At 31.5% G+C, this 72,089-nt stretch overlaps 1 protein-coding gene across 1 annotated transcript; it reads right to left on the bottom strand.

The window, feature by feature from the left end:
* Positions 1-33,748: 33,748 nt before the first annotated feature.
* Positions 33,749-60,386, bottom strand: LOC134727848 (carboxypeptidase N subunit 2-like). Its single transcript, XM_063592242.1, has 12 exons — positions 60,376-60,386; positions 55,914-56,120; positions 51,089-51,160; positions 50,580-50,651; positions 49,516-49,587; positions 48,520-48,591; positions 48,059-48,130; positions 47,285-47,356; positions 45,004-45,075; positions 40,275-40,346; positions 39,822-39,964; positions 33,749-33,924 (listed from the first exon to the last, which is right to left on the bottom strand). The coding sequence occupies exons 1-12, from the start codon at positions 60,384-60,386 to the stop codon at positions 33,749-33,751; spliced, it is 1,113 nt and encodes a 370-aa protein (XP_063448312.1).
* Between the last annotated feature and the right edge of the window lie 11,703 nt (positions 60,387-72,089).

The following is a 72,089-nucleotide window of genomic DNA, read 5'->3' as shown; positions in this document are numbered from 1 at the left end:
TTAACATCCGCGATTAAACGCATATATTGTTTTTGCAAATGTGAAATCATAGTTTAAAATGTTAGATACAAAAAAGCTGAAAATATATTGCAAAATTAAATAAATAAATGAACATGAGATAAAAATAGATGCATGCTTGCTTTCAACATATTGCATTGAGTGTGTAGGGAATTGTACGTTCTTTCGTTAGCTTACTTGCTAGCTGAACCGTAAAGGTAAGGTATACTAACTTCTCGTTTCAGTGGATCACAAGGAAATATGATAAAAAGGGCAAAAGTAATAGCTTTCATTTAGTTATAACAAAACTAAACAACAATTAAAAACCAATTGTTCAGAGAACAATTGAAGGTCTTTCCATCAAAACAATGTATTTTGATATGAAAAGTTGTGAAACTAAGTTTAAAATGTCATTTCAATCGTCAAATGATAGCTCCTAGTAAGCTGATTCCAAAAATATATTGTTTCCATACATTTTTTTTAAATAAGGGAGATAATTTATTACTTCCGGTTTGAAAAATGTTCCTTCCGATTATATTTGAATATTTACTTGACACTGATTCCAAAAATATCTGGTTCTATATACTCTTATATTAATAAAGTACAAAAAATAGCTATTTCCGGTTTACAAAAGGTCACTTCCGGTTGTTTTTTACAAGGTTAAATGGTTTGATATCTTTTTCTAAAAGTTGTATATCTTTATCATGTATACATATAGAATAAAAGCAAAGGTCAAAATCTAGAACGTCAAATTAAGCTATGACCTTGAGATCAATTTCAAGGTCATAAACCAAGGACCTCAAATCAAAAGACCATAGGTCTTTATTATATTTAGTTAATGAGTTATATCACCAAACGCGTATTTTTAAATACAAGAGGGGAGAAAACTTCCTTTTACATTCAACGTACGCTTGCAATCAAAATTTACATCTTACGACATGTCGCAACTAACAATTAAGTAAAAATAATTTGTTGATATCTTATACAGTCTTTGGATATAAGTGAAAATAAGCCAAATTCAAATATTAGAATATGACCTTGACCTTTGACCTTGACCTAATTTTCATTTTTTGGGACCAAGGACCTCAAATCAAAAAATCCTAGGTCTCTATCACTTATGATTTATAAGATAGAAATTCATATCACTTATATCAGATGCATAAGGGGAAATAACTCTCATATGGAGCGGTCATATCGCTTCGGTCAAAATAGGACAAATCATGCGAAGGATATAACGAGCAATTTTGTAAAATAAATTTGTCATAATCTTTTACAGTTGCGAAGGAGATGCGCTAACAAGGAAAACAGTGTTTGGGGAGATAACTCCTACAAAGAAAAGTATTCATTTACGCAGGGTAAATTTCAAAAGCGCATAAACTGTTCGATATCATATACCAAATATCTAAGCGACATATTGCGAAACAAATGTTTATCGCAAGAACAAAATTAGGCGGAAGAAAAAAAAAAAAAAAAAATAATCAGAAGAAAAACAATAGGTCTTTCCACAAAAATGTGGAAAGACCTAATTATAATGTACAAAAAATATCTGTGAAAATTTCAAAATATATTGGTTATCTTTCGGACTAGTCTACTCTAATTCTTACAACTCACATGCTATGAAATTGCTATGTATTACTCTGTTATTAATACCATATACAGGAACATATAGGTACAGTGATGTCCTTATTACTGTGGTGCAAGGTAATAACACTTGTATTATTAATTGGAGTGAGTTGCAGCGCAAACAAAGATTGCAAGACAATACCAACCTGTGAAATGGATTGTGATAGCAGACCCAAGTATCGCTGCAACAACAGAGGAATAATAGAAGTACCAAGTTTCCCTGAGGCAACAGTAGAGATGTATGTAACTTTTATATTTTGAGAAAACATTACAATGTATCACCCATTATATACAACGTGTCGTAGTTGATGTCAATAATTTACTGTCATTACTAAAAATGTATAATGACTGGCAAAGACTTTCAGAATGAACTTTATTCACATTGTAAAGATCGAACGTCTATGGAAGTCTAACATTGTCAAGTAAAATAACTCGAAATGTTTCCTGTGACTTTTTGTCTCCTGAAACGGTCCAACTTTTGAAGAAGACATCAACATGCTTTTCTATGAGGAAAAGAGTACCCATCACAGTAAATGAAAATACATAAAATAATTACCAACAATGGTAATTGTTTAACGTAAAGTATTAAGATATCTGAATTCACAATAGTTGATACTATTGCATCCATTGAGGTAGCTCAAAAAGATTTAAGTACAAGTTTTCAATGCTTCATAACCCGAATAAATATACAATATTTTACCATTTATGGATTCAAATTATTAATATTATCGCTATGTTGTGCATTTTTCCTTTGATCCTCTTTAAGATAATTTTCATATCATGCCTCTCGCTTGAGATGGAAAAAATATCGCTAGAAACTAAGGAGGCCACGTGGCGTTACAAACGAAATTGACATTGACATTGACAACGTCGTCATAGGTAAAATAGCGATAAACAGATTATCTTTGATCATCTCAACTCGATTGCTTTTCTCACTGTACTAGCTCAAGCGAGAAAATCAATCTCGTTGAGATAATCAACGATAATCTATAATTATCATTAATACAAGACATTCTTATAGTGCATCATATAACACTTAAATTACTCTCAGATCTTTACCTGTCAAAACAAATAAACATATATTTGTAACAGGAAACGAAAATTTCAAAATAGACTTAAATGAAAGCCTAATTTGATAGTGACAATACCAGAAGGTGGACGTTTATCGGAGAATGTCACGGATGGTACGGATGCTCTACCATATGATGTTTAACAAAACCAGCTTAATAATTACATACGCTGTATGACGTCACAATACTGGGTCATCATTTGTTTCTTAGCTTTTTTGAAACTAAATGTATCAATTTTCTTAGAATAAAAATTGAAGTTGAACTTTGTGAATTTTTTATTTAGAGATGTTTCTGACAACATAATTAGAACCTTAAACAGTGACACTTTTGCAGACAACTCAATTGTATATGGCATGTGAGTATAATAATATATCATTATATTTCATGAAAATGCCAGATTGGGATGGGGTAATACGAGGGAAATAATTTATTGTATCCTCTCAGAGGGAGATATTTTAATTTTGAATGTCACCTTCTCGCGCATACCAATCAAAAAAATCAATAATATCAAGGACAATTGATTTATAAAGTAAAATCAAAATGTCGAACTCCGAGAACAATTCACAATTTAACAAAAATAAATAAAAAATAAGTCAGTTAAAGAAATTAATGTTCAGCGTAATACAGTTAAAAACTAACCTCAATAGTTCGTAATAACTTTGAGTTATAAAGAATGACAACTCGTGAATTAATTCAGCGATTAAACACTAAATATATCTTAACATATTGAAATGAGAACAAACAGTCAATACAATGCATTATGGTTCCGAGGAACCAAGTGTATTGCCTACTTTTGTTTTAATTCGCAGTCTCCACTTAAACATGTTAAATGCGGAAAAACTATTGCATTTTCCTTTAGATACTTTTATTCGATAAAAAGAAGCTTATGTCCAAGTCCGGTAAACATCCAGGATGGTTTATGAATCTAATAAATGTTTTAAAAAAATAACTGCATACTGTATGCAATGTTAACTGGAAGTCCACTTATAAGTACGGAAAAACAGGAAATTAATATTTACAAAATAATGAAAATATTCATCTAGATGCTAGTTTTTGATCACAAACAATGTTCCGTCCATTAATTATTGTTATTCTTCCTAACTATAAACATATCAATTGTATTTGTATAATTGAGAATTACTGTCTTAGTAGTACTCTTTTCTTGTTACTGTAAGTTTTTAAAATTGAGTGATTAATTTGAATAACAATACTGGTTTATTTTATTTAATGTAGCGATTTATCGAACAACACTCTAACTAGCATACCAGATGCTGTTTTCAAGAACAATGTGGCGCTAAAATTTTTGTAAGTAAACAATAGCTTTTATGATGTCAAGACATGCATGTTTGCTTCATTTCTTAGAAGGATACAAAAAAGTTAGCAGTATCATTTAACTTTAAGGTACACATTAATAAATACATATTTCGTCTAAATAACAGCCTTCTAAACGGTGACCTATAATTGTTAATTTCGTTGGCGTGTTATTCTCTTGTGAAGAATTGACTTATTGGTAATTATACCACATCGATCTTCTTATGCATATTATCAATGTTAGATCTGTTAATTTCCGTTAGCAAATATTTTGTTCGTCAATGCCCGGGATTCGAACTCATGCTACTGAGATATTGTGGCCAAAATCGCGTTGCACTGGACCCGACGCGCTAGACCACTCGACAACCTATGATCTACTTTTATAAAGCTTTCGGTGGCCTGGTGTTACCTTTCCTCGTCAGTTTTAGTCTAGCGTTGAAAAACATTACAAGAATTATAAGACATGAAGATGGGATACTAACAGATCCATTTAATTATCTATTGAAAATAATCCTACAAACTAATGTACGATATACGAGACAACCGAAAGAAAAACATTCGTTCAGTCCGAGTTGTTTAGAGCACGGAACACACTGCAAGCGCTGTTGTCTCGATATCCCTATAGCATCAAGTTCGAACCAAAACTTGCCGCAAATATGCAGATTTGACATTGATGGACTTATACTTGGACTACTGATGAATATATGAGTAGTAATAGTTGTAATAGTTATCTACCAGGTGATAAAATATGTTCCGGATCGTGTAGGATAAAAAATAATAAAGATGTAAAATCATTTAACAGATAAGTGCAACGGTATTGATATAAACAGTAAGTTAAGAAAATTATAAAACTCTGTGAAAAATATAAAACGAGAAGTCCCTTACAAAAAGGCAAAATCAAGAGGCAATATAAAAAGCTCAAACACAGCAAACAAATGTAAAAAAATAAATTATATGCGTTTCCAAATGTTCACGATGTAATTACGCAGTGCAAAGCTGTTTTATAATAGGCAAATACAATAACAGGATCTAAAGTATTTGTAAAACAAAGCACAACTATCAACAAATCTTCTCATTTACGATTTTTAATTTTTCTATATAGGAATTTATATAACAACTTTCTAGCAAGCATCCCTGTAACTGTTTTCCTGTATAATACGGTATTGGAAATTCTGTAAGTAGAACATAACTTTTATCATATTAGTATATCTGTAGACAGGTTATTATTTTCGTTATACGCACATTTATTGTAAAGGTCAAACTTAAATAGGCGGTATGGCTTCCGGGCACTTACATGGTTTAACAGATATGTCCAACGCATACTTCAGATGAATAACGGCTCATGCAACAGAGACGTCAAGCATTATCTGTTCTACTCAAATCAAATCATATATTGGGTTTATAAACCAATTTAGTTCTGTAAATGAATTAACACAGATGATGGGTTCAACATTGAAATGAAGTATGCAGACCGGTTTGACAAAATAATGAATATGTGTCCTGCAATTTGTGACGTATATAGCCTTAGCATTTTCGTGTACCTGTTTTTAGATTCGTTAACATTCAACCTGCTCGATATTTCGTCACTTTCTAAATGTCTATGCACATTGTTTCTCGTTTAAAGTCATGCCGCATTTTTGTAGTCCGTATTAAGACTGATAATAGTTTACTTTTTACACAATATGACATATAATTTGCGCTTGTACACTTGAAAATTACTCTTCTATCTGTACTCCCTTTTGTTTATTGTAAGTTTTCGAAATTAAGGTAATGTTTGTTTTATTTAATGTAGCGATTTATCAAACAACACTATAACTAGCCTACCTGATGGTGTTTTCAAGAACAATGTGGCGTTGATATTTTTGTAAGTAAATAGTACATGATATCTAATCAGTATGTTTTCTTAATATCTTAGGAAGGAAATATTACGAAGCCAGCAGTATTACTAAATTTACTTTTATCTTTATAAATGACGTTCTACCACTAAATAATTTCAAATTACATATATATATATGGAACGCAGTTGTCCTAGCGAACGATAAAGTGAAACAATATATGCAGTAAATTAGGCCCAATATCTTTTACATTTGTAAATTGACATCGCAAGCCGATTGAAAAATAAGATTTAACGACAAAATTTAAAATTTCAGCTGGAATTGATTTTCACAGTAGTAAACTTTCAATTTTAATGAAATAACATATCAGGGGTACTTGCAGACGGAGTATATATCATCGAAATGATATATACTATTGTAGGATTTGTATTTTGTATCGCAATTGACTTAATAGAGGTTTGTAGATTATCAGAAACCAACAAAACCAAAGGTTATAAGTAGTGACGTTACAATCAGCCCCTTAATAAATTTTAAGGACGCCACCATGAGTACTGGAATATCCATTTCACAAAAGATAGCGGATATGTTCTTAATTTCAAACGGTTATAGAGGCCCACATTTCCAGAATGTCATCTGTAAAATTAGACGTTTGCCGGTTTGTACTAACATGAACGATAGGTGCCAGATATATAGCAGAATTTCCTCACCCCTCTAGAGCAACTCAGATCACCACACGCTATTAATAGGGTTCGTATGAATTGGTTTGTAATTTTCTATGCTATGTTATGTATTCTGCGGTTTGTTTGGTTGTGTATCCTCCAATTGAGCCATGGCATAGTAAATTTTTATCAGACCTTTGAGTTTGAATGTCTCTATGGTATATTTTGCCTCCTCTTTGCTGTCATGATATGTTTTTCCGAATGTTTTATCATGATCATTGAAACCTTTACCTAGGTAAATAGTGTTTGCTGTTTTATTTCAAACATATCAGCTCTAACATGTCTAAGACACATAAAATATTACAATTTCGAAGTAATCACCGCTTACTTTTTTGTTTGTTTGTAGTAGTAGCAGTTTAAGTCGTATTAATGTAACACAAAACTGGTTTGTTTTATTTAATGTAGGGATTTATCGTTCAACAGTCTAAATAGCCTATCTGATGAAGTTTTCAGAAACAATGTGGCATTAACATATTTGTAAGTTTTGGATAACTATAATCATAATAGTATGTTTGCTGACAACGTAGTATTTCTTTAACAAAGAATTGTAATCTTAATCTTCTAATTCAATTTTGAGGTTTGAAACCTGAATCCGAAAATTGCTGTTTGTTGTATACCGAACATGAAAGCGTTTAAAGACAAATGTTAGCGTTTACTTATAATGACAAGATAAATGTAATGTTATCAGCCTAACTATAAGCAAAATATTATACTTGTCGTTGAACTTATAACATATTGATAAATCTACTGATTCATATCGTATCATGTTTGCTTTTTGGAAAAAAAAAGACAAAATACTTATCGGTATTCTGCAACTATATTGCGAATTATTCAAGTCCTGTTCAAATCAGAATTATTGTAACAATAAAACGCAAGCAGCAATAATGTTCAATACTTTGTACAAGAGAACACCATGTTTACCGCACTGTGACATAATTTCAATTCAATTTATGCAACTTCTGTTGTCAAGTGAGGCTCGCCGTGATTCGACGCGAAAAAAGTAGTTCTTTTGTTCTTTTCTTATACTTATTGTAGTTATTTTAATTTTCATAATTACCGATGAAAAGAATACAGCACTTTTGGTTTTTGAAACCGACCTTATCACACTTAAAATATCAGGCTCGCCCTTCATGCTCAACTGATACTTTACCGTGATGAAATCAGTATAAAAAATAGTTGTTATTCTATATATATCTGTAATATGTCAATTTAAAAACTCTTATCATCTTCTGGTGATATATGTTTAAATGACGATGCAACATTGAGAACCTATGATTATTTTAAGCTGTTTCTGTATCCTTGTTTTTGTCTGTTTTTATATTTAAAGAAGTTTATAATGTCAATTAACACAAACTGGGTATAGCGTGACAAACAATTGTATTTTATTTTTTCTTTCGACTATTATTATGCACTACTAACTACTCTCTCTGTTTGGGTTTATAAAATTTCAGGTTGCAGGTTTTTTATTGATTTTTCCCTCGATATAATTTATGTTTATTTCTTTAAAAGATTATTACGTGGGAACTCTTTGACGACCTTGGCACTTGATCTGTTCTCCTCTAATGTTGGTTTGATAACACTGTAAGTATTGTTTATCAACGCTATTACATTACAGGCTGACCAGTTCGTTATTACACTGAGTCGTGGGTTACCAAAAATTCGATCAAAATTGATGAGTCGATCAGAAACCGAAAAACAATGGCGAAAATAGCAATCATCTTCCAGAAGACAAACAACTGTCTTCAAAACAACACATTTTTACTGTAGTTTTTTTTTAAGGATTAATGTCCAAACAGTAAATAATTTTATAATGAATTAACAATGTTTAGTGTATAAATCACTACACATCAGTAAAAGTCTGAAACGGCCTATATCTGTACTAGACTGAATTGACCTTTACTCAACCAGCCTGCTTTGATTATACATTTAATTGATAATACTCAGATTGTTTTGTTTTTATAGTGATTGGGATTATTTCACAATGTGGAACATGCCTGCTGTTCCTCTATTGTTGATATTTTTACCTATTATGTCTGTTGGCTAAGTACACACATCGTTGTCAATATAATGGAATTTGATGCAACTGCTTTATAAGTGATAGGTTTAGCAATTATAAAACCAGGTTAAATATACCATTGTCTTCATAAGAAAATGTCTGTACCAAGTCAGGAATAGGACATTAATTATTATTTTTTTAACAAAAATTGATTTCAATTTTGAAATTAGCAATTCCAAACAAAATAAATGTGTATTGTTATCGAAAGACCTGTTGTATGTTTCCTAAATAATCCATTGATTGTTTAAATATTTCTTAGTATGATGTAAATAAAGAATAAATTATAACTTAACTGATAATTGTCATCCTATGGTTTGCTCAGAGTAAAAAAAAAGTCAAAGTTATAGTATGCGACAAGTGAGAGGTAACGCTAGCTATATATCCTATATATAGGATCAAGTCCAATACCGCATGTCTGCTATAAAAAGCCTCAAAATAACAATGTATAAAAATTCAAACGAGAAGTCGAGTGGCCTAATTTATGTTTAAAGATGTGTTCTTCTTTCGGTTGGTTTGTTAAAGCTTTTGATTTTGACATTAAGTTAGGGACTTTCCATTCTGAATTTTCGATTTAATGTTTTATGTGGTGCTCCATTTTTTTTATGTTTGTACAGTACATTTGACTATGATAATCATTGATGGAATATGAAAAGTCGAAATGTGTATGTACAACTTGAACTATTATGTCATAACGAATACACATATTATCTTACACTGCAACATCCGTATTCTTTGAGAAAATAATCAAACAGCTAGATACTAACCTCAAAACTTGTTCGAATAAAATAACAACTATCTTCATTTTCGTCTTTTTTATTAGATGTTTAAATTATGTAGCTGTGTTGTTGGTTTTAGGAATCTGGCATGGAATATGTACACTAACCTGTCTGATGAATTGTTTGCAAACAACAAGCAGTTGAGATATGTGTAAGTAGCACAAAACAAAAGACAGAGTTTTGAATTTTATTGATTAAACAATCTGCTTGTTTTTGTGAATTCGAAAGTGATGGAATTTCAAATGTATTTACATCAAGAACATATTATAAATGTTTACATTTTTCATTGTACATACAATATCTCGAGCAACTGACGTTACCATGGTTACTATACTATTGTATTGTTCTGAATAACAGCATATAAATGATAGAATAAACTTAATTTCAAAGATCTTTTTAAGATCATTGTGTCGTGATAAATGTTTATCTATAAGTCTGTTTGTTTTTATGGTGATTCAGATAATAACACAACTTTGACTACTTTACCCTTATTTTTGACATTTTTATCTATAATATATGTTTGTGTTGTTACATATCGTTGTCAATTAAATAGAATTAAATACGACTGTCATACAAATTAGAGGTGTAGCTAGCTACAAAACAAGCTTTAATCCATCATTTTCTACATCACAAAATGCCTATACCCAATGAGGAATATGGCGGTCATTGTCAATTCAATTGATGTGTTTGAGCTTTTGAAGTTGCCATTTTATTAGGGATTTTCCAGTTTGAATTTTCATTGTAGTTTATTATCTTTGTGTGTTCATTTTCTATTGATGATAAATGACGAGCACTACCAGGTATATCTGAATTTAGTTTATCAATGCTTATCATTCAAACTTGATTTGGTAAATAGTGCTTTATGTTATAATAGACAGAAAACTCTATCAAGTAGCCATGATATTTGTTAAATTGCTAACATTATGCAACGAAGTATCACTTTACCTATTGAGTATGTTTTTAAGTGCTTTGGCGTTAAGAACAATATGGTTCAATGGTAAAAAAAGATTTGTTGCAGGTTTCGTTTTGATTTTAATCGTACATTACTGTCATTTAATAAGAATTATAAGATAAAAAGATAAATAAAATTAACAAATATCATAAAGATACAAGTAGAAGAACGAAAACTATTAAAAATTTGAAATATATTTATCTCGATACTATGACGTGTTATATTTTATACATCCGATTGTTGTGAGATAATGTATTCGTTTTGTTGTTCCAATGCCATATTGACGCAGACACGCAAAATCCAGCAAATTTTAGAAAAAATATTTTTGTCACAGCTACATGTATACAGTAACACTTTTAAAACGAGAGGTGCAAAATTTAAGCTTTCAAGGCCTTTAAAAATATTTATTAAATTGTAGATATATAACAGGAAATCCTATAGACAATATAGAAACACATGTATTTGATAATAACAACAACATCACAAGTCTGGAGGTGTAAGTATAAATCGAGTAACTATTAATGAAACTGATCATAATTAACAGTTATCTTTAGATCAGTGTCCGCTTGCATCCCAGTGTACCTATGACATCTTATGTGTTCTGTGCCGGATCGAGCAGATCATTTGGTAATGGTTAACTGAATGATATTTAATGCCCTGCTGTTATTTTTATCATGATTTTCTCCTGTTTTCAATTGCTATTGTTCGTTCTTTCCAGAAAAGGACGAAAGATACCAGAGGAACACTCAAACTCATTGCTTAAAAAAAATAAACAAGGCCATGGATAAAAACAAAAATACAGAAACACAATATTAATTAATAGTACATAAGAAAGAACATAGAATACTAAAGCAACACGAACCCTATCAAAATCGGAGATGAGCTCATGTTGTCCGGAAGGGTTTGCAGAGCCTGCTCCACCCGAGGCACCCGTCTTGTTGCTTATATTTGTATTCTAAGCACTACCAATGCACATATTTACATATAATTCCTTAACTAACTGTAAAATATAAGTCATATATTAACAAACATGCATATAATATATATATGATATCAGAAAGTCACACATTTTGGATAAACAAAACACACTAACAATTATATTAGCAAATGGGATTTTATCGATACTTTCCCACAGCTCGTATTCTTTATTGTACAAACCTTGGCAGTTTAACTTTTACAATTAAACTGCAGCAAGAAAAAAGGCATATGTAACTTTTATTTAATTCTAATCTTTTACGATAATTTTTTAGAGATTGTAGCAATTGTTTTGACTGTGACTGTCTGTCTATTTCAACCTATAAATGGATAACAAAAAGGGTAACAGACCTTCAAAGATACAATTTCACGTGTCGTAACGGAATATCTCTACCTAATACCGTCTTTAATTGTTCAGGTTAGTTAGTTTACACATATCTAGTTATAGTGTCAAGTTCTTGCAATTTATATTAATTCCTTTCCACCTTGCGAATACAAGTGCTGCCTTGTAGCAGCATAAGTTTACATTTTTTCGATATCTACATAATTGTCTTTTACGTGTAAGAGTTATGGATCTCTCTCAACACTGGTTTGCTATTGTTCGTCCCCTTTCGATTGAATATAGTCGTTTTCCCAAGATTATACTCGCAAATGGTGTCATGGGAGAGCCGAGGTTAGTTATTAGTATTGCCTACTTATGAGACTGATCTGTGTCATAATGAAATGTATTTTTGGTATCTCTGCTTAATATAACATTCAAGAAAATAATAATCAAAGTACAATACTTTGCAATGCATGAGTCAATAAAATGGCGATGATATCGCACTCTGATATAACTGTAGGAGAATACATTCATGTTTTTTACTCTACTTTATCATTAAAGAGTTGAACTAATGTCCTTATCTTCAGTCGTGTAAACATTTTTTGGAGAAGGATCTTATATGTATTTCAATACGACTGAACACTACGACAACATGAACTGTGTATTCTGGAACTCTATGTAGAAAATTGCATGAAAAAAAGTAATATTACAAAAATACCAAACTCTGAGGAAAATCTCATATGACAAGTCAAGAACTAAAACCGATCTTTTAAATGCTATCCAAATGTCATTGTGTTTTCGACGAAAGAGTTTCAGAATATTTCTTTTGTAGCTTTCGCATAGCTAGTAAACTAATAGATCATATGTATTGTCAATTCATACATGTTTGAACTGTTAAGACAAACTTGTTTATAAATGCAAAATGAACAAAAAATAAGAAAAAAAACGTCAATCTTGTCACACTAATACATACACTTTGAAAAATCTCCCCCCCCCAAAAAAAAATAATCATGACACATTTTGTTATAGACAATGGATTACGTTTAGCAGTCACGACAATATACAATGAATCATCGTGTAATTGCAAAGACTCCACAACCCCGGCTATTGAATCAACCAGTGGCAAAATCCAGCATACGACCAAGACAAAAGGCAAGTCACTTTAACAATATTTAAATTCATACGCGTATTAGTTATTGACGATAGGAAAAACTTGATGCAATAGCAAATCAACAACTGTCAAACAGTAATATATACACCATTGTTAGGGGATCATTTATTACTTTTATAACAGTTTGCCAATATAAAAGCTTAAAAAACATGTCTTTGTTTTGATAACATGCACGATTCCCGCAGTGTTAATCTGATATCGTTATCAATGTAAAAACATTATCGAAATCAATCAAAATGCAATAGTTGCACAACATATGCATTTTTCTATAAATAATAAGACAAGATACACATGCTAAATTTACCTTTGCCTAATTCCTATTGATAAAGTTTTATGGTAGAACTGAACAACAAAATATACATTGTCTAGCTTTTGTTCTTTCAAGAAAAGATAACCATAACCATAGAGTCGTCCTGAACATGCATGAAACATTCCCCACTGGATAATAAACACATATATCAAGCTATTAATGAATAAAAATGGGGAATTCATCGATAAAAACTAAATTTTACACATTAAACTTAACGTACTATAATGTTTAGAGGTGGTATCGATGGACACTTTCTCACAGAACCACTAGAGTGTTGAATCAACCTTTAAATGGAACGCAAAAAAGGTCTTATTTTTTTCGTTAATTTCTTATATAAATAAGGCCGTAAGTTTTCTCGTTTGAAGTGTTTTACATTGTTATTTCGGGGCTTTTTATAGCTGTTTATACGATATGACGTAGGCCATTGTTGTAGGCCGTGACATGTAGTTGCTAATTTCTGTGTCATCTTGGTATCTTGTGAAGAGTTGTCTTATTGACATTCATACCACATCTTCTTTTTATAAATATTAATTTTTCCTACAAGTAGACTTATCTTACACATCTACAGCGCTTGTCATCAGTGGAATGGCTGCATCAATTACGATTATAACAGCATTCATAGTACTGAAAAAATTTATAGAAACAACGAGCAGAATTAAACAGGTAGATATTATTTTTCTATACAAGATACAGTATTACTTACAGTTACATCATTGGGTTGGTAACACTGCTGGTGGACGTTTCGTCACCGAGGGTATCACCAGCTCTGTTTTGATATTTATATCAATTATATGGTCATTTTTATAATTTTCCTGTTTACAAAACTTTGAATTTTCCCAAACACTAAGGATTTTCTTATCCCAGGCATAGATTACCTAAGCTGTATTTGGTACAATTTTTTTTAAATTTGTGGTCCTACATGCTCTTCGACTTTGTTCTTTTTTGGCTTTATAACTATTTTGATCTGATCGTCAATGTTGAGTCATATGTAGACGAAACGCCCGTCTGGCGTATATGATTATACTCCTGGTACCTTTGATAGCTATATATACTGTTTGAATCGACAAATAACGACAGAAAACGAAACAAAGACTGAGGGAAACATTTGCTATATAGCGCCACAGAGGTGAAAGATTGTGCACTACAACTGAAATCACAGGTATTATCAGGTATTACGAAGAAGTAAGACGACATAATAGATAAAGACACACATTAGAATATTTCTTTATGATTTACAAAGAGTTACGGGTAAAGAACTAGATTCTTAAATTGCGATTCCTGCGTCTTCATCAAGCACGTGACGTACATGTAGATGACTTGTCAGTTCGTTTTATGGATGTCGTATGATCTACCATATAACAATCAAACACAATATGTCAGTCGAAAACAAAACAAAAATAAGGAGATGTTAAATGATTGCCAAAACTTATACTATCCAAAAAAGTTCAAAGTACATCATAGATGAATCATTTATATCTTATTATACCAAAACATATACTTCATATTTACGCATAGGATATTTGGCACAGAAAATTTAGAAAAACTATATTTATCGGTAATTCGTATATTTTCCATTTGATCTTACTGCCTAATATTTTCGAGAATCATCGTACTGGCTGTATCACTGAAAATATTAGGCAATTCATTGCGTGACGTCATAACATTGCGTTAAGTCATAATTACCGATAAACAGAATAATAGGAAGTTGAGTTTTTGTAATGACTATATCATGTTGAATATCTTAACTCACCCTAACGGGTTCGTCTAGATATTCCACATGATATAGTCAGTATCAAAAACTCAACTACCTATTATTCTATATATACTAAGATGGTGTTTAATTCAGTAACAAGATGTCCGAATAAATGACGACTATGTTTAAATACTTAGACTAAGGACTAATTCATTTCAAATATCATGTAAGACACAACTGCATAATACATTCACAGAACATTAACATTATATAACACCGTATATAATTGATGAATTATCCTACATCTTATGTATTATTGCATACTTCAAAAACTTACAATAATGTGTTGTTGTAATTCATTGTTAAAATTTAACAAGATTTAATTTAGAATAATTCTTATATGATTTGCATATGATTTGCATATCGTTAAATACTTAAAATTGGATTGGTCAATACGAAATTTTCTCTCGGTTTACACTTCGAATATTTGGCTTAAGAATTATAATGATTATTCACCTTATTTTCAGAGGTTATTGATGTGTAAACCAGGGCTCCTACTTTCAAACTGTACATCAAAGTCCTTTGAACTTGTATTCAGTTTGTGAATTAATCGTCCTGGTTAACACATCAATAACCTCTAGAAAAAATGTGTTTACTCATATATTGAACATTTTCAACTTTAATTTATCATTGTGTGTTATGTTAGTTATATTTGAAATGAAATTAAAATGCAAACTCTACAATTGAAATCAAGTACAAAGATAAGGATCATTTTCTATTATTTAGTCAAGGACGACGGACACTGAACACAACAACACAATCAGTGATGGTATCGATTTCATCAAAACAATAGACTGGACAGATGGACAGATGGGCAAAAAATACAACAACATTCCACCTATAAGTCACATAAAAATAATCAATGATGGTATTGGTTTGATCAAATTATTTAGCTGGAATGGGAAAATGGACAAGAAATACTACAACATCCCGCCTAGGCACAATACATGATGGTATCGATTTCATCAAATATAAAACAGTAATGAAAGGATGAACATGGAAAACAACAACATTCCAACTCAAAGTTACATAACTCTGTCTTTTTAAAACGGTTTCAGAGAGAAAACTTACCAGAGGCAAAAAGTGACATTAATTATGTTGGAACGATTTAAACTTTGAACTTGTGCACAAAACATGCGTTCAATATTGGAATGGAACATTTTATGGCAAGGTTTTACAGCAAATGTGTGAGTTTTGTGTGTTTGTGTGTTAAATAAATATCTTTAACACAATGCGTTTGTTTTTCATTTATTAAAACTAAGCGAGATAAATTCGACCGTAGTTTACTGAATTTCAATTCTCGGTCAACAAAATTTAATACACAAATGAAATGGAAGGTTACAAAAACAAACTCAAGGAAGTTAAACTCTAAGAAGAATAACATAACTCAGTTTGGCTACTTGTTACGTGTGCACCCCTACCATGTGAATTCTTACTTAAACGTTTATCACAATGGGCAATTTAACAAATCTGACTATACTTATATATAACATGTCTGCTAAATCGCGGGCCAGTAAGTTAAGACACGGACACATCATAGTGTTCAACAAACGTTTTGAAGGCTACCATAAACTTACGTTATATCGATTTTCAAGAGGGATGTGTCTTTCATAATCCAGCAAAGAAATAAAAAAAGATATCGACTGTTTCCCTTTTTTTTAAATTATGGTCACTGGTTTTGAGCTGATTGTATCAAATTGAAAAAAAAATAGGAAATGTGTCAAAGAGACAACAAGCCAACCGAATAGCAAAAACAACCAACATTCAATCAATGTTTCTTTAAAACAGCGAGAAAATCCTTCACCCGGAGGCCGCTTGCAAAATAATTGTTAAGTGAAAATGGACGTCACAGTAAATTCCGAAACATACAGATGAACTATATTTAAAGAAAAAAACCAGCATACAAGACTAACAAAGACTATAGATTCCTAACTTGGGAAGGCGCACACATGCAGAGGGGTTATAAATGTTTAACAATATTTCAGCAATTACCTATTCATCTAGCTTATGTAAAACACACAAACCAGTTAATATATAAATTAATACACAAACACACATAAATTCACACAGTAAAAATCAGTGAAAACATCAATGAAACTGATTGAAAGATTGATCCTTTGTTATATGAAATCAACCAACATACACATGGGTTTAGTACCATGCCATCATAAATTATAAGAGATGAACATAACCCGTCTCATGCCAACAACTGGTTCTAGAATAAAAATGTCTATTTCCGATGAAAGCCCTATGAGATCCTATAAGTGAACCAAGGTTAATTCCAAAATCTGTCATTTTTAACAAGTTGACAGTAATATGGTAAATATATTACTTCTTAACAAGTCAGCTTATAGGTTTTGTTTATAGCTTTTGAAGTGCACGACGAAATGTTTGTGTTTTGTGTCGAATATTTTATTAAAGATTGAAGTGACATACTTGAACGAATAAGATGTCTGCATCTTGACTTGGTTTTACGATGAAAGATATCAAAACAAAAGACCCTCGTGTAATACTGTTTCAGTAATGCATACATGTCTTTAGGTAAAATCAAAAACTTTGTTATATACACGAACGAACCGAAAACATTTAACACAATAATTGTTTTACTAACTTCGTCGTACTCGAGAACGGTATATGTATGCATTATTTCTGTTTCAAGACTTCAATACGTTACAAAACATTGAACATCATCTAACCTTTTTTTATTTTATGATTTGAATTAACAAAAAATAAATATATAACAATTGTGTTTTTATTCATAATTGGACGTCAAATGTTATGAAAAGCCTCAGGAAATTGAAACCGGAAGTAGGCGTCCTGTATTAGCACATGCCCAATACATTGTACGTCTTTTTGTCCAATTGGCCTTGTATTTTCCGTATCGACCTGATTTCTTGAACACTATTTTGTGAGTTAGAAATCAACCACTAAAAATACATTGAGGTCAAAAATGGTATAGTTCTACAACAATTGGAAATCAAACAAAACAAAACAAACACACTTATTTGACTTTAGAATATATAAGAACATTTGCAAAGAATTATATATGATTTGGATTCATTGAAAAAATTAGGGTAGAACAATTTTTTTTTCAAAAGTTTTGTAAGTCATTATTTTGATATGCAATTAAAAAATAGTCAGATTGCATCTATATAAACATTGTGAAGCATGCATGTGTTACATTGGCGTGCAATCATACGGTATTGTGTATTAACTTTTCAAAAGCTGAAAGGTTTTAATTTTGAACTGTACATTATTTTATATAAACATTAAAACATGTTTTAATCATTCTTTCAAGTTCTGTCATCGTATGCTATTTACCTTTTTAACTATCATTTTTAACTTTTCGACCAAGTTCATTATATGTAGTATTTTCTCACATCAGATGCATTATGCAAGTGCCTTTTCCAAGCAGGGAGCCTGTAATTCAGCGGCCATATTTTCCCCCTGCATATCGTCATTTTTATTGCTATGTTAAAGACACATTAGTGGACATCAACTATTCTCTGCAATTTGGTCAGGTTGTTGTCTTTTTGACACTTTTCAAATTATCATTCTTAATTTTATTCATGTTTGTTTTTATTTAATAATTTTGTACACAAATCATTCTTTTCTTTTACTTGTTTGAATCGTTGTACATTTATGTTTCTTGGCCATTAGGGGCTGACTATGCAAACTATTTTTTTCATTGTTGAAGGCTGTTTAAGAAACTTCTAATAGCAGATACATTTTTTAGAGTCAACATACACATTTTGATAAATATTCCATAACTGTGACATAACATGAAGACAAGGAATATAACTAAAATTTCTATCGATATCATTAATATTGTCGTTAAACGACTTAGAAATAATAGGTCTGATGGTAAACATAAAAACTGTAGTCAACGTATTAAATATCATATAAGTTATACACTAGCTGATCTGTTATCTGTAACAAAATATAAAAGGCAAACATCAAGTATTATGCAAACCTGGTCAGATACCAATAAGTAAACTATATTTTATTTTTCTGGGGTGTGATACAATTTCTTTCTATAGCTCATTGCATGAATACACCCGTATTATTACATACTTTTGACGTTGCAGGCTGTTTCCTAGTATTTTCAATGACCTACCATCCAAAGCCAAATATCTCCATATTTTGATAATATAGAACCACATATCATTTTGTATTATTATGAAGAAAAACCAGCAGATTTCGTTTTAATTATACGTCAGTTATATCAGAGGTCAATATAGAAAATATTGTTCCTTCCACTTGAGCATGTTGAGACTATGAAACATCTAATTTTATATATGTTCTCTATGGGCATGTCGAAGGTCAAAACTGTTCTTAAGAAAGGACCAACATATCGTCCTCCATTTATAATAGATTAGAAACAGTGTCGTCAGGTCATCAAAGACACTTTGTGTAAAAATAGGTGTAAATTCGATAAATCTGACAAAAATTTCAATTTCATTGACAATAATATGTGAACAAAAAAAATCAATTACAACAGGCAGAAACGTACAAAAGTGGGACACAGCAGTCAACATTGTTATATAATCTTAATCATTTTCAAAGATGTTCTTTATTACTTACTACATTCCTGCTTTTCTAAACTGGTGAACAGATTTTGAATAAGTTCAAAACTTTTTTAAGCAATACTTTGCATATGTTTTTAGTGTTTCCTTCAGCTTTTGAAAAGAACAGGGTTATGTGGGGTTTTTTTTCAGAGGGCACTATTACCGCAATTGGCTACATTTTCAAGGCACCCTTTGCCCGCAGAGCTTCACTACCATGGCACTCTTTACATGGATATAAAGCCACTGTAATGAATAGGGAATACATTGAATAGTATATCATAGTTCCATACGTATTTGTATGACAAAAAAATATATATGTAAATTACTATAAGGTTGTTTATTTAATTCCTTTTAGTGATAAAAAATATCTCTTATTTACTCAGATAATATAACCTTGATCATGTTCATAAACAAGTTGTGCAACTGCCTCATTTCAATCAATTACACTAGTTATAAACTTTAATACTAGCTCACTTAGAATGTACAAGAACGAGTCAAGGAGGTGGACTTTGCATGAATAAGAGTATATGCAATTCAATGTATTGCTTAATTAGATGTGCTTAATATCTTTTGTCTCTTGGATGTTTATTCGAATCGAAGCTTCCTAACTGTACATATAGTTTTAGGATAAACAAGGGCTTGTATAATAAGACTTTCTATACATATTCTTCTGCTTTTCATCCTTTTACTATGTGTGTTTTTTGTGTGTGTTTTTTTTAAATACAATAGATTTCGTCTTATTTTACTAAATATGTTATCAGAACATTGAAAATAATTGAACATTGTCAATAATGTTTGCATTCCACTGCTTTTGCTTTTTGTTACGTATACTATACATCATTTGGAAGGGTTTTTTTTTCGAACTTGCTACTAATTAATAACTTGGATGGAAAGATGGCATAGCATATCTTAAATTTAAAATATTTAATTTGTGCCATATGCAAAGACGGAGATAAGATTTCAACAGTCAACAAATAATTCATACTACTACCGTCTTATATAAACGTCCTCATAGGTCATTTCGGTATTTGAAACTCGTAAGTGAATGATACTCGAGTATTTGCATACTTGATGGCATCCCTAGTTGGAAGATATCAGTAGGTTGTAAACATACTGTTTCGGAATCAGCACAAACTCCTCGTCTTTGTCTTGACCAGTAAACAGTTTATGTATATTCTTGTATTATGCATTGGTGTTGTCAGTCAATGCTAGGGACAATGATTTTCATCTTGGAATTTCTTACTTAATTAAACGAGTCTGTCGGCCTGATATGATTCCCTGTTTGCAAGAATGTGCGCTTGGCTAATATTCGGGTATGGAGAAAGACATTTTAGTTTCTTTGCTCTAGTTTCTCACACCAGTTATATCGTCCAAACTTTGGGATCTGAATGGTCTTGATGAATAGTTCAGTTTAATCTGCCTAAACGAGTCATTCTACATGTTAAGCAATCGCCGTCAATTGATCATTGAACTTGACATGCTGTATAAAATGGCGGAGGATATCTAATATATAAAAGTTTTCTACATATGATAATTACATACAGCTCTTATGTTGACTCAGAAAAGCTTGGTAATACTAGTAGCCCTCTGCTGTTGCAGTCATACGTAGGTTCTTGTTTATTGCACACCATTTCCCAGATATATATTGTCTTACAATCTTTGTTAAACTCTCTCCAATTAATAATAACAGTGTTAATTCTTTGCACTCAAGCAAAAAGGACATTTCTATTGTTCATCTTTTCCCCTTCTTTGTTCTTTAACTTTTTTGCTGTCATATTAAATTATGCTTTGCTTTTTATTTGAAGAATGTGTGAAGGATAAAAAAATAGAAATGATCTAAAACGTAATATTTATTTTAACAATAAAAATTTATTTTCAGACAGTTGAGGCACTAATTTTAAATTTTGATAGTTAAAAGGGTAACCGTTAATTTAGGTGTAATACCACCATTGAGTTTCCCCTATTAGTCCAGTCGATTTGTGAAACAATTGTTCAGATTGTGGTAAAAGTATCAAACTTTGCAGAGTTTTAGTTGAGGTAATAACAAACATTTATAGCTATGGACCCAATTCAGAAAAAACATTATGGCTCCTCATGGCGGCCATTTTAAAATGGCATAATAAAAATGAATAATAACTATTAAAAAAATGTATATAAAATGATTGATGCTACTAAATTTGACAACCTTTGATATATTTTCATTAATGACAAAGAAAATCAACTGAGGACTTCATATATTGAAGTTTGGGTGGCCATCATGAATGGTGGCCATTTGGAAAACATGACTTTTCAATTTATTATTTGCTATTCTTTCTAGTTTGCTATTTGCATTAATACTCATGTCTTTTTTATGAATTTACAACTACTTTCGCAAATCATTGTTACATGACTGCTGGTTTTAATATACGATATTCACCATTCAAGTGGTCAAATAAGGTATGCATATGTTGACACAATAAATAACTCCTTTTACTCGCAGGTTTCCACAATTTTTTTCTCAGAAAATAAAACATATTCTCTTAAATGTATGACTACTCTATGTCGATAAGGAAAACAATGTTGGTATTAGAATCACTGGAGCTGAAACCCCAAAATAATAAAATGCCCGGAAAGAATTGCGAGAATTTCAGCAATTCCACGTGAGGATTTTCAATGCCAAGCAGATACAAACAGAGCAGACATAGACATTAACCTGGTAATCAGTTTTTTTGTTGTAATCATACAAAGATGCTGCATATTGAATTAATAGTTTCTCTCGTCAGTTGAATGAAGGCTAGAAACACTCCAAAATCACAAGGAAAAAGATACTAATTCTGTCAGAAAAATGACAGTATTTGACTGCCCACTTGAACAAAAACCCATTGTTCTCTTAGCCAGATTCAGTGCAGGAGATTTGATTTCACAGGACCAGATATCATACTAAATGTTGTTAAAATTGCACAACAAGGCAATAAGACAGAATTCAAAGGCACAGAAAGAAAGTCAGGAATTTGCTATCCACGGAGTGGAACTTGCCAAATAAATAGAATACATTGACAGCTCTCTGTCTGGAACAGATATTGTTTCCATATTTGAGTTTGCTGTAAGCGGTAAGTTGTACAATGTACGCCTTGAGAAAATCGAAGTTGTCATTGTTGGAATACTTAATGCAACGCTTCTGAAAAATTGGATACTAACTGCTATAGAAGATATGCAAGCACAGAAGATAGGTAGCATTGTTCTCCTGATTTTTAACGAATGTGTTGGAGAAGTTCTGGAACAGGCCATATCTCCTAGTTGTGACGTTGAAGGCCTTAATTTAGCCAATTGAAAGTAAATATAATTGTTTAAAAAGATTAGCTTGCTACTATCAAAAGCTTTACAGGGGAATTTAATGAAGGATTTCAACATGAATCATTTCAACAAACACAGAGACACGTGGCTCTCCATCTGAGGAGTGATAAGTTACAGTTGTATCCTTTCGACGACAAGTTGCACAATTGAACTATTATAGCTGAGAAATGATAAGTGCTGTCTGCGACTCAACGATATTACTGGACTGTTTGGCATCCTAGTATCATTCATTCTTATCAAACTAATGTATGTTGTACTGATTCATTTTGACAGCTGTTATTGAATTTCCCTGGAAAGATATTCTTAGTTTCAAGAATATCTCTTGAAACTTTGTTGCTTGCTTTGGCTATGATGATGCCCTCATTTTCATGCTTTAAAGATGTGGCCTGTTTCAGAGCTTTACGAGCATCTTCGTTGAAAAATCAAGAGAACTAATCTTCCTCGGTTGTAAGCTTGCAGAAATTCTATGGCAGCTAAATTCCAATTATTTAGAGACGTTGTACCAGTTCTTCTTTCCATGACAACTCCAATATGTTCAAGGCGTTTAAGTTACACTTAAGAGTGTGTCACTGGTGTATTCTATTATATCGGAAATCACAATTCCATGGAAACGAACTTCTAGATTTCGCACTGTGTCGTTTTATTTTACATGTTTGACATCTTGTCAAGCTTTATCTTTCAATATTAGGCATGATACTTGGACTCCTGTAATATTTCATCTCCATCACTTAGTGTGTAAGAGTTCAAGTGCACAGTTATGCACTGTTTCCTTGGTTTATAAATGACGATGCATCGTGTAGATCGTCAGATACTATACTCTGTGGTCATTGTTCTTGTTGATCCAGTACCACTTTACTGTGACTAGATTGTGTACCTTCAATCGACAACTTATCTTCAAATTCAGAAGTATGATTTCGCTTTTACTTATGAAATATTTTGAGATCTCGAAATTTGTTTCGACAGGATTTGTGCCATTTTGCCTTGTGATTCTGGAGTGTTTATACATTTTCATAGCCTTAATTCAACTGTTTCAAATTTAGCGACTGGACAACCAATTCAATATGCAACACATTTGTATGCTTGCATCAACTTAAAGGACTGATTGCCAGCCCAAATGTCTATGCCTATGTATCTGATTGGCTTTGTAAATCCACTCATGTCTTCTCTTGACGTTTCACACATTCTATCCAGTCTATTTGTCCATTACCTATAAGTTATTCATCTCTAGTGATTTCAATATCTAGCTCTGGTGTTTTCGAAATCGACAATTTTGATCCTTTCAGAGTTCACTCACAAATTATATTATTTACACGTAATTTCTGCTGTAAAAAATACTTAGGCAAACATGTAAGTAAACATGTGCATTGCCTTTTCTAACCAATTGGTGAATATCCAATATAAAGTAGCAAAAGAAAGTATAAATGAAAACAGGGAATTATAAAAATAGAGAACAATCATATATTGGACGACACTCATGTTTTCAAAAGGGCCATCATACAATATGGCCCCAAAAATATATATAATATCTGAAGTCCTCAGATGAAAGTCCTTGTAATTTGTGAGTAATATATATCATGTGTTATCAAACGACTGGACTATATGGGAACCCTTGTGCAACAATTACAGATTCAAATGTGTACAGGCAGTATTTAGATTAAAGGGACATTGTGATAGAATATGATAGACAGAAACAGCTATTGTGTGGTTTGACAAAACCTGTAGAACTCATTTATTGTGTGATATTTTTAATGGCAATTGAGAACATTTTGGCAGATGATTTCCTTATGACATTACTTGTATAATATGATAATTAATATATCTGCAATCAAGGCTTTTTGAAAATTGTTTCAGATAAACAATATAAACAAAATGATTTATCCTCCAATCGGCCAACTATTGTACAAATAACAGGTACACTAATAAATTATTGCTTTATCGTAAAATATCCTGTTATCCTACTTCCAGGTTGAATATACGGTAAGATTGATATTGCCTTTTGCGATAATTATTTAGATTTCAACAACTAAAGTTTCAAGTTTTGGATGTAAATTTCAGGATAAAAAAAATATATGTACATTGCCATACAATATGAAATTCATTTGTAATCTACAAAACAGGAGAAAAACTCGGCGGGCCTCTCTTTTCGTCCTGTTTCTAAGACTCATACAAATATTTTCCATCAATAAACATATATTGTATATTTATTTTTATCGATTTATGACTTTGGAGCTAAACCTATTTTGTCTTTAAAATTTTTGGATTTTTCAAGATGGCGGCCATTCCCTGTGGAAAACATTTTTATAAATTTTGTTCAACAAGACGATCAATTTAAGCACCATCACTGTTTTTATCAGGTTTCATGTCAATGTCTTCCCTGATAGAAAATTCATGAATTATTATAGGAATTTTTAGAAATCAAATGTCCGACATTTTAAAAATTGCTGCCTCTCCCTCCAATTTCGATTCTCAGACTGGGTCCATAGCTGAAAAAGTTGTCCATGACATATACTACCACTATTCCAAATTTCATGATTTTACCACAGTCTGAGCAATTTTGCCAAAAATCTGCACAAATCGACTGGACTATATTAGTCTTTGTTTTCAAAAAAATGTGCAAAATTTATCTTTGTTTCAAAAAAGAATAGTTGGTAAAAGTAAAGATTTATCCTGTCCAGAACTAAACAAAAAAATTCACATAACATTTCATTGCATTTAAAAAAAAAAAAACAAGCACTGGAAGTTAACCAATCAAATTTCTTCCCTTATTTTTATCTGTGTACAAGGTTTAGTCACCATGTAACCTCAAGATTACAAAACATTTTATAGAAATCCAAAAAAAAACAATAATGGTGCTTTGAAATACCCAAGACATATGTTTATGATACAGAAATGTTTTACTGCAATAAAATATAGGATTAATAACCTACAACTGTCAAATTCAAGGGAATATTCTTTTCGACCTATTTTCGTATACAATTGTATGCGACGTACCATTATTAGGTGGTATTACACCTAAACTCTTATTTTACCCATGACAAGTAAATACCATTCAGTACTCAAATTTACTACATTGTTAGTTTGTTGTGCTAAAAACTTAATTTGTGATTATTAGGTGAGTGGTAATATTTCATCTATGACGTATAGGCGCTTTAGTTTTTACTTGTAAAAATAAGCATCATACATTTTGATATTTTGTCTCGACTCTATCTCCTGTTAAACGTTTTTCTCCGAACTGCTTAGGATGTAAATAAGATGTAAGATTTTTAGAGAAAAAATAATAATATGTGGAATCATCCATGACACAAAATCAGTACATGCTTAGTAAAAACAATTACACAAAAAACAAAAACACAGCGCATTAATTGATTTTCTTCATCTCAAAGCTACAGTTAAGCCCCCTTTTTTTTATAAATTTTCTGTTTACAAAACTTTGAATTTTTCGAAAATCTAAGGATTTTCTTACGCCCAGGAGTAGATTACCTTAGCCGTATTTGGCACAACTTTTTGGAATTTTGGGTCCTCAATGCTCTTCAACTTTGTATTGGTTTGGCTTTTTCAATATTTTGATCTGAGGGTCACTGATGAGTCTTATGTAGACGAAACGCGCGTCTGGCGTATTAAATTATAATCCTGGTACCTTTGATAACTTCAACACACACAAACAACACAAGTTAAGGACAGCTCACAACACCGGCTTGAGCTCATTTATATCATTTGAAAAATAAGTTCAAAGAACTAAATATTTATATATCTGGTATTATATGGTCAAAACTTGTCCAAGCATTTGTCATTTTTTGCGGATACTCCGATTTTCAAATTTACATTGGAATTCAATATTTTTGGTTTACTTTCTTTACTTGTGTTTTCAAAGGCTAAACGTATAAGCGTGTCTCGATTACATTTTTGTTATGACATGTCTTCTTTTCAACTGACCGTTGTTTGTTAATCTAAAGAAGAGTATAATGTCTAGTAATCTCTTGAAAATGCATTATTCATATCCCTTTCAATTGATCCCTGATTATATCTTCTTTAACATGTTTGACGACAATTATGTAGCATTTCCTAATTTTTGCGTTAAGTTAAATCATTACTAGTAAATTCTATCCCAAGATCTTAAGCCCATCTGATTCGTGTATATTCAAGAAAATGTTTGGGGTTGGTGATAAAACATGGAATTTTATACAATTGTAGAAAAATAATAATACCATGATAAATGGAAGCTTATTGCAAGACCATTTCAAAAAAGATCCCATAATGATATGCTTACAAAAAATTAACTTGACATCAGTTGATGGTAACCATCATAAATTGGTTGAACAATGCTATATTTCGGTGACTTAAATCACTACCATTAATTTGTTAGCAGTCTTGAGGTTTTAGACATGTTAGATATCAATCTAGTCGGATTTGTGATTCTTACAAATGCTGCTCTTGATGAAACGGTGTTAACCGGATGTTTTCAAGGACACAACGACATAGATTTAATCAGGTGTCCCCAGAATAATCTTAAATAATGAAATAAAAATAATAAATGTGCAGTCTTCTGATTCCCCGTTATATAATTCAGACAAGTTTATTTATTGTTTGTCCGGTACTGTTCAACTTTTAGATATGTTAATTTCAATGACAACTTTCAATATTGTTCTTTTTCCAAATGTTACCGTAAAAATTGTAAAACCTGTGATATATACTAATAGTTGATACCCTTTCAAAGTAATTTGACTATCACAAATTACAATACACACAGTCATGATAATTTGAATTGTACTGCTTTTAATAGTGTGTCGTTGTTGCAGCAGATAAAAAATCCAATGATATTGCCTTCATATATATATAAGCCATTATTTGCAATGTATCATAACAGAGCTTGGAATAAACAGCACAACTGGTTATCCTACATATTCTTTAACATCATTTACAAAGGATGAAACTTTACAAAATCAAAAATATGTCCGTTTTTCTTTAGGTATCAATATCCGAGAAAACAAAGAAAATTTACGGTCATTACACTGGATATCAAAACATCACAAAACTCCATATAAATAACGTTACATAGCTTGATCATCAAAATGTTCAACTATATATATTGCTAAATTACCGACTACTATGCTTTCTACAGTAAAAGATGGTGTTTTAAAATATTGCGATGAGATACATTCTACCAGTAATGTTAATCAGATAAGGATTCTCTAAAATTCTAAAGATCTACTGCTTTAGCTTAGATCACAATCTTTGCAGTTTTGCAGCAACATGAAGACTGTCGATTTTTATACGCTTAACAATACTTTACCGCATGCTCAATTGAAAGATCAACTTCACCATGTCACTAAACAGAACTCTTTATTTAAAAATGGGAATCGTAGATACACATTTTCTTGGTTTGGGATAAAATAATTCTTATTTTGTGAATAACTGCACTGAAATTAACAGGAATTAAACTAAAATGATATTATCAAAAGCTGGACTTTCTGATCGACAATATATTTTTCGAGTTTGGAGGGTTGATATTTCAACTAAAAGTCGGTGTTGCATTCGGTACTAATTGTGCAACCCAAACTAGCTGTTTAAGTACTGAACATAGCCTATTCCCGAATATGACTGTTTTGCTGAGTGTGAATTCGCAGTACTTTAGACGTGTCAAGGTATTTGTTTATCCAGCATCCTAATATGACGACTTTTTATTGTCAACCAGTATAATCGCAATATATCCACCTTTAGCGCAAACGAGCAATACACAAAAACGGTTGATCCGTGTTACGACCAATTTATTTAGACTACCAGATATTCTCAATTTTCGACATCGAAACTCCCAGTTAAAATAGGCCAAAGATTTAGATACCATATATTCATCGCTATTCTGCAGCAAAATAGACAATTCAGTTCATTTTAATTGATTTTTAATGATAAAATTTCATAAAATGAAAATTCCGCGAAATGATGTTATTGTCTTGGCATTGCAACGAAACAAGGTGACGTCAAAAGTATGAAAAAAAAATCAAATGTAAATACCAGGCGTTTTAAAGCTTCTTGTACGCCTCAGAACGAAGAAAATTACAGTTCAGGAAAAATATATAAGTGCAAAACATGCAAAATGCGTTAAAAAAAATCATTGAATTATATAATATAACTAATGGTATCAAAATTCGGTAAAACGGAACACCAAAAAATGTATCATATGTATAGGGCTTTCACGCTAAACCTAAATCGAAATTGTCCTATTAGAATCGAAATAGTTCATGACAGCTAATGTTCAGGGTAATATAATAGAATATAAATAGCCAACCCATGTTTTAATGAAAACAATATCAATCTAAGACTGCCATTCATTTTGTCTTAATTCATGTACACTATGTGATTATGATCACATTGTATTTGTAATCATAATCGGATATTGTTAAATGTCTTATCCTTTGTAGTTGTCATTAAAAGTTTTATATTCTCTATTCGAATGTAAATGTTTATACTTTAGAAAACAGTATACTTATGGTTGACTGCATTTAGCATTTATCAAAATGGCGGAGGATACACGCGTAGCAGAAGACGTTAATCTAGTAAACACACTCGGTACGCTTGCTCCTTCTAAGGATTATTCAATTACCGAGGGTTTTATTTGTAACCTGTATTTGTCTTAACTTGTACGATATTTGAACATCAGTAATAATCAGTCACGCTATTATTTTTCACATGTTTTTAATATCACACTGTTTTATAAAAACATCAACACACACACACACGTTTTGTCAAGTGGTATTATAAGGTTCAAATGAAATATAAAACATATCTGCGTTTTGTGAACAAGTTTACCTTGCGGAAGATTCTACGTGAAATATGTCAATTGTTTTTACTGGTTGTTTGTCTCTCTAAATCCATTATATTGGATATGGAGGTAATATTGTTGAACGAAGACAGAATCATGTGACTTTTAGGTGGGATGTTGTTGTATTTCTTTGCCATCTCTCCATATATTGCTGGGATGAAATCGATACCATCATTGATTGTTTTGTCGATTTCAGTGTCAGTCATGTCCGACTGAAAAAAAGAAAATATGCCTTTTAATTATGTTAGTTATTGAATTCAATTCTGCAGCTTGCAATTGAATTTTGACCAAACTAGGTATAGTTAAAAGTGTATAGAAAAAATCAAATCATCTAGAAACTTCCAATATTGAAACAAAACATTATTTGGTATGCACAATATAACTAGCAATAGGAGGAATCAACTATTGTAGACGGCGGACAATGATTTTGACGTGTAGAGTAAATCAGAGCTAAATATACAGGTTAAAACACAGCCGTCAATTAATATAACAAACTTGACAAAATGTGAAATAATTAAACATACAATTAATTTATTAACTATATAATTACTCAAACTACCAAAGACCTGCCATCTCCATCATATTCATTCAGGCACTTTCAAATAAGTTTCTAATTTTCTGAAACAAATATTCCATGCAAATGAAGGACAATCATAAACTGATGAATAATTTGTAACGTACTTTGTTTCAGATTGACTCTTTGTGTGTGATTGTTTACATGATAGACATTCTGACACAGAGCTAAAAAATCCTTCATGTCAACTGCTTAGTGGAGACGTGGGAATAACAAATTCAAAAGTGTTGGTTTTGACCAGTACTAACTCAATATTATAAACTAAAGATACCTGATAATTGGTTTTAATATCTGATATGCATTTGCTCACCTTTTCGATACACCTGATATTACCCTCCTCATCCTGATTTCTATGCAGCACTTTTTTTTTATCTTAGTCGTTTTTCCTTTTGTACCGTATTTTTTTGTCAAATAAAGACAACAGTAGTATCAACAGTTTTTAATCAATGAGGGTAAACAAATCAGGGTAACAATAAAAAATCAAGAGAAGCACAACAACTTTAAGAGAATTACGAGAAAAAAAAATAACACTCTAAAAAATGAACCAGATTTTGTGGAAACAAAAGCAGACTCAAACATTCAAAGAAACGGACTAACAACTACCATATTCCAGATTTTGTAAAGAAACAATGGTGCATTGAACCTTAGTTAATGGCTAGTCCGACCTCCCACTTATATGACAATATTTAAACAATATCGCTAAAATTACAACACTAGTCAAATAAATAGTATGTATATCTAAACAAAGGCAACAGTAGTATACCGCTGTTCGAAACTCATAAATCGATTGAGTGAAAAGAAATCCTAGTTACAAACTAAAACTGACGGAAACACATTAAACATACGTGGAGAACAAAGACACAACAGAAACACTATAATGCAACACACACAGGAACGAACTATAAGATAACAATAGTCATTTTCCTTGAACCTGATTTTGTATCTAGCCGAACCTCTCGCTTTAATGGCAATGTTAAAAAATAGAACACTAAAATGACAACATTACATGACAGGACTACAATACAAATAAATGGAAGAATATTCAGAACAGAAAAACACACAAATTAATAATACAATAGAACATCACGACAAGCTAAAAGTTAAAAGTTATTAAAGGTACCAGACTTATAATTTGATACGCCAGACGCGTGTTTCGTCTTAACACGTGTTTTTTTTTTGTCTCAATCAGATAAATCCGATCAAAATATTCTGATCCTCAATTTGACGAAATCAAATTATGTGGTCAAGCAGATGACATACAAACATATTTTGAATCCAGATCATCCCCACTACCCATGTGCAATTTTGGGAAAACAAATAATGCAATTGCAAGCGTCTAAAAACTAATGAAAAATCTGATTGAAGAATAAAAATCACAACGACCCCTTCAAGTTAATTTGCTGCTCTCTTAGACACATCAGTGGTGATTGTATCCAAACAAATACACAAACGAAGGAAAATTTGTAATCCAAATGTCATTAAAACCTCGACCATATATAGGTTCTGCAATTTGATATCAATGACTAGGAGAAAGTGATATAAACGCTTTTTACACTTTGGAAAAACAAACCTGTACATCCAAGTAAGAACGATAAATCTAGTACAACTCGTTAGACATAAATATAGTGTGTCGTGACAAGAAATACATCAACATAAGTATATGACAGTCTGGAAGGATGTTACAAAATAAAGAATAATAGATAACAAATAGTGCAGATCGAAGACCGTAAAATACAGAATAAGGGAACGACCATTTAACTTTAAAGGGGCTCTTATAAATTTTCTACGTTCATATCCGTAGATATGGATATTTTAACACTCTGGAGCATCCAAGTACACCTTGAGGCGCAGACAAAGGGTGTACAGGGTTCTGAAGGGTGTTAAAATATCCATATCTACGGATATGAACGTAGATAACGAAATTATCCCCGGTCTTAGTCTTAATCTGACGATTGTCAGAAGATTCGACCACAAAGTTGAACGTGAAAGTAACGGGTTTTTTTTCATTTTATACATATATTTTATTGAAATTTGGGATTTAGACATATTTTTAACGTGGTGTAGAGTACTACCGTACCTTTGATAGAACCCTTCAGGTAGACAAGTATAAGACGTTTTTTATCTAAAGACAGAGAAAGTGAAATGGGTCGAATTTGCCGCTCAAAAAGTTACATCATAGACGGTGTGACGTCAACGTGGGTCATTTGCATAGATAGGTCAGTAGTCCCAATCATTGACAAGAATATGTGACAGAATAGTGATGCATTTACTAACATAATTGCAAATAATCGACATAATAAAATAAAATCGTTAGTGGATTAAGTATCTAATTATACAGACATCATGGATAACCTACAGAATTCTATATTTCATAAGGACCAACCGTGAATTTCCCCGATGTAATGGGTAGCAACGTCTGGAGATATGGGTTAGCAATACTCAGGGGCTATGGGTTTTGTAACGACGTGCATTAACCAATCAAAATCCTAGAAATATACTAAGCCGGGAATAAATGTGTTTTTTTTCTAAAAAAATATTATGATCCCCAGTTTGATAAACAAACATATTGTGGTTGAGCAGATTCAGGAGGAAAAAATCTGACTCAGATAATAAATCATTAACCCTCCAAAACCCCGAGTTGAATAGTTGTCCCCTAATGTGATACGATGGAGGCAAGTCATTTGGCGAAGTGTTTGCATTGTAGGTTGTGAATTGATGTGTTCAATCACGTGTTTCACGTGTTAAAACTCATCAGTGACGCTCAGGTCAAAATAGCAAAGAAAGCCAAACGACGATAAACAGCGTTGATGACCCAAAATTCAAATATAAATGAGTTTTATGTCTGTGTCTTATAAAGGAAAAAGCATATTTACGTGTTTAATTCTACTCATTGTGTTTATAATCCTTCTCAGTGCTGTAAGAGTTGTTATAATCGTAAGTGATGCAACCATTCCACTGATTATACCAGCTATGGACGTGTAAGATGCGTCTAGTTCGAGGAAAAATAAAGAAAAACTATTTCAGTTCAATTAAAAAATAGTTCAACACCATTATGCTTCTGTAACATTATAGAGTTTTTATCGATATTTTAACAGTAGAGTGCGCTACGTGGAATGCGTATAATTTGACATACCACTGATTTTCTTCTTATTATGAATTAGGTCATTGATGCGGAAGCAATGATTACTTGCAAGTTTAGGACGACGTAATGGTTATGGCTATATTTAAATCAAGTGAATGCATATTTTGTTGATCAGTTCTACAACAGCAACTCATCCTTGATAATTTGGTAATGGAACTGTGTTTTATTATTTATGAACGCCTCATTAATCGGTTGGGCAACTGTTGCATGTTCAATGATTACAGATAGTTGTATAACATGGAACACCAGATATTCACTGTGTGGATCTTTCATGGTATTGATACATGTGTTATCAAGTTTCTAGATTTGCCAGTTATATGTTGAAGTCATATATGTGACTAACAATGATAAATTCTATAATATACATATATTTCAGTTGTTGCTTTGCTAATATAGTTTCCCAACTTTAATAAATAATACACATACATAAGAATTTAAATATATTTAATGTGACTTGCCATCGGTCTTGGTATTACGCTGGACCTTTTCAATTGTTGATTCTATAGGCGGGGTTGTTTCAGTCGTTGAATCCATAGAGGATTCTTTCATTGAAGTAGAGTTTTTGCAATAACACAATGTTTCATTTTCTATAATGTCAACTGCTAAATGTGATCCATCGTCTACAAAAATGTTTCATATCTATCCTTATTGAAGAATTTAAATATGTAAACCAATGATGCTGCAGTATGGTATGTTTAACGCTTATCTCATCTTAAAATTATGTAAACAGTTAGCGTCAACAAATATTAATATCTGCAAAGATTTGCAGGATGTGCATCCTATTTCCCTACCACACTAAAGGGGCATATATATTTTTCTGATGCGTTCAAGTTTAAATATGCCCTACAGCTTATTGTCAATGTGATTGATATAAAGTGTAGAAATGTTTATTCAGTCTTAAAAAAATCAAGTAATCGTCCGATACCGGTTTTTATTTTAATGTGTAGGTAATTGTACCACGTTAGATAAAAGAGGGTGCTATGATTTTTTTCTGTCTTTATGATATTTTTATGGCAAAAAAAGCTAATTATTTGTTCAATTATTTTTAACGAATAGAACTATTAATTTGGAAAAAAATACACTTTTTAAACAAACAATCCTGGATAAAATTTCAACCGCCTCCACTTTATTTTAAATTACCTGGCTGCAATTTTTTATAAAACAATTCAAAAATCGGTTATTTGATCCTTTGCGTGAGTAAAAGGTAGATAAAAGATGTAGATAATTAAGAATTGACACGATGTATGTAACACAAGAAACGAATATTGAATCATATTTGTCACAGTATCATTTCCAAACCAGTGCAAATAAGTAAGATCTTCAAAATCCTACTCACGAATGTGTTATATCTTGCTTGTTTTATAAATGCTATGAACAGTTTTGCATTATTAAATTCATCTTACATAATACCCTGTATTGTAGCGATAAATTTACAAAACTTCACGTTATTTGTTTCCAGAATTAAAATGCTCGTCAATGACGATTTTTTTTTATTATTTCTGCCTTAAAACTTTGAATGGAATATTAAAAAGTAAACTTTTATTTGCAACAATATGCGATAACTATCACACTAGTTAATAAATGTTTAAGTACATTATACATTTTATATAAATATGACTATTGGTGTTCCCGTTGTTACTGATTTTACACAGTCAAGAAATTGATTGGGGCCCTTTATAGCTTTCTGTTTGGTGTGAGCCACAGCTCCGTTTTGAAGACCGTACATTCACCTAAAAATGTTCACTTTTAAAAATTGTGACTTTGATTTAGAGTTGTTTCATTTGCACTCATACCACTTTTGCCTATATATATTTAAAATAGGGACGAAAGATACCAGAGGGATAGTCAAACTCATAAATTGAGAAAAAACTGACAACGCCATGGCTAAAAATAAAAAGACAAACAGGCAAATGATAGTACATAGTAAATACATAAGTTGCATTTCAGCTAGAAAAAAAATATGACCTAATACAGGTCATTATTCTATGCCTTGAACCATATTTCTTTAAAATTTGGTATCGTCCGGGTTGATTCATCAAAAGAATGAGCTCTCGTTCTGAAAGAAACTCACTCCATACAATATATAAACGTCAGATAAAGCATATTTCAAGGTGTTTCTGGTCGTATAACACACTGCGGTGACATATACGACAAGTAACCTAAACATATGCAGTTTACATACCCTACTCATTACAGTTGAGAAATATAAATGAGATGACAAGTCTATTAAAGAAGAGGGACGAAACATACCAAAGGGACAGTCAAACTCATAAATCTAAAAACAAAATAACAACGCCATGGCAAAAAATGAAAAAGACAAACAGACAAACAATAGTACACATGAAACAACATAGAAAACTAAAGAATAAACAACACGAACCCCACCATAAACTAGGGGTGATATCAGGTGCTCCGGAAGGGTAAGCAGATCCTGCTACACATGTGGCACCCGTCGTGATGCTTATGTGACAACAAATCCGGTAAATAGTCTCAATTCGGTAGGTCACATTCATGAAAGGGAAGGGGATTGTAGTAACGACGTAAGGAACATATCCGATATCATTTGTGAAACGGTTATTTCAGAACGGTCAACCAACTCGTGATGGCGTCCGTAAAATTTACGAAGGGATGATTTCAACTTCACCATTTGGAACTCTTGGTTTAATAGCTTCCTTATGAGCAGCAACCCTCTATCCAAAAAATCATGATAGGAAATGCAAGCGCGGGAATATCGTATCAATTGGGAGATATGTACCCCATATGCAGGTGCTGCTGGAATGTTGCTACTTAGAAATGGAAAGTTCACAATTGGAAAGCTGAAATCATCTCTTTTGTCGTAAAGTTTTGTTTTCAACCGACCCCCATTGTCAATTTCTAGATGTAAGTCAAGATATGAGGCGGACTGAACTGTATCTGTAGTATCCTTTATCTCTAGTTCGATGGGATAGATGCGTTCCACAAAGTCACAAAATTTTGAATTATTTAGTGAAAGAACATCATCTATATAGCGGAAAGTAGAATTACAGGGTATTGCTTACTTCTTATCTTTCTTCCTAAGAAGTTACTGCACGAACATGATGAAATCAGCCTCATAATGATAAAGAAACAAGTCGGCAAGTAGAGGGCCACAGTTTGTTCCCATTGGAATGCCGACAGTCTGTTGAACAACACGTCCTCCGAACGTAACAAATATGTTGTCAATCAAGAAATCGAGCATCTTGATAATATCAGAGAATTTTTTGTTTGAATCATAGTGATCCTTTACAAAGTAGGATTTATCCCTCCTTAAGACAAGATACTTGTATCTACGTTGGCCATTCTTTTTTATGAAGCAAAGCAATACCAACTCTTTCGATTTGTCTCTTAGTTTGGAATGTGGAATACTTGAATGTGTAAATAGTAGAAAAGTCAAATGTTTTAATACTGTTACAAGCTGAAATAGAGTTAGATTGTATGTACCCTTAAAGATCTTTGGATTTTTAAGTATCCTCATCTGATTCACGCCACCTCTAATGGGCAGTTTCACAATAACTTTGAAGCCCGTCTTTGATTGCTGATTAAATAGATGTTAATAATTTTGAAAGATGTTTCGTGGAGCACTTGGAAGACCCAGCAATATATCGTTGTTTGTAAGGACACTTATGTAGTTTAGGTATCCAATACAGTGATGGACGATCCAGTTCTTCATCTTTGGTTGAAATTCCAAAGGAACATAGAACAGACCTATGATTACCCAGGATTTCCTCTTTGGTAAGTGTCTTAAGGGTATATGTTGAGTTCCCAAGTGAGTTGTCAATACCTACTTCGTTTATCAAGCAGTTAATGTAATGAGTTTAACACACAAAAACGATGTTGTTTGGGCTTTATCTGCGGGGACAACAACATATTTGTCATGGAGGTAGGATAGGTGTTTTGCAACATTGGGTCTTTAAAGATTGACGTAGTATGGGCATTGATAGACCCATTCAGTTTCTTAATTCTGATTTGTATCAACGACCTCACTGCCTTAATCCATTCGGAAAGAGTGTCTACGTCTTCCATCTCGCGCTTAACCCATTGCCTGGCATAACCCTCGACTGAATCCATCAAGATTTTAAAGTTGTATTTCCAATTGATGGATTTAGGCTCACAATATTTCGGACCTTTCGATAACACATTTCGTAGAGAAGTGTAATTAACAATGCTGAGGTCACCGGTAATAGCGTGGCCAGCAGGATATGTGAATTGGGAACTAGCACAAGTGAAATCAGGAGGTTTAGACTTGAAGTCGTCAACATCGAGATCCTGCAAAACGTGTTAAACTTTGTAATTGACAATTTTAGTTGCAAGAGGTTTGGTATAGGTATAAGAAATCATTGGTACAGACTGGTCTTTGAAATAAGGAGGTATTTTCGATTGAACTAATTCATGATGAAGGATATTGCCTAAGTTGACGCCATCGAGATCTTTGTTGGCTAAGGAAAGATTAAGAAAAGATCTTGTCTCTTTATCATCTTTTCCAACTTCATTTAATTTAGTAAAAGAGATGTTCGAAATATAATATTTAAACTATATTGTATGGTATTAAATATAATTTGTCCACTGATGATGCAAATTCGTAAATTGTGAATAAACTTCGGTTGTGAATTGAATTTCCACTAACTGTAGAAAACAGCGTGTTTTTTTTTTCTTTCACTTATTGTTTTCCCTGTTTTCTTATGAGATATTTGTAAAATTGACTTTAACGGAACATTTATATTATCTGGACGAAAAAATAACTTCGGCTGTATTGGTGAACAAAATTCATACGAGTATTGAACTTCATGCACGAATGGTCTTGTTAATTCAAACACTGCAATAAGTATGAACGGTAAGAAATACATAAACTGTATATTGTTTGAACGGGAATACATAAGGCACAGCAACTTGCCTTGAAAGAGATCTCAAATGTTCCGACTTTTAAAATTTATCACTGCAAAAACTAACGAATATCTTAACAAATATTTACTATGGAAATATAACACTATGACGGTATGTTTACGTACAGAGCTACACCATATGTTAAATCGAAACACATAAAGACATACAAAGAACATTGGCAAAAATGAAAAACAGGAGTACAAAAATGATCGCAGTTCAATTACGAAATGTATAAGTATAGAACCATGTTATTGTCATTAAGAAACACTAAAAAAATGCACACAGACAACGCATAATAGCAAAAGCAAAAATGTTCTCTCCTTTCAATTTGAACCTTGAATAATTTCTTCATATATTCAAAAATATCCATGTGAAAGCAAGATAAAGTTACTACACTGTATAAATATTGTCCCGGCGGAAGATCCATGATCGATTTGAAAAAAAAGACGGAGCTATAAAAGACTAGGAACAATCGTAGAGCATAGAAATGTATGCATCACTGTTTCTATTCTTGACAAGGGTCCCTCTTTATTGTAAAACATGCAATCAACCTTCATTGATGCGCAGACAATGGGTCTTTAGGCAAAGACCAAGGCACTCGGAACTTAATCTCTCCTCGGACCTTTGCAAGACCTTGACTTATTTTTTGTTTACAAGCATCGTATTATTCTTGTAGTTGATATTACGCCGACCAAAGGTCTATCAATTTCACCAACTCTTTCACCAATATAATGATATTTCGCCACTTTATTTCGCTTTTCGCCAACTAACTTACATATGTTTTTCGTTTAAAACTTTCCTTCTTTTCAAGCCCAGGAAAATAAAAAGGTTTTAAACACGTGTGTCGCAAAGTAGTAACAACACCCCTTATATTTATATTACATGAGACGGAATCTATATAACCATACTATTTTGTCAAACAATACAAATCATCTTTATTAATTAGTCCTTTTTTGCCTACAGCTATAACATGCAATCAAATTGATTAACTGTCAAATAAGTAACAAGTTCGAGGTTAATTCCCCGTATTGTCTGATCTGGTAAAGTACGAGCCGAGAAACCCCAAAACATAGAAAAATAAGATGGATTAAACCAAACCGTTATATATATTTCTTTCGCCAAATTCTTCCGAAATGATGAATTTTAATCGGCACAATTTTTATTTTTTTGCAAAATGCGAAAATGATGACTGCCAGCTGAAACCCTGTATACATCATCTGTTTTCAGACCGCTACCTGTTCTCTTGATTTACGGAGGAGTATCTTACAGTGAAGTGGCAAGTTGTCTAGCAGACGGTTTTTGTTTCCCTATAGATTATAATCCAAACTTCCGTGCATTTGTACGGAGATTATATTAGAAAAAGTACCGAATTTCATGCAAAAAAAAAAGATAAAAAGAAAGTGACTAAGTAGATTTTAATAATACACAGGTTTAATAGAGGGTTATGTCTTCGCCATTTTGTAAACTCAATTATGAAAGGGTACTGTATTTTATTAAATGTAAAAAAAAGAGATCCCGTATATTCATTTCATAATAACAGTATCTATCAAAAATAAGCAGTAACAACAAAAAAGCTAGATTGATTAGAGTACAACTTTCTACAACGAGAACACCTTACCTGTGCATTTGACAATAGTGTCAGGGAGAGCTTCTCCGTTACGGCATGTTAACTCGTATGCCTGTAAGTCCTTTACAATTGTAGTTATCCATTGATAGGTTGAAGCATACAAGCAGTCACAGTCAAAACATTCTTTGCAATATCTAAAAATTGAGAAGCATTATATGTGAATATGAACTTGCTGAAGTTTGATATTTTGATATTTTCATCATTGACATAACATTTTCTCCATGTACAGGTTAATTTGAGGAATAAGTATACTCATTGCATGTATACCAAAAGGTGTGTCAAAGAACAAAATGTGTTGGTCGTATTTCAATTTTTTCATGGATAAGCCGATTGATATATTCAAATTTAAAAAGAAAAGTAAATCAATAAAAAATGTGACATTGATTTAACAATATCCTATCAAAAACATACTGTAAAAGATGATAATAGTTATGTTCTACTTACATATTTGTTAATGTCCTGTTGTTCTCTAAAACACCGTCAGGTACGCTTGTTATGTTGTTGTTCGATAAAACCCTACATTAAGTTAAAGAAACCATTTTTTTTAATAAATGTGTAAAATTTCGAACACTTTTAAGGAAACAGAAGAACTATTTATTGGATAGTTAGTTTTATGAACACACGAACATATAAGGTGTCCATAGTTAAAAAGGAAATACTGAAACCAACGACCATAGTTTCTAAAATTATGTTCAAGGGAAACACACTATTCATACTAATGATAATAATTCATTGAAATATTGCATGTAGACAGATCATACGTATTACGATATTTTAGGCAGAATTAAATTCGGGGTGACCGATGTTATTTTCGAGATATCACGTCATCAACACTTAAGAGAATCGCGTTATACCGCAATATAGAAATAGCGCTCTAAAAAGTTGACTGGATAGATTTCATTCTATGATGTACGCTTAACATATATTGAACTGATCGACAAAAAGTGTTAATATTTCTTTTGTTTTACAACATTTTTTCATACAACTAAGAAATCTGCGCGTTTAAAAGATATCTTATGTGAAAACTTAAACTTCATAATACACCAAAAAAAATACCAGACGGCTTTCACATTCGCCGATTTACGTGTTGATTATATTAACTGATCGATAAAAAGTGTTAATATCTCTTTTGTTATACAATATTTGTTCATATAACTAAGAAATCTGTGGGATCAATAAATATTACATTTGAAAATATAAATTTTACAGTAAACTAAAAAAAAACAATTATACACAAAATAGTTAAGCGGACGGATTTTGCTACGAATAATAAAGACTTGATCAACAAACAAATGTTGATATTTCTCATATCGAACTATATTTTTCGGTGAAACAAACAAATCTGTATGATAAATTAATGAGTTTGTATGAAAATACTAACTCAATCGTAGAGTAATTCACATCAAGACCATATCAAGACCACTTTTGACCATTTTTTTTTGCCATACATTGTGTCCGTTTCGAGTAGCATTTTCATATTTGCACTTAAGTCAAAACGTCGTTTTCTTTCTCCTGCTTTAGTGAAACGCCCCTTCGAGCGGGCCGCCGTTTCAGAAATTAGCAACCACTGCGACAGAATTGAAAACGGCGACATCATAATACGACCACGACACTATAGCGGCACCGAGAGCGATGCGTATTAACAATAGTGCGATTTCTCTTTAAAGCAACTGACGCATTATTCTAACAGAGCCCAACCTTTTTGAGAATTAAACTTTTTTTTTAACCTGATTTTTGGTTTTATATGACTGTAAACACATAATTGGTATAGAAAAAAATTTGTGGTGCACTATTTTGCCACGGCACTTAGAAAAAGATCGCAGTCCCAGTATTAAATTTGTTTTCATACTTTCAATAACAATGAAGTTGATCTATCTGAATAAATTTCATTTAAAATAACTATATGTAGGTGTTAATATTAGACATTTTTATCATATTTCATCCTTTTGTGTGTCAAATTTACCGTGCTGTCGATTTTGTAAAATTGTGATTTTTCTCTCTTTAAGAAAAAAATGCTTATCTTTTCAACTTCTTTGTTATAAAAGAGAAACAAACAAAAATACATATCTAAGACCATTAAAAAGAAAAAAAAAAGATATGGGGATGTACATGTTTCTGGTAAATTATTTCTTGTATGACGCACTCATCAAATTTTGGCTAAAATGACTGACTTGATTGTTAATAAAATTTGAAAAATTGATTACTCAAAACTACTCATTGTAAATACACATTTTTTTCATAGAGTTAAGTTTGATTATTATGCTTTTCAAATTCATCGATATTTTCCATTTGTATCACATATTTTGAAAATTTATTTTGGAACGAGATTTCAACAAGACTGAAACGTCAGAAAAATACATCTTCAGTTTAAAGAAATTATGTTCACGATCTTCTTTTGTTAATACACCTATTTCATTTAAAAAAAATCGTAAAAACACCGTTATCAACACAAGTCAATTAAAAATATTCGATCCAAATTGTACTTGATTATAAACAAAACAAATCTATTTTTATATTTCGAAACTGACCTGTGATATTAAAAGTAAAATAACAAAAATACTAAACTGCGTTGAAAATTCAAATCAGAAATTATCTAATAAACTAGCAAACTATAATGCTGATACACATGACACAAATGGATAACAACTTTTAACAGGCACTATTTTCTGTATAATCAAAAGATGTGAAAAACTCATCACACATTTAGTCAAATGCATGTACTATCAAAACAGCAAAGACTATTCTCGAAAGATGCAAAAGGCACATTCAAACGCATAAGTTAAATAAATATTGACAACACCATGGTTTAAATGAAAAAAGTAAAACATACAAAAAACAGTACACAAAACATTAAATAAGAAACTAAAGACTGAGCAACACCAACCCCACCAAAAGCTGTGAGCGATCTCATGTTTTCTGGAAGGGCAGGAAGATCAGTTTAGTACTAACCGAGTAATAAGTTTAATGCAGTAGATCACATTGGGGAAAAAAGCCGACGGGATTTAAGTTGTGACATTCGGAATATATACGCTATTATAATTACTTGAGAACCGGGTATTCCATAAATGCCAATTAACTTGTGATGGAGTTCGCAACATATATAAAGAGGCGATTTTAACTTTCCTAGGATTTCTTCGTATAGTAGCTGCTTTGGGAACTACAACCCATTCTGATGTATATACAGTATAAAAGGAGAAAGGAGATAATAATATTGATGTTCATAGTACGGATAAATGAAAATGTAGAGTAATTCAAAACACTTATCAAAGCTGGTATATGGACCAGAAAAAAATAAGTAAACACGAAATAATAAAAACATGCATTACAAAAAGTATCAACAGGTCAAATTACCAAGAAAGTACGATTTGAGAGTACTCGCAGTTACTGACTGCAAGTTAAAAGCCAAACAAATTTAATACTAAAAAATCATCATAGACCAAAATCAACTAAAATCATCCCATGGATTTAGTATTTTTACTTCATGTACAGTCAAAGAAGACATGACTTGTGCAATGCCGAAAATAAAGGAGTAGGTCCGGTAAGGGCCGATTTTGGCCCTACATTTCATGTTCATCTAACGAAAGATTTTGAACACTCTTTAAACACTAAAGTGTCTATTTCAATTGATTTGATTAGTTTTTGTGAAATATTTTAACTGATTTAGTCATTAAAAAACCTCCGATTCAAATTTTTTTTGTCAAAAATGAAAGTGGCCGCATCCGTGTTCATCCTCAACCTTTATGTATGTTATATATTATCATCAAATACAACTTTCCGTTCAATATTATGAATGAACACGAATGCGGCCACTTTCATTTAAGATGGAAACCGTCTAAAATTTAACTGAAATGCTAAAATTGTGAACATTTCAGTAATTAAGCATGACTTAATGATGCTAGTACCCGATAAATGTACATTATATTGTTAAAAACAGCCTATAATTATGTAGCAGAAGTATTTTACTTTCCAATAAATAGCTTAAAGATTATACGTTCACAATTTTGTAAAACTGCTATATTTTTGGGCCAAAATGGGGTCTTATTGAACCTACTCCTTTGTCGATAGGCAGTAGGATAGTCGACCTTTTTTTAGATAAAAATGAACGTGGTGTGTCTTAATACATCCGTTCGAAAATAATACAAATTTAGTTATGTTGTTGACGAAAATGGAGATGTTATAGTGACAATGTAAATTATGGTTAAATATCGAATAACAACATTGGTAAGATAACCTTTACTAATAAGTTTGTTTAAAGGTTCGACGCGTACACAACGGTTAACATAGTAATTTCTGCGCTTTAAATACAATATTAGCGTAACATTTAGGAAGTGCAATATAGTTTTTACAGTATGATACTATGAGTTCCGCCCCTTTATATTGATGATACAAGTTGATTGCAAAAAAATTATAATGTAAATGCTATAATAGAAGACGTAACTTTTTAAAAATTAAGACAGAAAATAAATGATTTTTTTTATATCTGTTGTATTTTGTTTTTTATTTAAGAATTGAATACTTCTTTTTGTAACTCCATTGGGGTGTAAAAGCGTTGACCGAAGTACATTTTGTATGAAGTGCGGAAGCGCTTTATTCTAAAAATATGCGCACGGTCAACGCTTTTACAAACATATGAAGTTACAACAAGAAACATTCACTACTTATAATTATATTTGTTTCGAGATAATCATGAAAACACAAATTTAATAATTTTCTTATTTAATTCACCTGACCTGCACTTTATTATGGAGCCACGAGTTATCATGAATGATCAGTTTTATTGAGTGATGCAGTTAGCCTATCAGAATAAAGTTTAATAATGAAACATACATCTAAATGAATGTAATTATTTTGGAATTAATATATCTAAATGTTTGTCTTATGTGTTTTTCATACAGTATGCGTCTATAGCTGTTTCTAGTGTTATTTTTTTTCAAATTAATGTGTCTAATGTCTTTTAAGCATAACACATTCGCTTGCAGTATATATGACACTGGGTTTACTGTCCAATCGTTATAATCAATTTGTATACATATGTTCGATACCAAGCAAACACTAAATACCAGGCATAAAGATTTGCACTACCAAAAAAACATAATAATAAAAAAATCTTCATTAAGTACATACTATCATCTCAGCAAACTTACTAATATGGTTACAATAAATGTTTACTTACAAATGTGTCAGTGCCTCATTGTTCATGAAAACAGCATCAGGTACTCTAGTTAGATTGTTGTTCGATAAACTCCTACATAAAAAATACGTATTTTTCTTCAATTTCTTGCCTTACATTCAAAACGATGTCAGAAAACAGAAAACACATTTTTTATCCAAGTAATGCTATCAATATTAGCAATATTTTCCACCAGAATTATGTACAAGAAACTATACTTGATTATTTTAAAAATAAAGCTACACCTGTTTCTTTTACTTACATCAAAACTATTGCACCCAAGATTTACAACCACAAATGGCTATTTGTGGCCTTTAACCTCGAAGATGTGAATAGTAAACCGCCAGATAACTTGTGTATCGTCACAACATAATTGTATTCCACCTGGCCAGGTTATTATTGGCGACCTTGGCATCGTTAACAATGAACAACTTATTATGTATGTATTTGTATGCGCCTGTCCCAAATCAGAGGCCTGCAATTCAGTGGTTGTCGTTGTCGTTTGTTGATGTGTTACATGTTTGTTTTCGATCATTATTGTACAAAAATTAGGCCGTTAGTTTTCTCGATTGAATTGTTTTACATTTGTCATTTCGAGGCCTTGTATAGCTGACTATGCTGTATGGGCTTGGATAATGGTCTCCGTGGCAATCATACCACATCTTCTTTTTTATATAAGATAGTTGTTAGTCGAGGGACCTATAAGATAGTTATTAGCTTAGGAACCAACACATATGAACCTCCAGCCCATAAACTGGAACAAGAACTTCAGGTTACTGATGGATGTTGTTGCGGACTATGCTGGCAAATAGGTAAGGCGCGACCCAGATAAACCATAAATTACCAGAAAAAAGATTTGAAATGCCAAAACTGAATCAAAAGATTCGGATAACAAATTATACGTTAGCGGAATACTATCATGTCTGTAAACATATTACCATGAAATGAAGAATGGAAATGGGGAATAATTCAAAGAGACAACAACCTGACCATAGACAAGATGTATTATTGTCATTTTGTTTATTTTCTTTGGTTATATCTTCTGACATCAGACGCGGACTTCTCTTGAACTGAATTTTAAATGTGCGTATTGTTATGCATTTACTTTTCTACATTGGCTAGAGGTAAAGCGGAGGGTTGAGATCTCATAAACATATTTAACCCCGCCGCATTTTTGCGCCTGTCCCAAGTCAGGAGCCTCTGGCCTTTGTTAGTCTTGTATTTTTTTAATTTTAGTTTCTTGTGTACAATTTGGAAATTAGTATGGCGTTCATTATCACTAAACTAGTATATATTTGTTTAGGGGACAGCTGAAGGACGCTTACGGGTGCGGGAATTTCTCGCTACATTGAAGACCTGTTAGTGACCTTCTGCTGTTGTTTTTTTTTTCTATGGTCGGGTTGTTGTCTCTTTGACACATTCCCCATTTCCATTCTCAATTTTATCACTTATTTTAACATCTTTACCCAATTGGCTATAATTAAACACAAATTTCCGGTTAGATTTCTTGTAAATATAACAAATAAGAGGGAGCTCAGTATTATCGAAATATCAAGGAATTTGTTCTTTAACAGAATGGTCGTTAAAAATACCGCCAAAATTTACAAAATCAAAACCTTTATTGACATACTTTATTCTAATAAAATGTTTTTTATGATCTTCAGGGCGATCAATTTTGGGAAACAGTTTAGAATAACAATATGCCATAATAATTTGAACAATTTCATACTTAGGACTGCTACATGAAATTGTGTTGCAATCCCCCATAACTTTTTTTTACTTATTAACCGGTAATGAACAGAGCTTTGTTAACAGATAACGTCTGTCGTTGTTTTTTTCAAAAGAAATTAAGCCCGAAATATTGGTATGGTTTATTGCGATTTTTTCTACGACCGTGAGAACAGTTTTTTACGAACAGTTTTAAAAACTATATCTAAAATGTTAACGGAATCGGTTCTTGATATATTACCAATTCATATCATATTATCATTTAGACCGAGAGGGTATACTGTCTGTAATTTCTTAATCCAATGTAATTCAATTATTTTTAGTGATCGTACCAACTTTGAATGAGATTCACCAGGCTGCTTATTTGCTGCTTCTAAAGGTTGGACTGCTAAATATTTAATAGGATGGTTGTGTTTCTTAAGGTGTTGATAAATGATACTTTTGAATTTATTGGGTCTTTAAAAACGATACAGATGTTCTTGAATGCGTTTAGATAAATATCGTCCAGTTTCACCTACGTACTAAATACCACATGAATACATTAGTTTTTACTTACACATATACCAATGCCACATTGTTCTTGAAAACATCTTTAGGTATGCTGGTTAAATAGTTGTTAGCTAAACTTCTACATTGAATACAACAAACCATTATTCTTTTTAAATTAATTGACTTAAATTTCGATAACTTACAGACACTAGATAAAGTATGCATCAAAGAATAAATCTTGAGTAAACAGTACGTTAAATGTCTTGAAATTTAAAGAAAAACTTCTTACATCAATGAACACAAATAGGCAATCTAAAACTAATTTTGCAATAAATCTTGACTGTAATTAATAAAATATGCCGAATGGTATATATATAAAACTTGAAAATTACCACTAAATACATTAAATATGTAACTGTTCGTCTAGTTTAAACGAAAATGCGCAGATACATAATATATATTCTAAAATGTATCAGTATCAGACAATTATATTATTGAAACAATGGAAACAGAGATATAAAAACTTAAGATATTATTTAAATGGTGTACATTTTGATATTCATTGTGCCTACTTTGTGTGAATGTTCTCAATTGTTACGTGCTCTTTCAGGCATAACACATTTTGCAGTATACATAGCACTACAATTGCCATCTAATTCATTTATCATATTTGTCTATATCGAGCTTATAAGTTCGGTTCAAAACAAACAGCAAATACTTTCGTTAAGGTTTGCTATGTTAGAATTGAATACGAAAATTAGGATTTCAAATTGTTCGTTAAGAAGATGGTATAATTTCATCAAACATACTCACAAAATTACAGTTGGCTTTTTCAACTTACAAAGATTGCAATTTCACATTGTTACTGAAAACAGCATCAGGTATGCTTGAAAGTTTGTTGTTGGATAACTCCCTACATCAAATAAACAATCCATTTTTTTTCTTTCAATTCAATAAATTATATTTCTAAAACGAACAGAAAATAGACATGATACAGGAAGCTTTTATGTTATATGAGTTATTCCATTGTAAATATAATATGTGGATTGTTATGAAAGAAATGCTTTAATCAACGAACAAAATAATGCAGTCTAGAAATAATTTAATTGATGCATTTACTCAGACAGCAATTTACAACTAGATAACCCTTCGACAGTATCTTTAAAGTGTAACAATATATTTACCAGTTGTATAGTTTTATTACATTCTATGATTTAAATAAACAAATTACAAATTATTTATTAGGTGAATGCAATCATTTCAGCAAACATATTCATAAAATAACAGTTATTTTTAACTCACAAAGATTTCAACATCACATTGTTCATGAAAACATCATCAGGTAACCTTGTAAGATTGTTGTTCGATACGGACCTACATTAAATTAAACAGACTATATTTTTTAACTAAATAACTTAGAGAACATAGAAAAGTAAAAAAAGAAATGTTTTAATACATAAAAAGTGTCGAATCAACAAACACAACCATGTAATTAACAAATGATTTTATGTCCCTTTGGAGTGAGACATTTTTAAACTAGATATTTAACATTTGTTTAACGATATTTTATTTGTATAATATGATTACAATACACAAAACAAACATATGAAAGAGACCTTGTTCATGCTTTGGTTGTCTTATAACAGATGTTGATTGCATAATGTCCATTTATAACGAACCTGCTATTTGACAAAGAGGTACAGGTTTCAGCTATATGTCCTTGTAATCAGTTTATGAATAACATGCAATATACATTATGCATGATCGTGACATTGTTTATGATTATTTGTTTTCATTTCGAACAATCAAATATTCAGGATGTTCGGTTGCTACATGTCTTTTCACATGTAACCCATGGTGTCGAAATTATAGATAGAACGTACATTTAACATCTATATTGATTTTAAAATCACTGACAATTTTCTTTTAACAATAAACTATGTAGACCATACACGGCACACCTGTCTGGAGCGGCTGCAATCACCCTCCATTTCGGGGTTCATGTCGGCCCATTACATTATTCACTAATATTGCTTTGTAGAAAATTTTTCTATAAAAACAATTTTTAAAGTAATAAAATTAATAAATCACCTCTTAGTATAAGCCGTTAACAATGACTTAAGAAAAAGAGGTTATTTATTAATTTTATTACTTTAATAGGTGTTTTTATTAAGCTTGTATTTCCTTGGTGGAAAAAAAATAGCAATGTACAGTGGAATAGTTCACAATGCCAAAGATTAATCAACAGATGAAGATTATAAACTCTCTATATAGTGAATAAAGTTATGTTCAACTTACAGATGTTTCAATGCCACATTATTACTGACAAAGGCTACCGACACGCTAGTTAGGTGGTTGTTAGATAAATCCCTTTATTAAATTAAAAACAAAACAAGTCAGTTTTGTACATGTTAGTGTCTAAGTTTTTGGATTACTTACAGAACAAAGAGGATGTACGTGTAGTAGAATAATACATATCAAACACATTAGAATTCGCCGTTTCAGAATCTAATGCATCCTGGGTAATATTTTCAAAAGTGTACACCAAAACGTCGTGATTGGTTAAAATGTCATCAACAATGGAAATTCATCCAATGACGTGACGTTATTTTCATTTTGGGGTACGAACAATGAAATTACCCATGATTCTTTAGATTCTGAAAAGGCGAATTAGGAAAGGGGGGATATAATAATCCCATTTTTGGCTAGTTTGGATATTTTCCAATCAAAAAGTGCCGAAACACTGAATATAAGCCTTTTTGCATATATATCATATATCCGTTGATGCGTACAACATGGACATTATAAAAAAATAATCATCAATGCAATGTAATTCACCCGCGTCTTCTCAAGTGATACCCAACACGTTTACTAAAATGTGTATTTAACAGAGTTTGTCCTTTTTATTTTAAACGTTTACTTCCTCTGTAAATTTATGTTACTGATTAAATAAAGAGTATCGTCACTCTTTGTCGTTTGTAGTCTCTTGAGTTCAAGACAACTGTCTAGTATTGTAATTTTACAACTATAATACCAGAGGGTATCGCCATTTTAGTTTTAGCTCGTTTTCCTCATTAGTACATTGTATTAATATTTTAGGTAAAATTTCATTTGTTTTTGATAAACGTATCGATATCTAAACAGGCCTTTTCTTCCACCAACACTAGATTAATACAATTACATTTTTCAGAAGCAGTTATTCAACCTCTAGATTTTAAATACTAGTAGTAACGTGAAAGTTGTCTTCTACACTTTTAAACTGTTTTTAACCCTGAGAGTATTGATACTCCTTTTAGCTGTTTTCTACCTTGACTGTAATGTTATCAAACATACTCATTCGATTTGAATTAGGTATTACTTACAATAATTCCAATGCAACATTTTTCGAGAAAATAGCATCATGTACGCTAATAAGTTTGTTGTTTGATAAATCTCTAAAATAAAACAAAAGAAGAATATGCCGATAGTTAAGAAAGAACTTCTAAAACCAAATATCAAAATCACGCAATGGAAACATAAGTTGTAATGCTAACAAAAATGTATAACCAGATCGTCATACAAAAGATACTACATACTTTAAAAATACGTAGTCTTAAAATAGACGATTTTTGTCTGAAGTGCTCTGATGATGCGCTTGTTATTTGAAACATTGGGGTTGATGACATGTTATTGTCATTGTATTTAATTTATTAAACACTGCTTTGTTAGATGCATGACTTTCACTCTTATTTATGCTTCTGTTTTCGACGTGATGCTGTCAGTTTCTGATCGACTTATTTATTTTGGTTGTCCCTATTACATCTACAGTTTCTATGTAAAAAGGAACTAGTCAGTTTGACATTTGTTATAGTTTTAAATAAACAATACTTACAATTGTTCTATATCAACAATAGAGTAGAACACATTAAGTAGCAAATTCGTCAAAGTGTTCCCACGTATGTCTCTTTTACAAATGTAATGATAATAACATAAATTATTAAAAATATCAATAAGAGATTTAATAGATAAAGATATCCGCTATTATAAATCCGAACAGAGATATTTTTTGTGAATATCAAAAGCAAACTAAATCAAATACTGTTACTTTAATTATTCATTCCTTATTTTATTGATTTTATATTTACATTGAATCATAGACATTTTCGTTCATTGTATGTTCACTTGTGTTAATTGTGTCTTTTAATTGAGTTAAGCCATTTCAATTGATATGTTATAATGTGTGTTTCTATGTTGTGATTTTACACTATTGTTTCAGATAAGAGTGAAGTTTTGGTACCATTACAACGTTAAAAAACCCGTTGCAATCGATTGCAGCTGTCCTAAGTTAAGACTCTGATGATCAGTAGTTGTCGTTTGTTGATGTGATTCATAAGTGTTTCTCATTTCTCGTTTTTTTTATATATAAATAAGACCGTTAGTTTACCCCATTTGAATGAAAACACACTAGTAATTGTGTGGGTCCATTATAGCTTGCTATTCGGTGTGAGCCAATGCTCCGTGTTAAAAGACCCGACTTTTACCTATAATGGTTTACTTTTAAACATTGTGACTTGAATGAAGAGTTGTTTCATTGACAATCATACCACATCTTCATTGTAATCATTTATTATTAAACGGGTCATGTCAGATGTGATTAACGTTGGAGCTTACATGTTCTGTATAAGATATTGTTTAAGTTGAATCAACAGATTAAGATAAAACATTATTTTTTAGGGAAACACTATCATGTTAGTAAATATACTAAAATGATGACAATTATCGTGTACTTACAAATATTCCAATGCTGAATTGTTCCTGAAAACATCACCAGGTACGATGGTTAGTTTATTATTCTCTAACAACCTACATTGAATAAAACAAAACGATTGTTTTTATCTCTCTAAATTAATGACATACATTCTGAAAACATTCACAAAGAGGAAGTAATTACGCTATTTTTTGAAAACTAACTTAATTCATTATGACAGCAATTTATTTAATGTTACATATTAAATCTGCCTGTTCAAATTTTAATATTTGAAATTAAAATAGATATACTTGTATACGAATGTAAAAAGGACCAACCAATAAGATTAATATGTATCAGATCGTCTAGTATAAAAGAATTTGCACAAACATTTAATATATATCTAAACGCCTAAAACGTGTACAGCACCAAAAACAAAAAAAGGAAACTATAAATGTCCACTTTTTAGGCGCTTATATAATTTATTTATTGTGTACATACATGTATATCGTTACTCGTAACGATCAAGCTCCCTCGTGGGAAAAATCGTTGAATATTATTGAGTCGTTTTATATATAAATATATGTATATATTATTTTCTAAAATTAATTCTTGTATGAACAATTTTTATATAAAGAAAAACAGGGAATTAAAATAAATATAGATAAATGTATATAATGTTGTTATCCACCATTTGTGTGAATGTTTTAAATAATTAGTGGTATTATAGGCATTACACAATTTGCCTGCAGCAGTTTACATGACATTGTGGTTACCGTCAAACTGTTACATGTGTCGTAATAGACACGATATAGCTTATATGTTCTGTACAAAAACAAACAACAAACAGGAAAAGGTTAACAATACCAAAGTTGAATCATAATACAAGTATAACAAATTATTAAAAAGTCATTACTATCATTTCAGCAAACATACTCACACAATTACATTTTTTTTTAACTTACAAAGAAACCAATTTCAGATTGTTCTGGAAAACATCACCAGGTAGGCTTGTTAATTTGTTGTTTGATAAATCCCTACATTAAATAAAACAAATAAGTTGGTTTTCATTTCAATAACTAATATTTGTAATTTTCCGAAAAAAAGTACATAATTATGCTAGTCTATTTTCACACAATATACTATAAAGAAGACTTATCATTGTCTCTAACCATTGGCAAAACCGGTTCAACATATGGACCATGCACTGCCTACCCGTCCGGAGAGACTACAATCAATCATCAATGTGGTCAGTTACAGTTATATTATGAATTATGCATTATTATGGTATTTTTTTCTATTTCGCCGTGGTTTTGTTGTTTTTTAATCTATTCAAGCATTTTGATTGTACCTTATGTATCGCCCACCTCCGTGTAATAACAAACTGTCCACTTTTGTGTTCAAACTTTATTTTGTTAACAGTAGTTTAATCTACTGAAACATGCGACAAAACAAAAATCATGCATTCAATATTAACGGCCAGGGGAATGTACTGCGTTGCCAACCTGAATAAAAAAATCAGAATTACAAGTTTTGATTTAGTACATATCATTCTGTCAACAGACGTACTGACATGATTAGATTTAGGTTCTGCTTACAGATATCCTAATTCCACATTGTTCCAGAAAACATCTACAGGTACGCTAGTTATACCGTTGTGAGATATATGCCTATATTTGAAATAAAAAAGTTCATTTTCACATGGTTTTAAAAGCGTAGAGAAAACTGATCAAGTAAATATAGGATATAATTCATAAATATATACAAGTATATGGAAAGTGTAGATGATTAAAGACGTACTGCTTAAAATCATGGATTTTTTTTGATAATTAAAGACAATTCTACAGCAACTAACGTATAAATTGTAACATACATAAACTACCAATTCAGAAATCTGAAATATGAAACAAATGTGGATACCAGTTGTCTTCCGAATGTTCCTGTAACTTCACAAATCAGTGCAATTTTATTTGACCTTTTTGTTTGATGTCGTCATAACGTCAATATTGTGTGATTTACAACATCTACTCTTTTAAAGACTCTGTGTTCGCATTAGACAAGTTTAAATGAACCAAAAGATATGTAATATAATTTAAAGATTAAGTTAGCTACAATACTAGCTTAAACCAATCATTTCCTTAATGGAATTACTTTAACATATCGGATATATGGCACGTGTAATTTTACTTGTTCCGTTTGTTTAAACTTTTGATTTTGGCAGTTTTATTGGACTTTCCCATTTTTCATTTTATCTCGTCCGGTATTTTTATTCAATATTTTGTTTTAAATAACAAGAATCTGATTAAACAATAAATTACTTTAATTTCTTTTTCTACAGAAAGATATAAGAAGTTGTTGCGTGAGTGTCAATGTCAAATTGCGGTCAAATTGGCTCACACAGAACAGCAAGATATAAAGGGCCCGAAAAAATGCTATTGTAAGACCATTAAAACATATTTGTTCAGCCGAAGTATTTGTCAACACGATTTTGTAACATCATCCTCATATATTACCTTCTTATTCTAAGATATCATGTTATCCATTCGTTTGATGTGTTTTAGCTTTTGTCATTTAACTAGGCATTTTCCGTTTCAATTTTTTCTCGCAGAACGGTTTTTGGTTTTTTTTTAAATAACTTTGTTCTCTTTCAGGCATCACACATTTCCCTTACACTATACATGACATTGTTATTACCATCCTGTTTTAACGTTTTATATTTGTCTTCATAGATCTTATATGTTTGTTAAAAGAAATCACTAGAGTGAAGGTTCACTTCCAAAGGTTGATTCAAACGATTAGGTAACAAATTATTCATATAGTAAATACTATCAGACATTTAAAAAAATACAGTAATTTTTACTTACAAAGATTCCAACTTCTCATTGTGAATGAAAACGTCATCACGTAAGCTTGTTATATTGTTGTACGATAAATTTCTACATAAAATAAAACAAATCAGTGTTAGTAGAGGGGCATTATGTTTTCTGGTCTGTGCGTCCGTTCGTACGTCTGTCTGTCTGTTCGTCCGTCTGTCCGTTCGTCCGTCTGTCCCGCTTCAGGTTAAAGTTTTTGGTCAAGGTAGTTTTTGATGAAGATGAAGTCAAACTTGAAACTTAGTACACATGTTCCTTATGATATTATCTTTCTAATTTTACAGCCAAATTAATCTTTTGACCCCATTTTCACGGTCCACTGAACATAGAAAATGAAAATGCATGTTTCAGGTTAAAGTTTTTGGTCAAGGTAGTTTTTGATGAAGTTGAAGTCCAACTTGAAACTTAGTACACATGTTCCTTATGATATCATCTTTCTAATTTTAATGCATAATTATATTTTTTATCCAATTTCATGGTCCATTGATTATGGAAAATGATAGTGCGAGTGGGGCATCCGTGTACTTTGGAAACATTCTTGTTGTAATTAAATTGGACTTATATTTTGCAATATTACGGCAAACAGATGAAGTACGTATAGGAGAGCTTTTTGTTAGTCTTATACATTTGGATTCATACATATAACAATATGTAAAGAGTTCTTGCATTATACATAATTACAGTATATTTGGTGCATACAACATTTCTTGTTTGTCTTATTATGAAAGAAATCTGAGGTTTATCATTGAGTTATATATGAACAATTAATTTATTGATGTAAAAATATAACTGAAAATTCAAACATATTGTTTTAAAAACTGAATTGTTCCGAAATGTTTCGCATGTTATCTATTGAAATATAACTTTCATTTAAACAAAAAAAAGTAATATTATTTAGTTAGCCTTTCAATCTTAATTTTATCGTGTCTTAATCTACATGCTAAAATGTGAACAGCTATAACGGAAATAATTGAAATTGTGGGATACCCTGAGCGGTTCTAAATGATCTAAAATTTAATTGATGATATTGTGCATGATATGTTCTATACAATAAGTGAGAATATATTACAGTTTTATTACATATGATAACTACATACAGCTCTAGTGTTGACTCAGGGAAGTTTGGCACTTCTATAAGACCACTTCCGTTGCATCTATACAAAGGTCCTCTGGTATCACATACCATTTCACAGGTAGATAATGTTTTACAATCTGTATTGGCACTGCAACCCTCTCCAATTAATAGTAATAGTGTTATGTTCTTGCACCAAAGCAATACTGACATTCCTCCACTGTATCTTATCCTGTAAAGGGTATTCATGACAAAGTTATAAAGAGCTGTTGAAATATCTTGTTCATTAAACATAAATGTATTTTTCTAGTAAACATTTATTTATTTATCGGTTTCTTTAACTTATATAACTTTTTGATATTTTATTAGCTTTTTTATCAAAATCTACTAAATAAAGTACGAACGAAAAAAAGAAGCACAAACCTGTTAAGATAAATAATTGGTCTAAATAGGATTTTTCTTTACTTATTGTTGAAAAGTGATATGATTATGTCAAACATAATTATTTATAAGGCAATTCAACAATCGATGTCCCTGATTCGACTAATATTCTAAATGTATAACTAAATCAGCATGATTCAATTTCAAAAGAGACATAGAGTGATTTGCAATTGATATATCGGATTCCGAATGCTTTTGAAATATTATAGTATTCTAGTTTTTTGTGAAAAGTTAAGCGCTATATTGTATATTTTAAATTGTGAATCTAACAATTTTGTAATTCACAAATACACGTTTGACGAAGATTCCAACGTTAAACATGGCATTGAAATCGTTTTTAAATTATAGATTGTAATCTATATGTCTGTCATTAGATATGTTATACATATTTAACAGTAAAACAATTAACAATACAAAGTGGCCGATTTGAAAGCTACTGCGAAGTAAGTTTTTTTGGTTATTGACCAACAAGCCTATCGACAGTTCATCTGCCGACCTTCATATATCAATATCTGTTAAAAATGCCACCAAGGTGCATAAATATTCTTCAATTTCTACACGTTTCATCAGAATCAACTCGTTTAACTGACTTGTAGGCATTTGTTAACGTAGGAAATATGGGTAGAGCCTGGTTGTATATCTAGCTATTCCTGTCACTTGTATAACAGTTGCATCAATTTCATTATATTTAAAACGATGTGTGAACAAAACAAACAGATATAATAGGTAAACGTGTCAAAAAAGGTGAAGCAGTCAACATTGTGCTATAATTTTCATCACTGAAAAAAACAAACAAATGTAACAAGAAGGAAAAACAAAAATGCCTAAAGACAAAACACAATAGCAAAAACGAAAACCAAGAATACAATAATCTATAATAGCACAATAGCACAATGACGGACTGTATCAGTACCGAGTCACGTCAAATGGATGTATATTTAATGACTCTACCGTTCAAAACTTTATACCTCCGTATTTTGATAATATAGAACCACCTATAATTTCATACACATACAAAAAACCAAGCAGAAGTTTAATTTTTAATTATACGTCGGTTACATCAGACGTGAATATAGATAGTAATACTCCCTTCACTTGAAACTGTGAATTGTCCAGGTTTAGATATGTTCCCTATGGCCATGTTTTATAGGGGACCTCAATATTGTCCAGGACAGAGAGGTTAAAAACTTTTTGAAAAAAGGACCAAAATATCGTCCTCTATCTAAAATAGATTGGAAAGAATGTCGTCAAGTCACCAAATATGTTCTTTCCTCGTTTTGTAAAAAATGGTGTAAACGGGAAAAATCTGTTAAAAAATCTCTTGATTCTTATTTAAATAAATGTATGACTGTGGTAGATAAGAGAATATCACATTTTGAAAATAATTTAGAAGTAAATAATAGAGTACATAATACACCTATTTCCAGAATAAGAAATAAACTTCAAATACTTTCAAAGCAGTTTGTGTTTGTACCAGCCGACAAAGCAGCCAACAATGTGGTGGTGGTGTTATGCCGTAAATACTAAACGGACGTTCTTAAGAATGAAATTTTAAATTCATCTACATTCAAGTCCATCCGCTTCACAGAGAGTCATATAGTAAACAAGCATATCACAACCACATCAAAGCTTAATTCTTCTTCTGAACATTTGAACGTCCCTACTATGTACTGGCTACCTAAACTACACAAAAAACCATTTAAATATCGTTTCATCTCGGCCTCTAGTAAGTGTTCTACAACTAATCTGTCAGTGCTCTTAACTAGTTCATTAACTACTATTAAAGAGCTTATCATAAACTATTGTAATAAAATATATGAACATAGTGGTATAAACCATTTTTGGAGTGTAAAAAAGTCTTTGGATATTTCAGATAAACAACGGGCTTTTGATGGTCCTTTTGATTCTGTTAATAGTTTAGATTTTTCTACTCTTTATACTACACTCCCACACTATCTTATTAAACAAAAGTTTTCCTATTTAATTAAATGGTCGTTTGGTAAAGCTGAATGTAGATATATTTGCTGCAACTCATTTAAAGCATTCTTCTCTAATGAGAAAGATAAATATGCTAGATATACTTACTGGAGATGTGCTGAGTTGATTGAAGCTGTTAATTTTCTCCTTGATAATATTTATGTACGTTTCGGCAACAATGTTTATCGACAGGTTGTAGGTATCCCCATGGGCACTTATTGTGTCCCTTTAATAGCAGACTTGTTTTTGTACTGTTACGAATCACAGTTTATGACTAAACTCAGTAAAGACCCTACGAAATTGCATTTAATTGATAAATTCAACAACACTTACCGTTATCTTGATGATATTTTTTCGTTAAATATTCAAGAATTTTCTCAATATACTGCTGAAATTTACCCCAAGGAACTTACTTTAAGTAAATCAAATGTATTCAGTAATAACTGCCCTTTCCTGGATTTAGATATTTCGGTTTTAAATGGGAAACTCCACACTAAAATTTACGACAAAAGAGACGATTTTTCGTTCCCTATTGTTAATTTTCCATTTTTAGATGGTGATGTTCCTTTGGCACCATCTTACGGTGTTTATATTTCACAACTAGTTCGCTATACTCGTGTCTGTTGTGACGTTTTTGATTTCAACAAACGCAACCTATGTATTACTGGTAAATTATTAAACCAGGGATACCATAAATTACTGAAAACCTTTACTAAATTTTTCCATAGATATACAGATTTGGTTTTGAAGTTTGGATGTACCTGTAGAAAACTTATATCAAACGGGATAGCACATCCTCATTTTTACGGAAATGTTGTTAACCGTGCCCGGAAATTTAGAAATGGTCCATGTAAACTTGTCGCTCCTTTAAAAAAACTTATTCTAAAAGGTTACCTATTCAACACTGTAATAAGATCATTGAATATTGTTTTTATTGGAATAAATATTGATTTTGTTATCAGTAGATTAAAAGCTAACTAAATTTTACTAGTATGTTATATATATACATATTCATGGATCTACAAACTGTCGATACCTGTAACTTGGCATTGCACAAGGTCATGTTTTTCTCTGGCTGTTTATGATGTTTTTACACTAAATCCATTGGATGTTGGATGTGTACGGATTGATAGTTAAGTCTAAGATGCATGATTTTTTTATTAGTTGTTAGTGGCTTTGAACTAGCTGTCAGATAACTACGAGTACTCTCAGATCTGTTCATTGTGTCTTTTTGTGTCGGGGGGTATAAGTACCCGGCCACGTCTACTTATATTTTTGTCCATCTGATGAGTTAAGCCTTTTTCAACTGATTTTTTATAGTTCGTTCTTATGTTGTACTGTTATACCACTGTCCCAAGTCATGATCCTGTATATTCAGTGGTTGTCGTTTGTTTATGTGTTACATATTTGTTTTTCGTTCATTTCTTTTACATAAATAAGGCCGTTAGTTTTCTCGTTTGAATTGTTTTACATTGTCTTATCGGGGCATTTTATAGGTAACTATGCGGTAAGGACTTTGTTCATTGTTGAAGGCCGTACGGTGACCTATAGTTGTTAATGTCTGTGTCATTTTGGTCTTTTGTGGATAGTTGTCTCATTGGCAATCATACCACATCTTCTTTTTTGTATTTAAAATAGACAAAACAGTTATAGTAATAAATTATTAAGACAAATAAAAGAATGCTTTGATATGGCATTAATATAACAAACTACGTATGTGCCTAGCAAACATACTAAAAGACCATCTTGTATTATTTTTGACGCTCGCTTTTCGATTTTCATGACACAATTTCTTTCTGGTTTCTGGTAAAAAATGGACGACTTTTTAATCATTGGACCACATACAGATAATGACATATGATTTCAATGTTTAATAATAAAACACTACTGCGCATTGGCGATGACAAGTATAATTGACACCCTGCCTTGTAATGGCTGTTTAAAATTACTCTTGTTAAAATACATGTCCGAAATGCTATCTTAATTCGTAAAACTTTTGATTATTTCGGTATTTAGAATAAAAAGAGCCAATATATACTCTCCAAAGAAGATATAAGCATTTATCTTACCTCCTATCCATTTCTAGGGATATAATTGGTTAAAAGCGTCAGCGTGGAGACCGTGTATATTCCATATTAGGTTAGTAGGGAGGCGGGCTTATTCCAATACACGGTCAGTAGTGTTGTTACGACTTTTGCACTATTTGATTATTTAAATGTATTGAAAGTTCTGTTTAATATTGTTATATCAAGGTTGTTGATATTGAATTGCTATTGTTGACATTATGTTTTTTTGTTGCAGACCAATGGAAGTATGTTCTTAAAATTGAACACTTGAACACTTAAATAGGAAAATAAGAAGATGTGTTAAGATTGCAAATGAAAAAAACTATAATGTAAATCATCAAAAAATATAGTCGGTAAGATAAATTCGTTCTCACCCGTTGGAAATTTACTGACCCCGTATATATCATCTTAGGTCACTAACACACTACGTAACTAATAATATTCCGTGTCAGTGTGTTACATCCTATGAACCGTACAGAAGAAGGAATCTGGGACCTGACGAGGAATACGAACCCTTGTCCCTCTAATTTCATAGCCCAAATACTAATTATACTTCATTATGATTTGTTTATTTCAATATTTATTACAACTTTGATAAACAATTTCACAGGTGTCAATGTCTAATTTAAAGGCACACAAAGTGCAAGATAACCGAACTATTTATTTTCCATTTCAAACAACCATAAACTTTTTTATTTATAAATTCGACACTTGTCAACTTTTAGTTGTTTTACTTAGATTAAACATGTTAAAGTGTACATTTTACTCTTTGTATACAAAAAACTTTAAATTAGATATGAACACGCAACCCAGTACTAAGGGTCTGATATTTCCATTAAATGAGCGTTAGCGGGATTTCAATACAAAACATTGTCAACTTCTTTCTCAGCTAATTAAATATTCTGCTTATTCTTGTTTAAGGATCCTCCTCTTCGTGTACCTTGAAAATCATATTTAATATTGTATTCAATGAGGGAACTATCTGATTAGAACAGTTACTTTGTAAATGGAATATTTATCAAAATGTATATGTTGACCCTAGAACAATAGATCTGCTGTTAGAAATGTCGTCTTCAGCCTTCAACAGTGCATAGTCAGCCCCTGATGGTCATGAAATAATACATGACAATAAAATGTGTAAACGAACGGACTGATTTTTGTTCAAACAAATTAAAGAAAATCAAACATGATAACACTGAAAATGGAAAATTGGAATGTGTCAAAAAGATAACAAACAGACCAAAGTGCAGAAAACAGGTGAGGTCCACCAATGTGTCATTAACACAGCGATACAAAATACTGATATGTAACGAAAAAATATTGCTGCTTAATTATGCATCTTATGTGAAATAGTAAATAGCATAAGATGACAGAATTTCGAAGAATGATAAAAACATGTCTCAATTGTTTGTATCAAATAACGTGTATTTCAGAATTGAAACCTTTCAGCTTTTGAATAGTGAATACACAATGCAGTATCAATGTATGACAATGTATCACATGTATGCTTACATTTTTTTTAAAGATGCAATGGAATTTTTTTTAACTGGCATATTTAAATAATGACGTACAACATTTTGGAAAGAAAGGATTCTGCTACACTGATATTTTTCAATAAATCCAAATCACATTTAAGTACTTTCGAATGTTCTTATATGTTCCAAAATCAAATAAGTATGGTTGTTTTTTGTTTGTAATCCATTTGTTTTAGAAAAAAAAACATTTTTTTACTACAATGTATTTCAACATGTTTAACTGGTTGATTTTAAATTCACATAATAGCGTGCCACAAATCAATGTTATTATTTGTTATTAAGGAAATTAAAAGCTATCAGTCTGTATTGACGTCTTAGTAATATATAGTAGTATAATAATACTTGTCACAAAAATTCATAAAAATTTCAGTTTTTATAGATTTTTAATTTTCGCAATATAAGCATGATAATATAGTATTATAACATGTAATGTTGGTATTTTAATCCCAACAAAACAAGTACACAGTATTTTAATCGGATTTTTTAATGGATACATTGCTTTTTTTTTAATTTCATTTTAGTTTCATTTTGCATGTGACCTCTCATTTATTATCTTCTATTTCGAAATCCATTTCAAGAATATTTCTCACGTATTTCGAATATTTTTTCAAATATGCAACATATTTATTACTGTACACTTTTTACAGTATCGTAATGTAAATGCTTACATTATAATTACCTCCAATGTTACACCATTTAAATTATTTCAGAAAAGACTTTAATATTTTTTCTGTCTATGAAGAAATAACATAACAAATATGGTGCACACTTTATAACCCGTGTAGCAGGTTATTTAAAGTGTGCACAACTATTTTTATGTAATTTAAGTGGAGTGACCAAGCCACAAGTTTTCAATTTTACTAGACCACCCTAACTGCAGGCTAAATCAAGACCTAAAAAAAGTAACAAATTAAAAATTTTTGTTCATGTTGAATTTTGAAAAAAAAATCCAAATGTCTACGAACGGGCAACAAGGTTAGCTTTAGGTATTGGGTTTTCAGAAAAAAAAATGTTTTTAGCCTGCAAGGATGCCGTTCCTTAAAAGTCGTAAAATAAGCACCTTTTATCTTGATCTGTCCCTCCATTTTTTCGGATAGGCAGAAACAAAATTTTCACCCTTACTTCCATTTTTAATGAGAAAAAACGTGGACGATGTCACGGTCACATAACACAATTATGTATATGAGCTGATAAACAAAACAACATAAGCCAATCAGAAGACGCGTTTCTTCTACAATTAAATTATATACAAATGTATTTCTCTAAGTATTCGACATTAACTTGTATTTTGTTATGATCCGCTTTCTACAAAACAATAATTGCTTTTCGAATAGGGCCAATACGGAACACTTCCGATTTCAATTTTCTTACGCCTTACATAAATTGTAACGTACCTTTATGCATGAAAAATATTTGTATTACATTTTGTTTAATCCAAATCATAAAACAAAAAGTCCAAAAGATGCTCATTGTTTTGAATCGTTTTGAAGTCATGATACAAAAATATTCATAGCCTTCTCTAATAAGACGAAATAAGCACAAATTTTTGTGTTAAATGTTTGCCATTCGCTCGTGTATGTATTAAACACAGTTTTTTTTATTTTTACCTAAAGAAATGTATGTATTACTGTTACAGTATTACACCAGTTTTTGATATCACAAACCAGTTCAAACATTCATCACATGTTATTCTCGGTACATCATTCGTACAACTAAAGTAACATGCAGATATCTTATTCGTTGAGGTATTTCCCATATATATAATTATATTCGACACAAAACACAAATCTGTCGTCGTGCAACTCAAAAGCTATCTATGAAACCTTTAATCTGATTTTAGAGAAGAAATATAGTTGCCATATTACTGTCAAGTAATTTAAGGTGACAAACGTTTAGAGTTAATGTTGGATTTCTCATAAGATCTTTTTTCGGACACACAGACCTTTCTTCTAAAACCAGTTGTTGGTATGATGCAGATAAGGTTCTTCTCATATCTTTATGCTGCAATGATGCTAAACCAATAACGGGGATACGTTGCTTAATTTTCATATTTTCATATCACGATTGAATAATCTTTCAATCAGTTTAATTGTATTGGATACCAAAACTACAGAAGTGTGCTTACATACAATGGTATATTGCTGGGTCTTTCCAAGTGCTCCACAAAACCTCTTTCTAAAGTAATTAACATCTAACATCTAGTTTATCAGCAATCAAAAACGTGCTCCAAAGTTATTGTGAAACTGCCCATTCTAGAGGTGGTTTAAATCAGATTTGGATACTTTAAAAATATTCCAAATATCTTGTAGAGTACATACAATCTAGCTCTCTTTCATCATGTAATAGTATTAACACATTTGACTTTTCTACACTTTACACAAGTATTCCACATTCCAAACTAAAAGAGAAATTGAAAGAGTTGGTATTGCTTTGTTTCATCAAAAAAGAATTGCCAACGTAGATACAAGTATCTAGTCTTAGGGAGGGATACATCCCACTTTGTAAAGGATCACTCTGATTTAAACAAAAAATTCTCTAAAAGTGACATTATCAAAGTACTTGATTTCGTAATTGACAACATATTTGTTACGTTCGGAGGACGTGTTTTTCAACAGACTGGCGGCATTACAACTGGATCAGATTGTGCCCCTCTTCTTGCCGACTTGTTCGTTCGTTATTATGAGGCTGACTTCATGCAGGAACTTATGTGGAAGAAAGATAAGAAGTTAGCAATATTCTGTAATTCTACTTTCCGCTATATAGATGAAGTTCTTTCACTTAATAATTCAAAATTTGGTGAATATGTTGAACGCATCTATTCAATCGAACTGGAGATAAATGATACAACAGATACAGTTAAGTCGGCCTCATATCTTGACTTACATCTAAAAATTTACAATGAGGGTCGGTTGAAAACAAAACTGTACGACAAAAGAGGTGATTTAAGCTTTTCAATTGAGAACTTTATATCATGGAATTTGATATGATATTCCCATGCTTGCATTTTTCATAATTTTCTTACTAGAGGGTTGCTGCACACAAGGACACTATTAAACCAAGAGTTCCAAATGATGAAGTTGAAATCTTCACTTCGTAAATTTTACGGATGCCATCACGAGTTGGTTGACCGTTATGGAATTACCGTTTCACAAATGATATCGGATATGTTCCTTACGTCGAAACTAGAATCCCCTTCCCTTTCATGAATGTTACCTACCGAATTAGACTATTTACCGGATTTGTTATCACATATTAAGCAACACGTCGAGCGCCACGTGTGGAGCAGGATCTGCCTACCCTTCCAAAGCACCTTAGCTCACCCCTAGTTTTTGTAGGGGTTCGTGCTGTTTATTCTTTAGTTGTCTTTGTTGTGTCATGTGTACTATTGTTTGTCTGTTTGTCTTTTTCATTTTTAGCTATGGCGTTGTCAGTTTATTTTCGATAAATGAGTTTGACGGTCCCTCTGGTATCTTTTGTCCCACTTTTAATTGATGTCTGAAGCTTGCATGTCAAGTACTGTTAGTAGTTCTTTGGTAATTTATGTACAATGTTTTTTTTCTTAATTTTGGTCTGTTAGTTATCTTGACATTAAATACACATTGTTTTTACTGAGTTGTATTGTGCGTATTAATATGTGTTTGCGTATTCTACATTAGCTAGATGAATAGTGGCTGAAATATTACCAAGCATGCATAACCTCACTGCAATGATGCGCCTGTTCCAAGTCAGGAGTCCTGGTCTTTGTTAGTCATTGATGTTTTTTGGACAAAATAAGTTCATTTGTATGTTTCAGAATGTACTGTGACGTCAATTTTTACTGAATTATTATCTTTTTAGGGGCCAGCTGCAACCGGTCTCCAGTAGAGGATTTTCTCGCTGTTTTGAAAAAACATTGGTTGACTATTGTTTGAATTTGGTTGAGTTGTTGTGTCAAAAAGCAAATTCTCTATTTTCTTTTTCCTCAATTTGATACAATCAGCCAAAATTTAGTGACCATAATTAAAAAATATCGATGTGTTATAAATTTCTTTGCTGGAGGATGAAAGACTATATTTCATATGTTTATCGTAACCTTCGCAACTGTGTGGAATAATATAACGTGTCGGTGTCTTAACTTAACGGCCCACGATTTAGAAGTGTTGCCGTCTTAAATGTGTTAAACATCAGTATAGTCGGATTTGTAAAAGTGCCTATTGTGATAATCGTTTAATGTAAAATAAATATGATGAGGGGTGCACGCGTAACAAGTCGAACCGGTTATGTTTTTCTTTTCAAAGTTATTTTAACTCCCTCGAGTTTTATTTGTAACTTTTATTTGTGTATTCCATACCGGTGATCGAGATTTGAACAGTGGGAAACTAATGTCGAATTAATTTCGTAAAAAAAAACCAACTAATGTGTTTAAGATATTTATATATCACAATGTTGGATTCACAAACACGCCCACAGGCACACATATCACATGTATCCGCGTTAAAAACTTGCAATAAAATGTTTCATTCAAATGTTAAACATATCTTCTGTGCGAAAATGTTCAATTTAAATATTAAACATATCTTTTGTGCAAAATCTTTTCTACATAAAATATGTCAATGTTTTCCACTGGTTAGATTTATATCTAAATCGATTATATGGTGAGTATAAGGAATGTTGCCGAACGGAGACACACTTGTGTGACTCATAGGTGGGATGTTGTTATATTCCTCCTTGTCCATCTATTCATCACAGATTAGTGTTTTGATGAAATCATCACCATCATTGATTACGTTCATATGACTATTGGGTGGGATGTTATTGTATTTTTTGTCCATCTGTCCGTTCCAGTTTTGTGTTTGGATGAAATCGATACCATCGCTGAGTGTTTTGTTGTGTTCAGTGTCAGTCAGATCTGACTAAATAATAGAAAATGATCCGTACGTTTGTTATTAAATTCAATTGTGCAGTTTGCGTTTTAAAAGCAACCAAAATGATTATAACATAATAATAATGTTAAAGTTAAAATGTACAATCAAAAATACATTATTTAAAATCACAATTACATCGCAACAAAACATGGTTGTCAGTTTTTTTAGTATACAGTATAACACAAGATCAATTATAGACGATGTACAATTATAATGGTAATCTTCTGTTAACGTATTCTGTAATTGTATTTTACATGTGATTTAAGATAAACTAGTCTTACGTCTACAGGTTAACACATAGTCGCCATTTATTTAGACAAATTGTTACATTGTTACTTTATTAAACAGATTATTTCTATATGCATATCGTATGACATTTATCAAAATAACAAGGGCCTGTCATCTCCATCATATATATAAAGTAATATTTTAATTTTTTTTGGACAGATATCAACCATAAATATGTCATACACATTTATTTTTTTTAATTTGTACTGGTTATTGTTTGTTCATAAACTTAATTTGTACGAGTAATTACTTGTATATTGCCATCTATACTTTTTGGAATTTTTGGATTATAGCTCTTCATCTTTTATATAAGCTTTGGATTTCAAATATTTTGGCCACGAGCATCACTGAAGAGACAAGTATTGTCGAAATGCGCATCTGGTGCAAGAAAATTGGTACCGTTAATTCTATAATTACTTGTACAAATATAAATGTACCAGTAGTTTCTGGTACTTTTTTTATATAAAAAGACAATAACTTGTACAACACAATATCTTTGAGTTAGCTTTGTTTCTTCTTAAGCTTTTATAGTTTAATTCAAAAACTATGAAGAACAATTACATATTAATGATTCATTTGTTATGTGTTTTGAACTTTTATGAATAGATTTCTCATTGACAATCAAATAACATCTCCTTAAATGTTTTGTCTTCTTCAGACTGAAACATTGTGTTTGATTATAAATTGTTACAGAACACCGAAATAGTCCGTGGCGTCTATCCTTTCGTGACACCTGATTAAATTTTTGATTTTGGTTGGGATTGTGATGTCCAATATTTCGCTTCTGTAAAGCTCTATCATGTGTATATCAATTTTTTTCCTTTAGTTTTTTTTTAATGTAGATTCAAAAAGACAAATACGCAAATGTATGCCTGTATCTTATAGAGAAAATAGTATTTACATGTTTGATTCTTCTCGTTGTTTCTATGAACTTTCTCAGTACTATGAATGCTGTTATAAGTGTAATTGATGCAGAAATTCCACTCATTATAAGCGCTATATTAGTATAAGTTGAATCTAATTGTAGAAAAAAGAGACCTTAAAAGAGTTTGATTTCACACTATAATGGTCTAGCGTTATAATGACATTTGCCATCTTACGACCTCTTAACAATAATGTACGATAAGCTTTTATGTATTTTATGATGTTGCGCTTACTGTACTTTTATATTTGTATTCATTCATTCAAAGATGTTTGTTAAACACCAAGAGACAAATATTTCATGCAAGTTAAGGACTACTCTTTAGTATAGATATATTCTCTATTAAGAAACATCAAATATCATTTCGTAAGATCCTCTGCGATAGATTATTCAGCCAATCTGAAATATTCCATCTTCATTTCTTATGTAGCATGTAATGTTTTAACGTTTAACGGTACGACGATAGATAAAAACTGATGAGCAAAGGTAACACCCGGCCATCGCAAGGTTAGTTTTTGTCAAGGCTTTGTGGTTTAGTGGTCTTGCGTGCCGGGCATTTTACAAGGCGATTACGTTCTACGATATATCAGAAGCGTAAGCTCGAATCCCTGGCCAGGAATAAACAAAATTAATTTGACCTGATGATACAATTTGGAATGCTTTTGGTTATAAAATGTGTACATATTTAGTATCTATATGTTTCTACGATAGTTGTTTCGTATGACTATACATTCATTTTGATATTTCATAGTGTGTTTTATATGTTGCGACGTTAAACTATTGTTTTAGATAAGGGTGAAAATTGGTACCTATTAAAACGTTTAAACCAGCCGCATATCTTAGCACCGGTCCGAAGTAAGAAATTTGATGTTCAGTGGTTGTCGCGTGTAGTTCATAAGTGGTTTTCGTTTCTTGCTTTTTTGTATTGCCTAGCTTGTTGATTTTACCTTTAAATGGTTTTACATTAGTCATTTTGATGCCTTTTATAGCACTCTGTGATGTAATCCAAGCCTCTGTGATAAAGACCACATGTCGACGACCTTCATTGTGTCTATTTTTATAAATTTTGACTTTATTGAGGGTTGTCTCGTTGGCACCCAAACCTCATTGTCTTCTTTTGATATATGTTATTTTTCAGTAATTGATTTGCTGATACATTAATGATTTCCTATCTGCAATCACTTATACGTGTATGAAAATAAAATATTGTTAACTTGACTTGCCATTGGTCTTGAACTTATGCTGGACTTTGTTAAAGGTTGGTTCCACTGCCGGGGTTGTGTCACTAGTTAAATCCACAGAAGATGATTCAGTTGTAATATATTCTTTGCAATTACACGATGATTTATTGTGTAAACTCATAACTGCCAAATGTAATCCGTCGTCTAAACAAATGGGTTATGTTTATTCATTGTTTTGGTTAAATTAATGCATATAGTATATATACATATGTAGGATGAATCGTTAGAACATTAATGCAACTATGTTATATCTTCTTACCTGATTTGTGTGTAATTTAATATACAGATATGTACATGTACACGGCGTATAGTTTATATTCTCTGGATCTCAATTACACATATGCATGCTTTTTTATGGTCGGGTTGTAGTATCTATAGACACATTCCCCATATCCATTCTCAATTTTACTGATTTGGTTTGTTCAATACCATATATTAAACATTTAGTATATATGTTTCGAAGAAAATATACAGCTATGCACTGTTTTAGTAAACATCTTGTTTCGTTATTAATACTTTTTAACAACAGTTTTTGTTTTTTATGCGTACTGTTTGGATGTTAGTTTGAATATTTTTTTTCAACAAATACAGAGAAAAGCCCAACCTGATATCTTCTGCATTCGCGACGGATTTTGGAATTTGTTGTAAAATTAATGTTAATGATTGAGAAATTATTGACGATAACAATTTAAAACATTAATTTCAAATATCTAGAGTGTAAATTGCGTGATCTCAGAAAAAAAACATGTGACCTACCGAATTATACTATTTACCGGATTTGTAATCACATAAGCAATACGACGGGTGCCACATGTGGAGCAGAATCAGCTTACCCTTTCCTGAGAACCTGAGATCACCCGTAACTTTTGGTGGGGTTCGTGTTGTTTATTCTTTAGTTTTATATGTTGTGTCATGTGAACTATTGTTTGTCTGTTTGTCTTTTCATTTTTAACCAGAGCGTTATTAGTCTATTTTCGATTTATAAGTGTTACTGTCTTTCGTCCCTATTTTACAAATATGAAGCTATTATAAACTGGTTTTAAAGACGGCGATATAATGCATTTAAATCTACTCTTCTTTATGAAGGTTAAAAAGCCAGAGATTATGAAAATCGAGTTCATAGTGAAACACAACAGTCTGAAAGTAAGCAATAATAAATAACCAAAAGCTAACGGGATCAAAGAATATATGTCTACAAAGAGGATAACTAACCCACGCAGTTAACGACATTGTTTGGCAGAACTACTCCGTTACGGCATGTGAATTCGTACAATCCAATGTGTGTTGTCCAGTCCGTTATCTGTTGATAGGTTGAAACAGACATGCACTCACAGTCAAAACAATATTTGCATTCTCTACAACATAAGAAGAATTATATTTTTATATAAATATTGCTTCAGTTTTATTGTACACGTAAGACTAACGAGGTGTTGACAGTTAAGAATCATTTAACTTACACATTTATATAACAACATTGGAATAATAAAATGAATGTTAAAAAGTGCATCTGTTTTCATTATTCTATTATCAATATCAAGTTGTATTTCAAAAGTTGATTGTCTTTTTTTTTCATTTAAGGATAGTGCCAATATTTCTTTGCTTTTTTTAACTACCTTTTTCTCTTTATACAGACAGTTAGCGGAATGTTCGTATTCAATTCATGTGTATCATAAGTTAAGATAATTAAAAAAATGTGTAGAGAAAAAAGGATGATAAAATGTATTGATGTTTAGTCATATCAGACCTCATAATAACAGAACTATATTAATTAGGTAATATTAAACATTGATTTGTAGCCTTGTGTGCGTTATTTTATATGCAGTTACTGATTTATGTAAAAAAAAAGACATCCTTATCCATTGTTTTCCTGTTACAAAATTTTCATTTTTTCGAAAAACTAAGGATTTTCTTATCCCAGGAATATATTACCTTAGCCGTATTTGGCACATTTTTGGATTTTGTTGTCCTCAATGCTCTTCAACTTTCTACTTTTTTTGGCTTTATAAATATTTTGATCTGAGCGTCACTGATGAGTTTTATGTTGACAAAACGAGCGTCTGGCGTATTAAATTATAATTCTGGTACATTTGCTAACTATTCCTATTCTATAATAATGAAAACAATCAATGCGGAAATTATTTTTATAAACACAATTGAATGATATCAATTTGTGCAAATATCATTGACTTGAAATAAATCATCGGCTTTCCATGAAGATTTTCTCACAATGTATATTCACTGTAGAGTGTCAATGTCAGGTAGACTGGCGTCAAATAAGACTCCCGACAATATCCACTGTAATTGTAAATGGCAGGTACACTGGTATCGTGCATTACTCATAACAATTTATATCAACTGTAAATAATGTACGATACAAAGGAAGCATATTTCATTCCTTACAATGTTTATTCACTTAGAAGTACAAACTTTTAGTTCACAGAAAAAAGACAAGTGTCAAAAAATGAAATACTAGATTCTGTATCGACAAGTGCCAAGTACACGGAAGGTATACGCGAGTCAAGTACACAGGCAGAATGCGTCTGATACACAGGAACGAGCAGTTCCAATTACACGTAAAGTATTGCGTCCGGTAGCTCGGTAGGGACTAGTGCATACTACAAGTTAAGTGTCAAAACCGGAACACAGATAGGAGCAGTGCCAGATTTTAACTTGCATTTTACAAAAATTAAGAACAATTTGACAAAAGTTTGTGTTTGATATTCATTTTCAACTAAAAAAAAATGCTCGTTTTCGACACGTTGTCTTTCTACGGAGATAACATCGCGTTTCAATATATATAACCATAATGACAGACCTGGAAAATGTC

Source organism: Mytilus trossulus, chromosome 8 (assembly GCF_036588685.1).
Source record: "Mytilus trossulus isolate FHL-02 chromosome 8, PNRI_Mtr1.1.1.hap1, whole genome shotgun sequence".
NCBI classification, from domain to species: domain Eukaryota; kingdom Metazoa; phylum Mollusca; class Bivalvia; order Mytilida; family Mytilidae; genus Mytilus; species Mytilus trossulus.
The sequence above is the reverse complement of the archived record's forward strand: the minus strand, read 5'-3'. Positions and strand labels throughout refer to the sequence as shown.

Excerpts from the sequence above, each read along its gene's own strand:
- LOC134727848 (XM_063592242.1), bottom strand. Across the intron at positions 50,652-51,088 it reads ATTGTTGATATAGAACAATT|AGATTTATCAAACAACAAAC; the intron begins GTAAGTATTGTT and ends GTTTTATTTTAG. Across the intron at positions 40,347-45,003 it reads AATGAGGCACTGACACATTT|GGTTTTATCGAACAACAACA; the intron begins GTAAGTAAACAT and ends AACTTAATGTAG.